The following is a 60,948-nucleotide window of genomic DNA, read 5'->3' on the forward strand; positions in this document are numbered from 1 at the left end:
AGTTCTTTTAGTTTTTACCTTTTTTAGTTTTTTTTAGTTTTTTAGATGAAAATTTTTTTAGTAAATATATATATATATATATATATATATATATATATATATATCTATATATATAAAAATAAGTTGTCTGTGGATGGATGTGTGGATGGATGTGTGGATGGATGTGTCAGGTGACGTCACCTGAAAAAACTGGATTAGGTGACGTCAAAACTGAAAAAACTAAAAAAAGGCAAAAACTACAAAAAAACTAAAAACTAATAAAAAAAATAAAAAAGCTAAAAAACTAAAAAAACTATAAAGGTAAAAACCAATAAAAAACTAAAAAAAAAACTGAAAAAACTAAAAAAAGGCAAAAACTACAAAAAAAAACTAAAAACTAATAAAAAAAGTAAAAAAGCTAAAAAACTAAAAAAACTAAAAAAACTAAAAAAAGGTAAAAAACTAAAAAAAATAAAAAATAAAAAAAAACTAAAAAAAAGGAAAAAACTGAAAAATAAGCTAAAATAAAGGTAAAAACCAATAAAAAACTAAAAAAAAAAAGGAAAAAACTAATAAATGACGACACTCAAAGAGAAAGCGACCAGGACAAAAAACTAAAAAAAAAGGCAAAAACTACAAAAAAACTAAAAACTAATAAAAAAAATAAAAAAGCTAAAAAACTAAAAAAACTAAAAAAAGGTAAAAAACTAAAAAAACTAAAAACTAAAAAAAAACTAAAAAAGGTAAAAACTAAAAGAACTAAAAAAGAAAAAAATAAATGACGACACTCAAAGAGAAAGCGACCAGGACAAAAGGAATGTTCGATTAGCAATCAACAAAGCACCGGGACACAGGGAGTATAAATGACGACCAGGACACAAGTAAAAAAAAAAATTAACAAAACTAAAAAGAAGGTAAAAACTACAAAAAAACTAAAAAGAAAAAAAAACTAAAAACTAATAAAAAAACTAAAAAATCTAAAAATCTAAATAAACTAAAAAAGAAAAAAAAAGGAAAAAAATAAAGGAGAAAAACAAAACTAAAAAACGAATGTATATACAGACCGGTACACCGGGATACAAATGACGACCGGGACACAGGGAATATAAATAACGACCGGGACACAGGGACACAACTACAACGGGGACACCGGGGGAAACAGGGGGATATAAATGACGACCGGGACAAAAAAACTAAAAAGAAATAAAAACTAAAAACTAATAAAAAAAACTAAAAAATCTAAAAATCTAAATAAGCTAAAAAAGAAAAAAAAAGGAAAAAAATAAAGGAGAAAAACAAAACTAAAAAACGAATGTATATACAGACCGGGACACCGGGATACAAATGATGACCGGGACCCGGGACACAGGGAATATAAATGACGACCGGGACACAGGGACACAACTACAACGGGGACACCGGGGGAAACAGGGGGATAACCTGACAATCTATTTATATGCAAAGACAATGGGACAGCAAAGAATGTTGTATATTCGCAAGTTTTACGTAGTTAAAACCATATATATATATATATATCTATATTCACAGGTGGGACATAGGGACACAACTACAATGGCGCGTAACTATTATGGCGCGTAACGACTTACGCGCGCGGGGGGGCTTGGGGGGGGCGCGAAGCGCCCCCACCAACTAGGTGTTGGGGTGGCGCGAAGCGCCACCCCAACAGCTAGTTATATATATATATATATATATATATATATATATATATATATATATATATATATATCTATATATCTATATATATAAAAATAAGTTGTCTGTCCGTTACTCCAGATTATATCTTCTATATATATATAAGAAAACAAACTAGAATGCAAAAACTGGAAATTGCATAAATATTTCGAAATATTTTGACAATAGATTAAAGTAATTCGAAAAAGAAAAATGGTAAAAAACTAAAAAAAAACTAAAAAGAAAAAACTAAAAAAAAAATTAAAAATTAAAAAATTAAAAAAAGAAAAAACCTAAAAAGAAAAAACGTAAAAAAATAAAAAAGATAAAAAACTAAAAAAAAACTAAAAAAGCTAAAAAACTAAAAAAAGAAAAAACTAAAAAAAAACTGGGAATTGTACAAATATTTCAATATATTTTGAAAATAGATTAAAGTAATTCGAAAACCTTAAAACAGATACCCCAAATTTTGATGTTTAATTTAAATTGTTGGAGCTTTAGCATGCTTGGCACGTAAAGATTTTTCCAAGTGTCAATGTTAGAATGAATATTGAGAAATTGAAGAAAACAAATCAATAAAAAGAAGAAACTAAAAAAAGAAAAAACTAAAAAAGAAAAAAAACTAAAGAAGAAACTGTATCTAAATCTATATATATAAAAATAAGTTGTCTGTGTGTGGATCTGTGGATGGATCAGGTGACGTCACCTGAAAAAACTGGATCAGGTGACAAAACTGAAAACTGAAAAAAACTAAAAAAGGCAAAAACTACAAAAAAAACTAAAAACTAATAAAAAAAATAAAAAGCTAAAAAACTAAAAAAACTAAAAAAAGGCAAAAACTACAAAAAAAAACTAAAAACTAATAAAAAAGCTAAAAAACTAAAAAAAATAAAAAAAGGCAAAAACTACAAAAAAAACTAAAAACTAATAAAAAAAATAAAAAAGCTAAAAAACTAAAAAAACTAAGAAAACTAAAAAAAGGTAAAAAACTAAAAAAACTAAAAACTAAAAAAACTAAAAAAAGGAAAAAACTGAAAAATAAGCTAAAATAAAGGTAAAAACCAATAAAAAACTAAAAAAAAAACTGAAAAAACTAAAAAAAGGCAAAAACTACAAAAAAAACTAAAAACTAATAAAAAAAGTAAAAAAGCTAAAAAACTAAAAAAACTAAAAAAACTAAAAAAAGGTAAAAAACAAAAAAAATAAAAAATAAAAAAATAAAAAAAGGAAAAAACTGAAAAATAAGCTAAAATAAAGGTAAAAACCAATAAAAAACTAAAAAGAAAAAAAGGAAAAAACTAAAAAAATTTTCATCTAAAAAACTAAAAAAAACTAAAAAAGGTAAAAACTAAAAGAACTAAAAAAGAAAAAAATAAATGACGACACTCAAAGAGAAAGCGACCAGGACAAAAGGAATGTTCGATTAGCAATCAACAAAGCACCGGGACACAGGGAGTATAAATGACGACCTGGACATAAGTAAAAAAAAACTAACAAAACTAAAAAGAAGGTAAAAACTACAAAAAAACTAAAAAGAAAAAAAACTAAAAGAAGGCAAAAACTACAAAAAAAACTAAAAACTAATAAAAAAGCTAAAAAACTAAAAAAACTAAAAAAAGGCAAAAACTACAAAAAAAAACTAAAAACTAATAAAAAAAATAAAAAAGCTAAAAAACTAAAAAAAACTAAAAAAACTAAAAAAAATGTAAAAAACTAAAAAAACTAAAAACTAAAAAAAAACTAAAAAAAAGGAAAAAACTGAAAAATAAGCTAAAATAAAGGTAAAAACCAATAAAAAACTAAAAAAAAACTGAAAAAACTAAAAAAAGGCAAAAACTACAAAAAAAACTAAAAACTAATAAAAAAAGTAAAAAAGCTAAAAAACTAAAAAAACTAAAAAAACTAAAAAAAGGTAAAAAACTAAAAAAAATAAAAAATAAAGAAAAACTAAAAAAAAGGAAAAAATGAAAAATAAGCTAAAATAAAGGTAAAAACCAATAAAAAACTAAAAAGAAAAAAAGGAAAAAACTAAAAAAAATTTTCATCTAAAAAACTAAAAAAAACTAAAAAAGGTAAAAACTAAAAGAACTAAAAAAGAAAAAAATAAATGACGACACTCAAAGAGAAAGCGACCAGGACAAAAGGAATTTTCGATTAGCAATCAACAAAGCACCGGGACACAGGGAGTATAAATGACGACCAGGACATAAGTAAAAAAAAAAAACTAACAAAACTAAAAAGAAGGTAAAAACTACAAAAAAAAAGAAAAAAAAACTAAAAACTAATAAAAAAAACTAAAAAATCTAAAAATCTAAATAAACTAAAAAAGAAAAAAAAAGGAAAAAAATAAAGGAGAAAAACAAAACTAAAAAACGAATGTATATACAGACCGGGGCACCGGGATACAAATGACGACCGGGACACAGGGAATACACAACTACAACGGGGACACCGGGGGAAACAGGGGGATATAAATGACGACCGGGACTTTTTTAAGTAAAAAACTTAAAAAAACTAAAAAGAAAAAACTAAAAAAAAAAAATTAAAAATTAAAAAATTAAAAAAAGAAAAAACCTAAAAAGAAAAAACGTAAAAAAATAAAAAAGATAAAAAACTAAAAAAAAAAAACTAAAAAGAGCTAAAAAACTAAACAAAAGAAAAAACTAAAAAAAACTGGGAATTGCACAAATATTTCAATATATTTTGACAATAGATTAAAGTAATTCGAAAACCTTAAAAAGATACCCCAAAGCTTAAAGTTTAATATACATTGTTGGAGCTTTTGCATGCTTGGCACGTAAAGATTTTTCCAAGTGTCAATGTTAGAATGAACATTGACAAATTGAAGAAAACAAATCAATAAAAAGAAGAAACTAAAAAAAAAAAAAACTAAAAAAGAAAAAACTAAAAAACTGGGAATTGCACAAATATTTCAATACATTTTGACAAAAGATTAAGGTAATTCGAAAACCTTAAAACAGATACCCAAAAATTTGAGGTTTATTATAAATTGTTGGAGCTTTAGCTTTCTTGGCACGTAAAGATTTTTCCAAGTGTCAATGTTAGAATGAACATTGACAAATTGAAGAAAACAAATCAATAAAAAGAAAAACTAAAAAAAGGCAAAAACTAAAAAAAAACTAAAAACTAATAAAAAAACTAAAAAAGCTAAAAAACTAAAAAAACTAAAAAAACTAAAAAAAGGTAAAAAACAAAAAAAAACTAAAAACTAAAAAAGAAAAAACTAAAAAAAAATGAAAAAACTGAAAAATAAGAGAAAAAGAAAACTTAAAAAAATATTAATAAATATAAAAAAAAATCTAAAAATCTAAATAAACTAAAAAAGAAAAAAAAGAAAAAAGGAAAAAAATAAAGGAGAAAAACAAAACTAAAAAACGAATGTATATACAGACCGGGACACCGGGATACAAATGACGACCGGGACACAGGGAATATAAATGACGACCGGGACACAGGGACACAACTACAATGGGGACGCCGGGGGGCACAGGGGGATATAAATGACGACCGGGACACTGGGACACAAGGAATATAAATGACGCCCGGGACACTCAAAGAGAAATCACAGACTGGAACACCGGGACACAAATCACGACCGGGACACAGGGAATATAAATGACGACCGGGACACAGGGACATAACTACAAAGGGGACGCCGGGGTGCACAGGGGGATATATAAATGACGATGGCGACTCAGGGAATGGTCGATTAGCAATCACCATCAAATGACGATGGCGACTCAGGGAATGGTCGATTAGCAATCACCATCAACAAAGCTCAAGGGCAATCATTAGAATCATGAGGTATAGATCTGAATACGGATTGTTTTCCCATGGACCATTATATGTTGCATGTTCAAGAGTCGGTAAACCTGACAATCTATTTATATGCACAGACAATGGGACAGCAAAGAATGTTGTATATTCGCAAGTTTTACGTAGTTAAAAACATATATATATATATATATATATATATATATATATATATATACATATATATATATATATATATATATATATATATATATATATATATATATATATATATATACTAGCTGTTGGGGTGGCGCTTCGCGCCACCCCAACACCTAGTTGGTGGGGGCGCTTCGCGCCCCCCCCAAGCCCCCCCGCGCGCGTAAGTCGTTACGCGCCATAATAGTTACGCGCCATTGTAGTTGTGTCCCTATGTCCCACCTGTGAATATAGATATATATATATATATATGGTTTTAACTACGTAAAACTTGCGAATATACAACATTCTTTGCTGTCCCATTGTCTTTGCATATAAATAGATTGTCAGGTTTACCGACTCTTGAACATGCAACATATAATGGTCCATGGGAAAACAATCTGTATTCAGATCTATACCTCATGATTCTAATGATTGCCCTTGAGCTTTGTTGATGGTGATTGCTAATCGACCATTCCCTGTCCCGGTGTCCCGGTCGTCATTTACATCCCCCTGTTTCCCCCGGTGTCCCCGTTGTAGTTGTGTCCCTGTGTCCCGGTCGTCATTTATATTCCCTGTGTCCCGGGTCCCGGTCATCATTTGTATCCCGGTGTCCCGGTCTGTATATACATTCGTTTTTTAGTTTTGTTTTTCTCCTTTATTTTTTTCCTTTTTTTTTCTTTTTTAGCTTATTTAGATTTTTAGATTTTTTAGTTTTTTTTATTAGTTTTTGTCGTCATTTGTATCCCGGTGTACATGTCCTGGTCGCTTTCTCTTTGAGTGTCGTCATTTATTAGTTTTTTCCTTTTTTTTTAGTTTTTTATTGGTTTTTACCTTTATTTTAGCTTATTTTTCAGTTTTTTCCTTTTTTTTAGTTTTTTTTTATTTTTTATTTTTTTTATTTTTTATTTTTTTTAGTTTTTTACCTTTTTTTAGTTTTTTTAGTTTTTTTAGTTTTTTAGCTTTTTTACTTTTTTTATTAGTTTTTAGTTTTTTTTTGTAGTTTTTGCCTTTTTTTAGTTTTTTCACTTTTTTTTTAGTTTTTTATTGGTTTTTACCTTTATAGTTTTTTTAGTTTTTTAGCTTTTTTATTTTTTTTTATTAGTTTTTAGTTTTTTTTTGTAGTTTTTGCCTTTCTTTAGTTTTTTCAGTTTTGACGTCACCTAATCCAGTTTTTTCAGGTGACGTCACCTGACACATCCATCCATCCATCCACAGACAACTTATTTTTATATATATAGATATATATATATATATATATATATATATATATCTATATTCACAGGTGGGACATAGGGACACAACTACAATGGCGCGTAACTAATATGGCGCGTAACGACTTACGCGCGCGGGGGGGCTTGGGGGGGGGGGGCGCGAAGCGCCCCCACCAACTAGGTGTTGGGGTGGCGCGAAGCGCCACCCCAACAGCTAGTATATATATATATATATATATATATATATATATATATATATATATATATATATATATATATATATATATATATATATATAAATAAATTGTTTGTGGGTTATGTTTGTCTGTCTGTCTGTCCGCATATGACGTCTGAATTATTTCATCATATACCAATTCAAAAACGAAAGTATACAAGCTGATGTAGCTGAGTTGGTAACGCGGTATGTTCCAGGTTCTAGGTTCGAGAGATTCCAGGTTCGAACCTTGAATACAAAAGAAGAAAAATACTAAAAAAGGTAAAAACTACAAAAAAACTAAAAAGGAAAAAAACTAAAAAAAACTAAAAAATCTAGAATACTAAAAAAAAACTAATAAAAGTTAAAAAACTAAAAACTAAAAAAGGGAAAAAAAACTAAAAAAATGTAAAAACTACAAAACTAATACCTAAAAAAACTAAAAAAAAAGGTAAAAACGAAAAAAACTAAAACGAAAGAAAAACTAAAAACTAATAAAAAAACTAAAAAAACTAAAAATTGAAAAAGAAAAAAGACTAAAAAGAAAAAAGCTAAAAAAAAGGGTAAAAACCAATAATAAAACTAAAAGACACAGGGACACAACTACAATGGCGCGTAACTAATATTGGTAGAGCGTTATGTTCCAGGTTGTAGATCTGAGAGGTTCAACCCTGAATACAAAAGAAGAAAAAAAAACTAAAAAAGGTAAAAACTACAAAAAAAACTAAAAAAAGAAAGAAAAACAAAAAATTTATTTCATCAACCAATTCAAAAACGAATGTATTCAAACCCGAGTAGCTGAGTTGGTAACGCGTTATGTTCCAGGTTCTAGGTCTGAGAAACTACAAAAAAAAAAAGAAGAAAAAACTAAAAAAACTAAAGCAAGGTAAAAACTAAAAACTAATAAAAAAAAAATAAAAATAAAAAAGAAAAAAAAAAGGAAAAGTACTGAAAAATAAAGGAGAAAAACAAAACTTGAGAAAAAACTAAAAAGGTAAAAACTACAAAAAAAACTAAAAGGAAAACAGAAAAAAAACTAAAAAAAGGTAAAAACCAAAAAAACTAAAAAGAAAAAAGGAAAAAAAACACAAAAATTTATTTCATCATATACCAATTCAAAAACGAATGTATATACAGACCGGGACACAGGGACACAAATGACGACCGGGACGCCGGGGGGCACAGGGGGATATATAAATGACGACAGGGGCACAGGGAATGTTCGATTAGCAATCACCATCAACTCACCATCAAAGCTCAAGGGCAATCATTAGAATCATGAGGTATAACTAAAAAAACTAAAAAAAAGGTAAAAAACTAAAAACTAAAAAAAAAGACCAATTCAAAAACTAATGTATATACAGACCGGGACACCGTGACACAGGGAATATAAATGACGCCCGGGACACTCAAAGAGAGATTATAGACTGGGACACCGGGACACAAATGACAACCGGGACACAGGGAAGAAAAAAGAAAAAAAAAACTAAAAAAAAAGTAAAAACAAAAAAAAAACTAAAAAGAATATAAATGACGACCGGGACACAGGGACACAACTACAACGGGAACGCCGGGGGGCACAGGGGGATATACAAATGACGACGGGGACATAGGGAATGTTCGATTAGCAATCACCATCAACAAAGCTCAAGGGCAATCATTAGAATCTTGAGGTATAAATCTGAATACGGATTGTTTTGCCCATTGAGAATTATGTGTTGCATGTTCAAGAGTCGGTAAACCTGACAATCTATTTATATGCACAGACAATGGGACAGCAAAGAATGTCGTATATTCGCAAGTTTTACGTAGTTAAAAACTACGTACTTGGGGAGGCACGAAGCGCCCCAACCAACAACAGCTAGTATATATATATATATCTATATATATAAAAATAAGTTGTTTGTGGGTTATGTCTGTCTGTCGATTGACGTCATGTCATCATGTCGAGTGACGTCATGTCATCATGTCGTCATGAAGTTAGTTGTCGTCATGTTTGTTATGACGATGACATCATTAAAAGTATTTAAGAAAATCGTTCAAAGACAAATGTTTAATTGTAAACTGATTCTGGCATCAATTCGATCAAAAAATGATATAGCGTTGGCAATTGCGTCGTCCGGAATAGCCGCAACATTAATGTCTGGTGGAAGAACTGCTCATTTCGCTTTGAAATTGCCTCTGAATTTGCATTCTACAGAAACTGTACAGAAACGTGCAATATTTCCAAATCATCTGGGATGGGTAAAGTATTGCAGCAATGCAAACTTACTATTTGGGATGAGTGCACAATGGCACACAAAAAATAGCTCGAGGCTCTGAATCAATGCTTGAAAGATTTGCGAGGGAAGTCGAAACCCTTTGGCAGCACATTAATATTGCTTGCGGGAGATTTCAGGCAAACATTACCTATAATACCTAGATCAACTCCTACATACTAAATGAATGCTTGCCTGAAAAATTCTAATTTATGGGCACACGTAAAAAAATTAAAATTAACTACAGCTATGCGTGTCCTATTGCAAAACGATGACTCTGGTCAAACATTTTCAGATCAATTGCTGGCAATTGGAAACGGAAAGCTCCCAGTAGACTCAATTTCAGGACGTATACAACTACCTGCTGATTTCTGTAATTTAGTGACGTCCAAAAATGAATTGACTGAAAAAGTATTTCCGAATATTCTAAAAAATTATAAAAATAATAAATGGCTAAGTGAAAGAGCGATTCTCGCACCCAAAAATATAGACGTCCACGAAATCAACAATATTGTTTTGACCAAGATTCGAGACCAGGCAGTCCTTTACAAGTCAGTCGACACAGTTTTGGAACCAAATGAAGCGGTTAATTATCCATCTGAATTTTAAATTCCGTGGATCTTTCAGGGTTTCCACCACACTTGCTACAACTAAAAATAGGCGTACCAATAATACTTTTAAGAAATATCAACCCACCAAAGCTTTGCCATGGCACGCGACTTGCCGTAGAAAAAACAATGGAAAACCTAATAGAGGCCACAATCTTGACAGAGCCTTTTGAGGGTGAGGCTGTTCTTATTCCTCGCATTCCCATGATTCCAACGGATCTGCCTTTTCAATTTAAAAGATTGCAATTCCCAATTCGATTAGCATTTGCAAAGGTCAATCATTGCAAAGGTCAAACAAAGCTCAAGGTCAATCATTAGAAAAATGTGGTATAGATCTTAATACTGATTGTTTTTCCCATGGACAATTGTACGTTGCATGTTCGAGGGTCGGTAAACCTGACAATCTATTTATATGCAGCGACAATTGGACAGCGAAGAATGTTGTATATTCGCAAGTTTTACGCAGTTAATTTGTATTGTATCTATCTATCTATCTATCTATCTATATAAAAACGAGTTGTGTGTATGCATGTTTGTTTGTTTGTAAAAAGAGCGTTTGCATATGACGTCATTATTAGTACATACGGCTTTGTATATGCAGAGACAATGGGAAAGCCAAGAATGTTGTATATTCACAATTTTTACGTAGTTTGAAACACATATATAAATCTATCCATATTCACAGATGGGACACAGGGACACAACTACAATGGCGCGTAACTAATAAGGCGCGTAACGACTTACGCGCGCGTGGGGGCTTGGGGGGCGCGAAGCGCCCCAACAACTAGGTGTTATAGTATATAGTGTGTGCTAGTATATATATATATATATATATATATATATATATATATATATATATATCTATATATATAAAAATAAGTTGTCTGTCTGTGTGTCTGTCTGTCAGGTGACGTCATGTTTCTGTGTCGATTGACGTCATGAAGTTAGTTGTCGTCATTTTTGCTATGACGGCGACGTCGAAAGATATTTAATCATGAAGTTAGTTGTCGTCATTTTTGCTATGACGGTGACGTCATTAAAGATATTTAAGACATATATGTTCACGTAGAAATCTATTAATGTTTAAGTTTAAAATGACTGATGAACTTACAATGGCAAAAGCCGATGAAGATGCTCAAAGAGTCTATGCCAACAAACTTGCTGCTGATAGAGAAAGTCAGAAAAAAAAGCGTGCCGAGGAATCAAAAGAACAGCAAGGAAACAGGCTTGAGGCTGATAGAGAAAGAAAGAACAGAAAGCGTGCCGAGGAATCAAAAGAACAGCAAGGAAACAGGCTTGAGGCTGATAGAGAAAGAAAGAACAGAAAGCGTGCCGAGGAACTACCAGAGCAACGCGAAAGCAGACTTGCTGCTAAAAGAGAAACTGAAAAAAGAAGGCGTGCCGAGGAATCACAAGAACAGCAAGAAATCAGGCTTGCTGCTGATAGAGAAAGTAAGAAATGAAAGCGTGCCGAGGAATCAGAGCAACCTGAAAGTTATCGCCTGGTATTCAGGTACAGCCCAGTCGATGATTATAGCTTGAGTAGATGTGTTCAAATCGGGACAATGTCTAAAATTTGTCCCTATTGCAAGGCCTTGAAATTCAATGGTGAAACAATGGGAATGTGTTGCGCCTCAGGAAAAGTTAAACTTCCTCTATTGGCTGCACCACCAGAGCCATTGAAGACTTTCCTTACTGGAACTACGTCAGAATCTAAGCGATTTTTGTCAAAAATCAGAAAATACAACTCATGTTTCCAAATGACGTCGTTTGGAGCCCAAATCGAAAATCCAGATCAATTTATTTCTACTTTCAAAGTAAAAGGGCAAATTTATCATAGAGCAGTGTCCCTTCTACCATTCTCAGGCGAAAATCATAAATTTTTACAATTGTACTTCATCAGTGATAGAAATTCTGAATTGAATACACGTTGCGAAATTTCTCCCAACGTTGAAAGGACAATTGTTTCCCAATTGCAACATCTTTTCCGCGAAAATAATAATTTAGTGCGTCTGTTCAAAACAGCCATCGATTTGATGCCTACTGATACGCATAAAATTGTTATTTCCGCTGACAAAGCGCCTCCTGGCCAACATGTGCGTAGATACAATGCTCCAACTATCGACGAAGTGGCAATCGTTATGGTCGGTGATCAGTTTTTACCTCGAGATATTATTCTTCATAAGCGAAACGCTCAGTTGTTAAGAATTGCTGAAACTCATCGATGCTACGATGCCCTACAATATCCTATCATTTTTTGGGATGGAGCCGACGGCTATCACTTTAATATTAAATTGATGAATCCAACCATTAACAAAGAAATGAATAAGAAATGCAGTGCAATGCATTATTATTCCTATAGACTAATGATTCGGCAGGATGAAGAAAATTATATTTTAAAATGCCGTGAATTGTTTCACCAATTTGGCGTTGATATGTATGCTAAAATTGAATCAGAACGTTTACTATATATCCGCCTGAATCAGACCAAGCTCCGCTCTGAACAATACATTCATTTGCGAGATGCAGTTATAAATGACGGTAATACCACAAACGTTGGAAGATTAACAATTTTACCTTCGTCATATGCTGGCAGTCCCCGTCATATGCATGAATATGCTCAAGATGCTATTGCGTATGTTCGTCTCTATGGTCGTCCAGATTTATTTATTACATTTACATGTAATCAATCTTGGGACGAGATACTGCAGCTTTTACTTCAAGGACAATCGGCGGTTCATAGGCATGACATTACGGCCCGTGTCTTCCGGCAAAAGTTGAAATCACTGATAAGCTACATAGTAAAACTTGAAGTGTTTGGGTCAGTGCGATGCTGGATGTACTCAGTGGAATGGCAAAAACGAGATTTGCCACAGGCACATATACTAATCTGGCTACATAAAAAAATTACTTCGAACGAAATTGATGATGTGATTTCCGCTGAAATACCTGATAAAAATGTCGATAAGGTGTTACATGATATTATTGTAAAAAATATGATACATGGACCTTGCGGTGCACTGAACGAAAATTCACCATGCATGGCCAAAGGAAGGTGCACAAAGCAATATTCTCGACTTTTAGTATCAAACACGATTACTGGCAATGATGGTTACCCACAATATAGAAGAAGATCTACTGAAGATGGCGGTAAAACAGCAATAATAAAAAAGCGTAACGGTACCACCATCGAAGCAGATAACTAGTGGGTTGTTTCATATTCCCCATTATTATCAAAAATATTTAATGCACACATAAACTTTGAATACTGTAACTCCGTAAAGGCAATCAAATACATATGTAAATACGTCAACAAAGGTAGTGACATGGCAGTTTTTGGCTTGCAGCCCGAAATCAAAGATTTCGACGAAATCGTACAATATCAGGCTGGAAGATACATAAGCAGTAATGAAGCTGTTTGGCGAATTCTTTCATTTCCGATACATGAACGTAGTCCAGCTGTTGTTCACTTAGCGGTACATTTACAGAATGGTCAACGTGTTTATTTCACGGAAACCAACGTGCAACAAAGAGCCTTGAATCCACCGGATACAACATTAACAGCTTTTTTCCGCTTTGCAAAAATGATTCTTTTGCAAAAAAACTGCTGTATACTGAAGTGCCTTCGTATTACACGTGGAATACTAAAAATAAAGTATTTGAACGTCGAAAACAGGGTAAGTCAGTCGACGGCCAACCTACCATCTTCAAAGATACCACGATAGGAAGACTCTACACCGTTCACCCCAATCAACATGAATGCTTCTTTCTACGCCTGCTTTTGGTGAATGTACCCGGTCCGACATCCTTTGAGTATTTGATAACTGTAAACGGTACTATACATGACACTTACCGTAGTGCATGCCAAGCTCTGAATTTATTGGAGAATGACCAACACTGGGATAACTGCATCAATGACGCATGCGAAACGTCAACCCCAAGTCAAATTCGTGCATTGTTTGGCATCATTTTAACAACTTGCTCTCCATCAGCTCCTACAGAGTTATGGGAAAAATATAAGTCAAAAATGTCCGAAGATATACTCCATCGAAAACAGTTAGAGACGTCAGATATAACTTTTGATTTTACATCAGAAATTTATAACTACACTTTAGTTATTATAGAAGATTTGTGCATACGTATGGCAAACAAACCTCTTCAGGATTTGGGAATGCCTTCACCTAACCGTATCGCTGCTGTTTCGACATGTGTAGAATTGGATCGTGAACAAAGTTACAGTACGAGTGATCTATTGTCGTATGTACAAAATAACATTTCCAAGTTAACGTCGGAACAAAAAGACATTAATGATACGATAATGCATTTTGTCGATAACAACATTGGAGAAATTTTCTTTTTGGATGCGCCAGGAGGTACTGGTAAAACGTTTGTGATAAAACTGATTCTGGCATCAATTCGATCAAAAAATGATATAGCGTTGGCAATTGCGTCGTCCAGAATAGCCGCAACATTACTGCCTGGTGGAAGAACTGCTCATTCCACTTTGAAATTGCCTCTGAAGTTGTATTCTACAGAAACTCCCACGTGCAATATTTCCAAATCATCTGGGATGGGTAAAGTATTGCAGCAATGCAAACTTATTATTTGGGATGAGTGCACAATGGCACACAAAAAATCGCTCGAGGCTCTGGATCAATGCTTGAAAGATTTGCGAGGGAAGTCGAAACCCTTTGGCAGCACATTAATATTGCTTGCGGGAGATTTCAGGCAAACATTACCTATAATACCTAGATTAACTCCTGCAGACGAAATGAATGCTTGCCTGAAAAATTCTAATTTATGGGCACACGTAAAAATATTAAAATTAACTACAAATATGCGTGTCCGATTGCAAAACGATGACTCTGGTCAAACATTTTCAGATCAATTGCTGGCAATTGGAAACGGAAAGCTCCCAGTAGACTCAATTTCAGGACGTATACAACTACCTGCTGAATTCTGTAATTTAGTGACGTCCAAAAATGAATTGATTGAAAAAGTATTTCCGAATATTCTAAAAAATTATAAAAATAATGAATGGCTAAGTGAAAGAGCGATTCTCGCACCCAAAAATATAGACGTCCACGAAATCAACAATATTATTTTGACCAAGATTCGAGACCAGGCAGTCCTTTACAAGTCAGTCGACACAGTTTTGGAACCAAATGAAGCGGTTAATTATCCATCTGAATTTTTAAATTCCATAGATCTTTCAGGGTTTCCACCACACGTGCTACAAATAAAAATAGGCGTACCAATAATACTTCTAAGAAATATCAACCCACCAAAGCTTTGCAATGGCACGCGACTTGCCGTAAAAAAAACAATGGAAAACCTAATAGAGGCCACAATCTTGACAGGGCCTTTTGAGGGTGAGGCTGTTCTTATTCCTCGCATTCCCATGATTCCAACGGATCTGCCTTTTCAATTTAAAAGATTGCAATTCCCAATTCGATTAGCATTTGCAATCACCATTAACAAAGCTCAAGGTCAATCATTAGAAAAAATGTGGTATAGATCTTAATACTGATTGTTTTTCCCATGGACAATTGTACGTTGCATGTTCGAGGGTCGGTAAACCTGACAATCTATTTATATGCAGCGACAATTGGACAGCGAAGAATGTTGTATATTCGCAAGTTTTACGCAGTTAATTTGTATTGTATCGATCTATCTATCTATCTATATAAAAACGAGTTGTGTGTATGCATTTTTGTTTGTTTGTAAAAAGAGCGTTTGCATATGACGTCATTATTAGTACATACGGCTTTGTATATGCACAGACAATGGGAAAGCCAAGAATGTTGTATATTCGCAATTTTTACGTAGTTTGAAACACATATATAAATCTATCTATATTCACAGGTGTTGGGGTGGCGCGAAGCGCCACCCCAACAGCTAGTTTTTATATATATAGATAGATGTCCCGGTCGTCATTTGTGTCCCGATGTCCCGGTCTGTAATTTCGTCAGTTGACAAACATGACGTCACTCGACAGACACACAGACAACTTATTTTTATATATATAGATATATATAATACTAACCCATATTCCTTATTGTGCCATGCTGATTAAATAATAAGAGACTCATCTTCAGCCTCACCATCATTGTTGGCTACATGAATTTCCCTATTGCTTCCGATGGCAAGATTTGTAGTAAATGATAACGGCGAGGATGTGGGGAATTCATCTAAACGTATCCACACGTGTTCTGCTTGAGTGCTAGCATCAACAGGGACAATAGGAGATATTTAGGCCAGAGGCCTTTCTTCAGGCATCTCCGATCGGTATGCCCTCATAACACATCTAAGATTTTTTACGGTTTCCGATTAGAAAAAAACATAAAATTTTATTTCAATTGAATTCCACAAAATTATTTCATGAAGCCTAAATCTTTTGTGGCTTTTCTATTAGAAAAAAAAGCAGACAATTTATATATAATGTGATTTCATAAGAATTTCAGAAAAATATCTTTATATCAGAAAACTTCAAGCAAAAATCAGCAATAAATAGCAACAAGTAAATTGTAGATGGTAGTATAGTCTTATTTCTTACGCATATAGAACATTGCAATCAGCTTTTCATTTTCACAAAATGTCTTTGCCTACCTCTGAAGAAGGACTATCCAGGAAGGTTGACGCATGCTTAGCAGATTCTGCTATTAAAATTGGTAGAAAATCAATTATAAGAAAAAATTTAGTTTCATACTTTTATGTCTTACAAATTTTCTCTATTTCTTAAAAAAGATAAGATAATACTAGGCTAAGGTGGTGAATTTTGTGATGGTGTGATAGCTGTGTTAGCTAAAAGAGGAATACATTAATCAATATGCTCTTTAAAACTGTTGGTTCCTGTGCAGTGGCTGCCCTCCTCAGAATGAAATGCTATAAAATTCTGAAAACTATTCTAATTTTTAAAAAATAGCCTACCTACTTGTTACTTATACTGCTCCTGAAAGTACTTTACTTCACATTACCCCTTACCACATAATATGCAAATATATAACCTAAATTACTAAAATTCTAGTTTAGCTACTTTTTGCTATCTTGGAAAGGGGTTAGGTTAGGAAAATGAAACTTTCAGGGATGGGTCTACAGACTATCTCCTGCGGAGGTATCTTGATGTACCTACCTCTACTCCTTCTTACTCTAGAGGGCAGTGACCTTAGAAGACCTTTAAAATTCTTAAAGTGTCATCAATTATGTTTTTCTAATAAGCTTAACAGCAAACTAGCACTGTCAGAAAAATCAAGCAACAAGAAAATCCATGAAGAATACATAATTTTCACTATATATTTATATGTTAGGGACTAAAATAAAACAAAGTTCTCACCAAGAGAACTTTTACCACCAGAAAGCTTTCTGTGGTAAGGAAACTTTACAAGGCATTAGTCCACCTGTATTTAGAGTTTGGAATAGTTTTGGCGTATCTTCTGTATCATATGGATATTAACCTTAAATTACCTTAAATCACAGCTTGAAGCAATATAAGGATTATCCATCCTTGTGATGCTCCAAGGTAGAGCCATTCCCTATCAAGGTGGGACTTGAACATGTCAGTTGAAGTAGCAGAAACTGTTTCTTCAGATAGCTGGTTCCACATATTGATGATTCTTTGGCTGAAGAAGTGGCCTCTATGTTTACTTGTGGAATGCTGCATGGAGAGCTTCAATGAATGTCCTCTAGTACCAGAATGCAAGGGCTGTGCAAAGAGACCAGGAAGGGTATTTTTAGAGAGGATTTTTTTGGTTAAAATAATGTCACCCCTTTTCTGTTGGTATGTCAGCATTGGCAGCTTCAAATGAGATAGTCTTTCTTTGTATGGAAATTTATTCATGTTGCTAACCATCTTAGTGGCACAACACTGTACATCCTCAAGCAACTTCTTATCTTTTTTGAAGAAAGGGGTTGCCAATGACATTCCAACCTCCAGGCGTGGATGTACTAGTGCCTTATATAACTTCATAAGAACTCTAGGGTGTCAGCTGGAGATGGTTCTTTTTATGATACCAAGGGTTTTATTTGCAGAAGATGAAACAGACTTAGCATGGCTGCTAAACTTTAATTGGTGATCCACAATAACTCCAAGATCTCTTTCATCAGAAACAGCAGAAAGGAAGTTGTCTTGAAGGAAATACTTATGATGCTTGTTATTTTTACCAAAATGGATTACATGGCATTTGTCAACATTGAAAGTCAGAAGCCACATGTTAGCCCATCTTCCTAGACTATCAAGATCTGTTTGAATTGATTGCTGGTCAGAGGGAGTAGCCGCTTTTCTAATTATTTTTGAGTCATCAGCATAACGGGTAGTAAGATTTGAAAGAAGAGTGGGTAGTTTATTAACATAGAAGTTGAAAAGTGTTGGTCCAAGAATAGAATAGTGCCCTGGGGCACGCCACTTAATACAGTTGTGGGAGAAGAGAAATGAGGAGTTCCTTGTGAATCAAAAAATTCTTAAGGCACATAAGAATGCTCAGTGTCAAGCCACCAAGCTTGTACCATACCTTAGCCTAACCTCAAGAAAACCTTAGCCTATGAAGAGCTTTAGATCCCTAAAGCTCACAAAACTGGTGTACAGAAGAAAAAAAGGGGATGGGCATCATCATGACTAGCAGGCTGCTTAAATATGCAAGTCAAAGTTCACTTTTCTCTCCACCACTCCAGTGTCACCAGCTGACACAGTCAGAAACTACCAGTTCCCAGAAGTCAATGGCATATGCATCAGAACTCCTGCTTGGTTTACTCTTTGCCACTATGGAATAGTCTCTCAGATGTCACTCTTCAATCCAAGACTGCTGAATTATTCAAGATGACATTGATTAGGACTAGACAAATGTGGAATGGAATCTAACTTGGGATGCTACCAAACCTTGATCAAGTTCATGCCCCCAGCAGGATTCTCTGTAATTCAAGCATCCAGAGAAATTGGTCAGTTTTCATTAGTATATTTTGGCCTTTATGGTACTATATGGCTTATTTTTCATTTTTTACTGTCATTTTCACTTGATTTTGGAAAATTAGCTCTCCCCCCCTAGGATTTTGACAAAATTACACCACCACATGTAATAGGACTACTTTTGTAATTGAAGTACCAAGGACACTACAGATGAAACCTATTTTTTCAAGTTTTAGTTAAATGAAAACCTACTGAACCATACACATCTAAAAACATTAAAAAAAAAGCCAGGGGAATCAATTTTTGTTTATAAATATCTTCAACTTTTTATTTAGGTTCTTACATTCATGGGAGCAAAATTTAAAAATAAAGAACAAGTATGAAAAATTAGCAGAAAGCAAAGAGAGTGGGATATCTGTGTGGAGCTCTTCAAAGTGTAACTTTCCTGATTGTTGTAGCAGAAAGAGAACAGAACAATTACTTGACAGTAAATTGAGCAACAAACCCAGTGACTGGATGAGTAAAATTGTGTAAAAGTATTAGCTTGCCCTAACATCTTGTTAACAAATATGAATTGGAAAGAAGTGTGTGTATCTTGGAATAGCTAAAAATATAAGCTTAGATTTAAACATTTAGATCAAAAACTAGCTTGACTAGGAGTGGGAGTAATAGACTCAAGAGCACTACATGTCTAGAGGACTTTAAAGCCCTAAAATTGATCAGGCTGATATATTAGGGCTATAAAGCACTAGTAATATTTGCTCTGTTAATTAAATTTTGTGATATGTCTTGAGTTCTTTGTTCAAACAAGTTATGCAGTCTTGACTTGAAAAAATCCAGTCTTGTCTGTGATTATTTGCAATATGTACTTCTCAGCTGCTAGAAACTCTAAACGACTGGACAAAAGCTCTTAAAGAAGGTCACAGCATTCTAGGAGTCCTCTTTGACGTCAAAAAAGCCTTTGAGAGCATCCCACATACTGACCTTATCTGGAAGCTTCAAGACTTCCACCTCCCCAAACAAATATTAACATGGATCAGAAATAAAGTCCAAATAGTCAGTGTAGGTAATACCCTCTCAGAATATTTTAATGTGACCAGCGGAGTAATTCAGGGGAGTGTCCTTAGACTACTTCTCTTCATTCTTTTCATCAACAGTATAAGCACTGGTATTGCAAGCACAACAAAAATATATGCAGATGATACCAAGCTGTACAGATAAGTAACAGGCTATACAGACATCTCATTACTGCTGGAAGACATCAACAAGCTAATGAAAAATTTCCAAGAGCTTGGTTTGAATTTGAACCCTATCAAATCAAAAGTCCTGTGGATAGGAAAGATCTTGGCATCATAATTGATTCCCAGCTCAAGTTCCATGGTCAAACTGAGAAAATAGTTGCCAAAGCTACTCAATTAGTTGGTTTAATTAGACAAAGCTTCAAACCTCTTGATAAGCCTACTTTCACCAAACTCTACAAGGGACTTGTCAGACCAACCATTGAGTATGGAAATATCATCTGGGGGCCCAACTATAAAATAGACTCTGCTGAACTTGAGGAAGTACAAAGAAGATCAACAAAGCTTCTCACAGGACTCAAAGATTTGAACTATGAAGACAGACTATGCCAACTACAGCTACCCTCTCTAAAATATAGGTGTCAACGCAGAGATCAGATACAAAATTTACAAGGCAAAGGACAACCTGGAGAAACTTAGCTTTGAAAATTACTTTTAGTCTACTAAAGTTAAAACTACAAGGGGCCATCCATATAAGGTTTTCAAACCAGTGACTCAGAACAGAGCAAGAACAAATTTTTGGAGCATCAGAGCAACTGACAATTGGAACTCCCTCCCTGAAACAGCTGTGAAAGCTGAGACCCTAAATTGATTCACGAATAGACTTAATCAATTCTGGAGAGAACATTTATATTCACATGACCACTAGAACAAGACTTCAACTTTGAACTCAAATAAAAAAAAAACAGGAATCTAACCATGCATCTAGAGAGTGTCTAACAGGGAAGTTTTCCCTATAGACACTGGATCCTGTAAGATATTGAATACAAATAAGTTATTAGTTCAAAGGGTTTAAAAAAGAGGATAACAATGGAAGGAAATAGCATAATATAATAAATAAAGACATCCTTCATCTTGTAGAGTAAGAATTTCATTGTCTTGGTGTTTCCTTTTATTTTTGCTCTTTCTAGGGTCATATTTAAGATCATCAAGGGGGAGGGGTAGGGTGCATTGTCAGAAAAGAAAACATGATATTTGGAAAGAGCATAAAATAAGGACTCTATTGTTACTACTTTTACTTGTTTTTCTGCAATCCTTCAGAAGTGTAAATAACCAAATATTTATCCAGCCCTCCCCCCTAATGGGGTCAGGGCTCATGCATAACTTGGCTGAATGTTTCAGATTAGCTTTACCCTCTGAAATAATTATTGATCAACAATAATTGTAAAATTGATGCCAGTCAACAGAAGTAGCAAAGTTTTGTATATAGCTTGGGGTTATACTAAGTATAATTACTGGGTGAGGGGTGACTAGGGTACATTTTTAAGGGTTGCAATAAGTATATTAGGGATCAGTGATATAAGACACATCAAGTGTTGTGTTTGATAAATTTTAATTTCGCTCAATTATTTAGTAGAATGGGAACTTGCAAAGTTGATGATTTTTTTTTTCAAATATACTAATTGCTTACTTTACAAATTTTATTTTAGACCTTTAAGGAGTGACATCCTGTTTTCTATTGTTTATCCTTATTATCTTAAGATGCAGTATGGAGCGAATTAAGATCCATCTTGATTTGTGAAATGATCCACCCCATTGGTAATTCCAGAGAACACCATTCCATTGACATCTAGTAACTTCTTGAAAGCTTCATCAATGGGTGCTGAGACTGTTGAATTTGAGAGACTATTCCAGTGGTTTACTACATGACAGGAGAAAAACTATTGTTGGTGTAGAGTTTTGACAAATGGCTTGAACAGCTTTTTTTAATGTCCCCTCCTGTCAGTGCTAATATTTTGGGGAATTGACAAATGAATCAGGGTCTTGTGAACTAAGTTTATATGCCCTTAGTATGTCAGCTCATTGTCATTACTAAGCCAGTGTAGATAATTTCAGCTCCATCAAAGTTCATCGATGTTCCCTTGTATCCTGGTGATGCTATGCACATTCCAAAATCAAGTATGGTCTGACAAGGGCCTCATAAAACATCACAAAAACATAGGGGTACCTACTGGAAATAATTTTTTTCAAGAGTGCAAAGGAAGGATTTGCTGGAGACATAGTCTTCTTGCAGTTTAATTGAATTTTCACTTGTCAACAAAATTCCAAGATCCTTTCTTCATCCACACTTTGCAGCTCTAGCATGTTGTTTACAGCTGGATTGACTAAAGTATATTCAAAACCTGGGTTAGGCTTATCAAAATAAATAATCCTACATTTGTCAGTATTGAAATTCAGAGGCCATGTTGCTATGCAGTTGCAGAAATAAGACGTAGATTGTCTTGACTGCCGTGTTTTCCACGGAGGGAGCAAGCCCTAAAGGCTTTTTAGCTAGTTCCCTTACTCTTCTGTGCATTAGACCTGAGTCTCCTTTCTTAAAAGCCGTTCCACACTGCTCATATTTTTCTTTAATAAAGGTGCAGTGAGCACATTTCTCCACAGTCCTTTGGAGTTGCTTTTATTGCTCTTTGCTTTCTCTGTCATGTTTGTTGGCAATGTTGCGCTTTGTCTTTAAATGAGAGACATAAATGATCTTGTCTTTGATCCTGTGCTTCTTGTTATCTTTTTGGCTACCTAGTGTGGAGAGTGACAGTGGGCAATTTGCATGCTGCTAGTCACCAGGTTGTTAATGTCACTTATGCAGAGGCAGTAGGGAGTTAGAAGTGAGCTCCATACTCGAAATTCAGGGAGCTTCCTAGACAGCTTTGAAGCTGTTTTCAGACTTATTCTGAAATTAAACATTACAAGGGAGTGATCATTGTCAAAGTTACCACCACCTAGTGTGATCATATTAGTGACATATGATCTCTAATGTTTAGACATAAGGATGTAATCTATTAAATTTTGTGTTCTTCTATCAGAGGAGTTCCAGGTAGTTTTATGTCAGGACCTGTGCTAGTTTTATGTCCTAGCCGAGTCGGTTGGTGTGCTGGATTTGGGATCCTTTGTCTGAAAGGACGCGGGTTTGAATCCCAGTGTACCCAATTGTTCAGTTTGGGACGGGAGTCAGTGGCGTGACTCCGTAAGCTTAGCCAGAGTCGACCCAGTTTTAAATGGGTACCTGGAGAAATCTGGGGAAGTTAAACAGGAAGGGTGTGCGAAAGCACATGATGGTTGGCCCCCGACCCCCCATTGCACTTCCTGGCTGAAGGGCCAAGAAACGGAGATCATCACCGCCGGTAGGGACTGTAAAGTCTAATGCCGTATCCTTTACCCTTTTTTTTTACCCGTGCTTGAAGAGTGTGCTCATGATGACCAAAGCACTGTTTTGGCAGATTCCTATGAGGCATTCCCCTCTTTTGTTTAGTTTCTTGTGGCCAAATTGCCCAGCATATCTCCCTGTGTGGTCCTTACCAGCAATGGCATTAAAGTCACCAATGACAAAGAGTACATCTTTTTGGGGATGAAATCAACTAGAATTTGAAGCTGGAGATCAAAAGTTTTAGACTCCTTGTTTTTCTACTAGATTCTGGTGCACAAACTTGGATAACTGTAATATTGGCAGGTGATCCTTTCAGCCAGATCATGGTAAGCCATTCAGATAGGGAACTGTATTAATTAAAGGTTTACTAGCCCTCCTGGACAATAGAAAGCTGAATCCTTGCTGTTATCCTTTAGTATGTCCCGAGAAAATTAAGGTGCCCCTGCTATGTTTCTCTGCACCAGTGAATGGGAGGTGCGTTTTAGATAAACTAATAACATCCCAGGTATACCAGCTTATCTTTCGCAAAAGTAAGTCTATATTTCCTTGTTTATTAAGAGTTCTAGTACTTAGGATACCAACTGAGAGGTTTGCTTTTGGCAACACAGTGTCATCCAGGATTGGAATTGTCATATTTGCGTGATTCATGGTCGTCACATCGTCGGCTGCCCTGGACGTGGCAGTTCTGAAGATATAGTCTTTGTTGGTTACCCCAGAAACAGTAGCATTGACTTTCATATTTTCAGAAGGAAGATTTTAGATTTGGTTTGGATTTCAATTGGCATACCCAACCTAGTTATCACATGCTGTTATTATTGCCCTAACAAATTACAGGGGAAGTAAAGGAGAAACAAAGATATTCAGTGTAAGCAATGATATCAATTATAATGACAAAGAATTGATTAAATTATAATGATACAAATATGTAACTACAACAAAAAACAGTACATTCTATATTGAAAATGTTTTGCATATTGTTCTTTGCACACTTGACATAGTTAGAGCATTCGATTCATGATTATTTGCCCAGATTTTGTCAGAAGCTATAAAAAGAGGGGTTGATCCTTCTGTTATTAATTGTCTCTGGTATATGTATTGTCATCTTAAAGCTAAAATAAAAGGGGATGCGGATTTTTTTTTCTGCTTCAAATAAAAAAATATTAACCAAATCTATTTTAAATTTGCCAAGTATCTGCTGCATCTGCCTCCTTGGACCAGTAATTCTTCTCTGGTACAAAAATTTAAATTGCTTTTGCCTACAAACATTATTTATAAAAGAGTGGAAGATTTCAAATCCTCTGCAAGAAAACTCAACCATCAATGGTCTTCCCTCTTTGTATAGTATGTAGTCATGTTTGTGTTTGTTGATTGAAATCTCTCTGTTCGTTGATTGTTTATTTTCTCTTTTTATTTATTTTTTGTTTTATTGACGGGTCAGATATAAATTGCATTGAATTGAATAGGCACAGATGTACCCTGCGATAACTAAGGGGAGTATGAAGGGATTACTGCAGAAGGATATGTTTTAAATGCTGAAAGTGTAATTTTACAGTATATTTAAACTCTAAGAGGCTGGGAAGGTTCTTTGTATGGTCCCTTGGAGGTATCCTATTCACTCTCTGTGTTAAGATCTGCTTAAAGGACCTAAGTCACAATTCTTTGTTCAGTCAGCCTTCATTCTTCTCTTTGATTTTTAATCGCTTCAACAAGCTTATTCTAAATACTGCTTGGCTGATGGAAGACTGTTTGTATAGCATCATCATGGCTATTCCAGAGAGTTAAGTTTCTATTGACATATTTTTGGAATGTATAAATGAGCTAATGTTGAATCTTAAATTGATTAGTTATTGGCTTCATTTTACTTCATTTGTATTTAGAAACTGGTTTAAACTCTTATAAATGTATTGAGTTTATATGCAAGATCATAAACTTTAAATTTACTTCAAAAACTGAGTCACCAGCCCATGCTTTTCATTTGCAATTCTATGCAATGAATAATATTGACTTCTCATAAATTTTGAAAAAAGTATGTACTTAACTTTTTTTTATATATTTTACATTCTGACACAACTTTCACATTTTATTTTGTTGATATATCTTGCTTTGTACTGAAATGAATTTTTTTTTCAGGTGGCGGCCTGCTTGTTGGCACAGTTACTTCTCTAGTACTATTTAAAAGTAAGTTTACCTGTTGCTGCTGTTTTCTAGATGAGATAAGGGTCTCATAGGTAAATGTTGTCGAAATTTTATTTGAGGGCTGGTATCCTAGTATTTTCAAGGATGAGGTTGGGGGGGATTTTCAAAATGAGGTTCTGTTGGCTAACATTTAAATGTTATTAGGGTTTGTTCCAGACCAATATTATAAGGATGAAGTAATTTAGCTGATATTACTCTTCAGAACTCTAATGTTCAGCTAGTATCTCATTATAGCTATTCTCAAGTTAACACCTTAGAAATTCGTAGGTAGCAATGCTGTAGCTATGAGTCATATGCGAAATTCCAAATGGCTCCACAGGTACCTGCACAAGAGAATAGAAAGGGAAAACCCACTTCCCCTTCTGTGTGCAGGCATACTTAAGACTCTTCTAGCTAATTCTATTCTTCAGAGATGCCCAGGTTTATATAACAGGTTAAAATAGCTGTCCATGAAGTTAAGGGGAAAATTCCTCCTAAGATTGAGACTGTGGTCTCCTTGTCATTTTACACTTTCAAAGGTAAATGTCTCCTTAAACCTTTTAGAAAGTTGTAATTCAAACTGATTACTTTTACTACTAAGTTTGTTTTTTGCAAAAAAAAAAATCTAGTTGAAATATTTTTTAGGGTTGTTCGTAGTGTTGTTGTTTTATTTTATGGAAAACCGTCCAAAAGTTGGTCCATAGAACCAAGGAAATCTTTAAAAAACTGGATGTAAAGTGCTTTTTGAGACAGTAGGCCTCTTCTACTGCAAGAAAACTCTTTTGACCCTGCTATCCCTTGAGATTAATCCTGTGTGCAGTTATGCTGTGTCCAAAGACCTATGACTTAAACCAGTCATACTCAAACTATTGGTCACAAGTGACCAAACTTGGCCTGAAAACTCGCATTTGCTATAGGATTATAATAATAATAGTTTGTTTTGAAAGACTTTCATAGAAACTGTATCCCAAAAAACAATGCACACATGCACAGTAGGCCTAGAATACTCTTGTTTTGCCAATCAATGCGAAAAGAGAACTTTTATCTGGTTTGAACCATATGTAAGAATGCAGTCATCTGTACTGAGAGCTTCCAACTATGACAAATCAGAGGTTGCCTATAGTAAACGCCATACAGCTCCAGTGTTTTATTGTTTATTTATTTTTTTTACTTCCCAGAGGCACTTCATATGGAAGGGGTCATCGCATAAACTTCGGAGGGGGCTCATTCGATTGGAAATTGGAAGTTCCAGTGCCGTTTTTATAAGAGTCAAAAGTGATTAGGCAATTTGTCCCCCCCCCCCCAAACACTCTTTTATCCCAAATGCACCCAACAAAAATTTTGAGATAGCTATTTTATTAAAAATAGTTCAAAGATCATATAACAAAAACTGCAGTGTCGACACAACCCCCAGGGCCCGGGGGCAGGCGTTGTAAGCTATGCCCTGGGGGTATATACGGTTCTTATGGAAGGGATCCTCGTATAAACTTCAGAGAGGGCTCATTTGACTGGAAATTAAAAGCTCTAGTTCAATTTTTCGAAGTCAAAAGAGATCGGAAGGCCACTAGCCCCCCCCCTCCGCGCCCATTATTCCTCAAAACCATCCTATAAGAACTTTAAGATAGCCATTTTTTTAAAAATATTTCGAAGATAAAAAACTCTGGGGTTGACACAACCCGCCAGGGACCGGGGGCAGGCGTTTTTTATGAAAGAGATGCTCGTATAAACTTGAGAGAGGGCTGATTAGATTGGAAATTGAAAGTTCTAGTTCACTTTTTAAGAGTTAAAAGAGATCCGAGGGAAACTATCCCCCTCACCCCCACGGATTTTTCACCCAAACTCATTAAATACAAGTTTTGAGATAGCCATTTTGTTGAAAAATAGTTCAAAGGTCAGATAATAAAAACTCCGGTGTTGATACAACCCCTCAGGGCCCGGGGGCAAACGTTGTAAGTTATGCCCTGGAGGCATATACGGTTCTTATAGAAGGGATGCTCGTATAAACTTCAGAGAGGGCTTCTTTGATTGGAAATTGAAAGTTCTAGTTCACTCTTTAAGAGTCAAAAGAGATCAGGGGGCAACCAGCCTCCCCTCCCATGCCTTCTTTTCCCCAAACCCATCCGATACAAATTTTGAAATAGCCATTAAAAAAAAAGTTCAAAATTTAGATAACAAAAACTCCGATGTCAAACACAACCTTCTAGGGCCCAGGGGCAGGCGTTGTAAGTTATGTTCTGGGGGTGTATATGGTTCTTATGAAAGGGATGCTCGTATAAACTTCATAGAGGGCTCATTTGATTGGAAATTTAAAGCTATAGTTCACTTTTAAGAGTCAAAAGAGATCCAAGGGCATCTAGCCCCCCCCCCGCCCGTTTTTGCCCACGCCCATCTGATAAAAATTTTAAGGTAGCTTCTTTGTAAAAATAGTTCAAAGACAGGAAAACCCCCTGTTGACGCACCCCCCTAGGGCCCCGGGGCAGGCGTTGTAAGTTATGCCCTGGGCACATATATTGTTCTTAAGGAAGGGATGCTCGTATAAACTTCAAAGAGGGCTCATTTGATTGAAAATTGAAAGTTCTAGTTCACTTTTTAAGAGTCAAAAGAGATCCGATGGCAACTAGCCCCCCCTCCCCCTCCACGCCGTTTTTCCTCAAACCCATCGGATAAAAATTCTGAGATAGTTATTTGTTAAAGATAGCTGTAAGGTCAGATAAGAAAAACTCCGCTGTTGATTCAACCCCTTAGGGCCTGGGGGCAGGCGTTTTAAGTTACGCCCTGAGGGCATATCGTCCCCTGAGAGCGGTTTTGTCGTAACTAAGATTTTCAAAATTCCGAGGAAAACGACTTTGAAATTTTCCCCTTTGCTGGAACTTACACGGTACCAGTGCTGCAACAAGTACTCCAAATTTTTACTTAAGTATTAAGTACTCATTGTTTTTTTTACTTAAATATCAAGTAATAAGTACTTTCCAAATTCTTACTTAAGTATCAAATATCAAGTACTTGCCAAAATTGTACTTAAGTATTACTTCAAGTACTACTTCAAGTTTTTATCCTAGGTATATATATATATATATATATATATATATATATATATATATATTTATATATATATATATATATATATATATATATATATATATATATATATATATATATATATATATATATATATATATATATATTTAAATATAAATATATATATATTTTTCTGATATCAAGCCCATGCTACCTTATTTTAAAGCCATTCTGAATGCTTCTTAGCCCCTTCCCTTGCCTATAAAATGTCCCCTGTCATTCCTCTCTTGGAAATCTTAATCAAGAACCAAAATTTTCGTTTTATCACTTTTAACCGTTTCCCTTGTTCGGCTGGTACACACCCAATGAAGTCTAAGAAAATAATCTTGACTAATTTTCAACACAACGGCTTGAAAGGAAAAGACTATCAAAACAATCAAGTGCAGTCAAAAACCCTTGATTGGATCAGACATATCACATGACAGGATTAACACAGTGCACGTAGAGTTGAACTTCTGGCGATTAGTGTTGAATCAAATTTGGCACGTTTGAAAAAATACAGGGTTATTCTGAAAGATGTGGGAATGATGGAAAAAATATTGAAAGTGTTGTTTTTCATTGTTTGGCTGGTACACAACAAATGAAGTCCAAAAAATAAGCTGAACCAATTTGCAACACAATGGCTTGAAAGCAAAAGACTTCCAAAACAATTAAGTGCAGTCAAAAAGTTCTGATTGGATCAGACAGATCACATGAAAGGATTAATGCAGTGCACTTAGAGTTGAACTTCTGGCGATTAGTGTTCAGTCAAATCTGAGACTTTTGAAAAAATACAGGGTTATTCTGAAACATGTCAGAATGGTGGAAAAAATATTGAAAATAGAAGAATAAACTTTGGATTGGCTTTAAAACAGATAAAAGGTAATAAAGTAGTTCCTTCTCTGATTCAATAAGTAAAAACCTTAGCAACAAAAAAAAACTCAAATTTAAAAGTAAGGAGCCAACTGAGTCAGTTGCAGACTTTTTTAATAAGAGAAATCAAAGCTCAATAAAAAGGAGCAGCAAAAATCTACACTTTTGGCAGCTAGCTCAAGGTCGCTGGCTCTCAGCGTGCTGAAAGAAATGAAGGGCATGAAAATGAAGTCTTGATTCACACTTTGATGACATGTCTCGCCCTCGGCATCTTTACAAGGAAACTGCCTCCAGTATTCAAGTTAAATTTCAGACACGCTATGAAAATGTATGGCATGTATATCCTTTGGCTGGTTTTCACTCAAGCAAGCCGCGTGCTGTGTAGTCAATTCAGATGGTCGTTAAAACTCCCTACAAACATATATTATAAAATCACGGGCCTGCAGCGAGCCCGCTGATTCAGACGCATTCCATACGGCTGGTCAAACTGCAGATTGAATGAATGAATGAACTTTATTATCCGTAAAAGTATAAAAAAAAACACAAAGTACGGAGTATTATAACTAAACAAAAACAAACAGCAAGAAAAAAATTCAAACTGACAAAAGACAACATGGACTAATTAACCAGTATCAATATGGAAAAAAAAGACTGCATAGGGTCGTAAACGTGAATAAAGTAGATAATCTTTTTACATAAATCATCACTGGAAGACCGAACCCAAGAAGTCATATCTATTAAACCTAATCGAGCAATTATTTTTCTGTTTTGGTGCCATCTAGGAAGCCGGAAGAGGAATTTGCAATATCTGAAATAAGCCGCACGTAGAGTATGGCGATTTTTATTACGAAATTGATGAGCCATGCTTGATAAAAACAAAAGCACAGGGGTGCAATAAGCGTTATAAATCATGCACAAACCGTTGCAGTTGTAACAGCTTTTGTTAGGGGATATTTTTCCGTAAGCGACGCGTAGGTCTTTTACGGCTTGATTCACTAGGGATGAAAAGGTAGTGGAAAGTGTTGGACCGAAACACAGACCAAGCCAACTAACTAAAGAAGAACATGGCAGAATTGCAGTCCCAGCAACGAATGGAGCGACCGCATAAGGGCTATTTAAACAAACAAACAAACTCGCATTTAGACGCATTAACTGACAGTCCAATCTTAGATAGTTCATTGGTAAATTCAGTAAAATTGGAAAGCAATCCACGGCGAGTCCGGGCAACAAGAAGAACGTCGTCTGCATATGCAACAGAAGACAAACCAATATTACCGTAAGAAACAGAACTTTTAAGGGGACACAGGCACGATACAAGCACACATTTAAATATACTAGAAGACAATACGTCAGAAGTTGCAACCTATCTATTTCTAGCAGCAGTTTTCACACAATGAAGCGGCAAAAACCATGAGACTAATTCGAAAATCTTCTGAGAAAAAAGGAATAAAACAAGAGCTAAGAGCTCATATGGCACTTGTGACGAGGTCGGAAGAGCCAAGAGCTCATATGGCATGAGGTCTAGCAAAATTATAAGAATCAATAGACTAATTTAAAAGAAAAATCAGAGGCTTACTGCCGGTTGGCATTTAAAATAAGAGCTCTGAGACACAAGGTCCTTTTAAATATCAAAATTCATCAAGATCCGATCGCCCACTCGCAAGTATAATACCTCATTTTTCTAATTTTCCCTCTCCCTTCAGCCCCCTCCCCCAGATGGTTGAATCGGGAAAATCAACTTTATCAAGTCAATTTGTACAGGTCCCTGACACGCCTACCAATTTTCATTATCCTAGCACGTCCAGAAGTAGCAAACTCGCCAAAGCACTGGACCCCCCCCTAACTACCCCAAAGAGAATGGATCGAGTGCGGCTTCGTCAATCACGTATCTACGACATTTGCTTATTCTACCCACCGAGTTTCACCCCGATCTCTCCACTCTAAGTGTTTCCCAAGATTTCCGGTTTCCCCCTCCGGCTCTCCCCCAATGTAACCAGAACTGGCCGGGGCTTAAAATAAGAGATCTGAGACATGAGTTCCTTCTTAATATCAAATTCAAAAATACCTCACGAACGGCCACCCGCTCTTAAATTAAAAATACCTCAATTTTTGTAATTTTTCCGAATTAACACCCCCTCCAACTCCCCCAAAGAGAGCGAATCCATTAGTTATGTCAATCACGTATCTAGGACTTGTGCTTATTCATCCCACCAAGCTTCATCCTGATCACTCCCCCCAAGCGTTTTTCAAGATTTCCAGTCCTCCCCAAATCCCCCCAATGACACTGGTTCCGGTCGGGATTTAAAACATGAGATCCTAGTTCCGAGATCCTTCTAAATATGAAATTTCATCCGATGAAATTCAAGATCTGATCACTCATTCGTAAGTTGAAAATACCTCATTTTTTCTAATTTTCAGAATTAACCCTCCCCCCAACTCCCCAAAAGAGAGTGAATTCGTTCTGTTTATGTAAATCGCGTATATAGGACTTGTGCTTATTTTTCCCACTATGTTTCATCTCGATCCCTCTACTCTAAGCATTTTCGAAGATTTTAGGTTTCCCCCTCCAATGTCACCTGATCCAGTAGGAATTTAAAATAAGAGCTCTGAGACATGATATCCTTCTAAATATAAAATTTAATTAAGATCCGATCTAATTTTTGTCCTCCCACTCCCCCCTCCAGATGGTCGAATCGAGGAAACAACTATTTCAAATTTGATCTGGTCTGGTCCCTGATACGCCTGCCATATTTCATTGTCCTAGCTTATCTGGAAGGGCCTAAACTAGCAAGAACGGGACTGACAGACCGACAGAGTTTGTGATCAGTGTATGTCACTTGGTAAATACCAAGTGCCATACAAAGTAATTTTTCTCTGGGGATAGAATATTTGGTTGAAGGTTGGCTTCAGTTTGACTTAATTTGGAAAAGGGTTATTTCCAGGCTTTGGGCAAGCCATGGGTGGAAGTAGTTACAGGTCCTACGAAACTGAAGGAAAACTCGACTTTCTTAAAACTTGAAAACCCCTCCCCCTCGCCCTATCTTAGATAGGGCTTATGATATCAGAGCTCGATATGAGCCCTGATCCTGGTCATCATTGGTCTAGCTTTCATTTGGACTTTTGAGTCCAAAAGTGAAAAAGCTTGACTTTTTCAGCACTTAAAACACACTCCCCATCGTTCTATTTGAGCTAGGGATTTCATCTCAAAACTTGATGCCTGTCACGGTATAAGATACCTTTGGTTCAATCTTCACTGAGATCCATCAATCTCTCGCAAGTTACACTGGATTAAATGAAAAACTCAACTTTTTTTAGTACTTAAAGCCCCCTCCCCCTAATTAAGCTAGGGTCTTCATCTCCAAACATTATGTGTCTTATGGTTTTGGCATTTTTGGCTTGACTTTCATTGAGATCCATTACTTCATTCGCAAGTTAAATTGAGTCAAACAAAAAACTCAACTTTTTTAGCACTTAAAGTCCCCTCCCCCTCACCCTAATTAAGCTTGGGTCTCCATCCCAGAAATCAATGCATATCATACTCTTAGGCATCTTTATTCAATTTTCATCGAAATCCATCTCTCCATTTGCAAGTCACAGTTAATTAAATGAAAAACTCGAATTTTTTTAACCCTTTAAGCCCCATCGCCCTAATTAAGCTCAATTTTAATCCAAATAGTTCAATTTTAATACAAATCTGACTGGCGGTTCTCCCGCTATACTCGATTGCACAGACGGGCGGACAGATCTCAAAAACCTATCTTGATGGATATTTTTCACTATCCAAATAGGCGGTGATGCCTGGATGATGATATGCTATTATTTTCCTTTTTTTTTTAATTCAATGAGCCAACACGGCTACCTAAGACGTTGCAAAATCTGTCCGTCCATCTGCCTGTCTGTCCGTCCGTCTGTGTAATCACATTTAAGGGGAGAACCGCTGGTTGGATTTGGAGGAAAATTTTGATGGCCAGATTTGGTGCCAAGGATCATGAGACACATCAAATCCAGAGATGAAGACCCTAGCTCAAATAAAACAGAGGGAGAGTTGCTAATAACAGTTTTTCGTTTAATTCAGAGTAACTTGCGACTAAAGTGATCTGAATGAAAATTGAACCAAAGAGGCCTAAGACCATGACAAATCAAGTTTTGAGATAAAGACCCTAGCTCACATTTAACAAGGGGGAGTTAGTTTTAATTCCTGAAAAATCTAAATTTTTTGTTTAATTTAGTATAACTGGCAAATGGAGTAACAGATCCGAATGAAAACTAGACCAAAGATGCCTGATATCAGGGCTCATATAAGTTCTGGTATCACAACCCCTTTATCAAATAGGGTGAGGGGAAGAGGGTTTCAAGTCTTAAGAAAGTTGAGTTTTCTTTTAATTTGGTAGCGCCTATAACTTATGAATGGAGTGACAAATCTGAAGTCAGATTCGTCTGAATACCTGATTTTGCTGGAACGAATTTGACAAAATACCACTGCATTGGATCAAGCTAGAATTCCCTAGACTTGTTTATTGCAGAGAACATTTAGATGGGCAAAGATTCATAGCTTCAGTAGTTTTACCAACAATATGGTCCTGAAGATGATGAAATGGTAGAAATCTGGTTCAGTTGACGAGATGACAAAATTTAAACACTAATGTCAGAAATATAAGCCCAAATGGACTGCAGTATGCAACATTTAGCACAAAACAAGGGATTTTAGCTCATTGTCGACCAGTGAACTGTGAAATAATTTCAATTTCCTTTTTTATATAACTTTTAAACAAAAATTAAACCAAGTGCTAATCATACTATATTTTTTTTTGGCAAAAACAAATACCTTATTTCATATCCAGAAACAGGGCATGGAGCTATATCTAAGTTTACTCTAAATCTAAAGGGTAATGTTTTCTTGTACATTGCCAAAGCACACACACACAAAAGCTATATTTGAGTTTGCTCTAAATCTAAAAGTGATGTTTTCTTGTACATTGCCAAAGCACACACACACAAAATTTTCTTGTCAAAGGTAAAGTATTTGAAAAACAAGTACATTAAAAGTATCTTAAGTAATAAGTATTTCGTAATCTTACTTAAGTATCAAGTAATAAGTACACCGTAGAGTTTTTACTTAAGTATAAGTACAAGTAATGGAAAATTTTACTTAAGTAGTACTTCAAGTAAGTGACAGCACTGCACGGTACAACCGATTTTCTTCGCAAATACATTAAAAAAAAAAGAAAAAATAACTAGGAGGGTCTCCTGAATATGAGATGGAAAAGGTGAAGTTTTCAATGTCAAAACGTGTAATGAAATACAGATACGACAATCCGACCTTACCGAAATTTTAGTAAACTTAGATACGACAAAATCTTGTGGACTGCCTATTCTTTTCACCATGAAGATACGACAAACGAGTTCTGATGCAGCAATACTATTTGAAAAAGTATAAAAATAAAAAAAAACTCCCACCGTTTTGTTTCAATGGAATCCTCCTCTGGACATGGTCTCGCGCAGATGGAGAGGCTTCCAAACGTTGAGTATCCCCCTTGGCCTTGTAGTACTGTTCAATCTTGGTTTCAAAATGCTTCTGGTCTTGGTTGGGGATGAACTTCAGGAGATACTTGACATCTTTGATTTTCACATCAGGTAGATCAATATTTTTGCCACAAAGTTTGGGCAAAACAAGACGTTTAACTACACGGACAGCCGAAGTGTTGGGACACTTTTAACCGAAGTACATTCTTATGATATAGTAGCCATTTGCAAGTCTCCAGAGAATAAGTTTTGAACCAAACTCTCTTAGCGTTATCCTGACGGAACTCAAGTTGTTTTACCTTTGAATACGGTACCAACGAGTACTTGTACAGCTTTGCTGGCTTTTGAAAGTCAAAGAACTTTGACTGGGTCACTTGCAGAACATTCAAAGGACGTGTATTTCTTACTTTCAGTAACTTCCTCACCAGATCTATTGGAGAAAACAAATCAAGGTGCTTTAGCCCCTACTCAATAGTGCTATGTACAGCATCAACCTCCTGTATAGTCGAATGACCTGGTTCACAATACTTCATAACAGCTTTTATAAGCGTGGAAATGTTCTTAGAACATCTTGGATGGCGAAGCTTATAATTGAGTTTCGGTTCTGGGACACGCAGGAGTCCGACCAAGTAATTAACTGACAGATATCAGGGTAAGCATCAAGAATTTTTTCTAGTATGGTCAATAGTCCACTAGCTATTTCGTTTGCTCCACGTCCAGCCTCAAACTCGGACCAAATGCAACAGTATACCTCATTGATTTTCTTATTGTTCCAGACTGTTTGAGAAACTTACTGTTTCATTATGAATCCATTTTTTTAATGTTATATTATCTACAAGCACCAATTTTCAACGATTATGTTGGATAAATAAATTTTATTTTGCCGTTTATGCCATTTTCTTCTTCCTTCACGCCAATTTTTCAATTAAAGTATGTGTTTTCGGTCGTTTATGACAAAATAATACTACGTTTTCTCAGCGCCAAAATTATTTATAGTTAGGTTAGGTTGAGTTAATTAGGTTAGGTCAAAAAATGCTTAAATTTGAATTTGCGATAGGAGTGATTATTAAATTCGTAAAGAACATAAAAAAGGCATCGAGTGGTATGTTCACTTTATTTTTAAGTCAATAAAACGAACTTCGAAAAATTTACCGATAGGCTGCTGCGTTACAAGGAGCACTACCAAAATACGATCATAGCCAAGATTTATTCTGACCACTGATACGCAACAAAAATCATAACAAATCTGGTATTTGATAATATTAAATTATACTCTATATATGTACAATATATAATATAATATATATAATATAAGATATAAAATATATTATATTCTTGGAACAAAATATTAGTCAATTCCAAAAAAATGAGGAACTGGATTCCTGTAAATATTGCGCAGCTTGTGCAGATGTTAATAATGTCCGTTTGTGACTCATTGTGAAACTTTTACCAAATTTTTTCTTCTTCAAAAGTGTACGTCGACGGAGTTAGGACAAAAATGCCCATGTAGTTTTCCCATATGAGATACGACAAAACCGCTCTTACCAAAACGGCAAAATATGAGATACGATAAACGAGACATTTCAAATTGAGGCAATTCTAGTTGAGATACAATAAAATGGTCGACGGAATCGAATAGAGCAAAAAATTTCACATTAGATGGCAGTCTTAACTCCACTTCCCGAAAAGGTTGTTGATACGACAAAACCGCTCTCAGGGGACGATATATGGTTCTTATAAAGGGATGCTCTTGCAAACTTCAGAGAGGGCTCATTTGAACGGAAATTGAAAGTTCTAATTCACTTTTAAAGAGTAAAAAGATATCGGAGGGCAACTAGTCCCCCCCCCCACGCCCTTTTCCCAAAAACCCATTCGATACAAATTTCGAGTTAGCCATTTTTTTTTAAATAGGTCAAAGGTCAGATAACAAAAATCCCGGTGTTGACACTACCCCCCAGAGCAAAAGAGATCAGAAGGGATGCGTCTTATAAGATTCAGAGAGGGCTTATTTGAATGGAAATTGAAAGTTCTAGTTCACTCTAAAAGAGTAAAAAAAACCGGAGGGCAACTAGTCCCCCCCCCGTCCTTTTTCCCCAAACCCATTCGATACAAATTTTGAGTTAGCCATTTTTATAGAATAGTTCAAAGGTCAGGTAACAATTCTGGTGTCAACACAACCCCCCAGGGACCGAGGGCAGGCGTTTTATGTTTTTCATGGATCCTATATGGTTCTTATGAAAGGGATGCTCGTGTAAGCCTCAGAGAGGGTTCATTTGATTGGGAACTGAAAGTTCTAGCTCACTTTTTTAGAGTCAGGAGATCCGACGGCAACTAGCCCTTCCACGCCCTTTTTTCTTTTCCCTAAACACATCCGATGAAAATTTTAAGATAGCCATTCTACTAAAAATAATTCAAAGGTCTGATAAGGAGAACTACGGTGTCGACGCAACCCCCCACGGCCCGGGGGCAGGAGTTTTAAGTTATACTTTGGGGGTATACATGGTTCTTATGGAAGGAATGCTCGTGTAAACTTTGGAGAGGGCTCATTTGACTGGAAATTAGAAGTTCTAGTTCACTTTTCAAGAGTCAAAAGAGATTCGAGGGCAACTAACCCCCCAAGCCCTTTTTCCCCAAACCCATCCAATACAAATTTTGAGATGGCCATTTTTTTTTTTAAAGTTCAAACATCAGATTACAAAAACTCCGGGGTCGACACAACCACCCAGAACGAGGGGGCAAGTGTTTTAAGGTATGCCCCGGAGGCACATAAGGTTTTTATGTAAGTAAACTTCGAAGGTGGCTCTTTTGATTAGAAATTGAAAGTCCTATCCCACTTTTTAAGAGTCAAAAGAGATTCGAGCGCAACTGGCCCCATCTCCCTAGCCCTTTTCCCCCAAAATCTGTCCGATACAAATTTTGAGATAGTCATTTAAATGCTCGTGTAAACTTTGGAGAGGGCTCATTTGACTGGAAATAAGAAGTTCTATTTCACTTTTCAAGAGTCAAAAGAGATTCGAGGGCAACTAACCCCCCTAACCCTTTTTCCCCAAACCCATACAATACAAATTTTGAGATGGCTGTTTTGTTTTTTTTTAAGTTCAAACATCAGATTACAAAACTCTGGGGTCGACACAACCACATAGAACGTGGGGGCAAGTGTTTTAAGGTATGCCCCGAAGGCGCATAAGGTTTTTATTTAAGTAAACTTCAAAGGTGGCTCTTTTGATTAGAAATTGAAAGTCCTATCCCACTTTTTAAGAGTTAAAAGAGACTCGAGCGCAACTAGCCCCCTCCCCCTAGCCCTTGTCCCCCCAAATATGTCCGATACAAATTTTGAGATGGTCATTAAAAAAAAAAATAATTCAAGCATCAGATAACAAAAACTCCAAGGTCGACACAACCCCCCAAAGCCCTGGGGAAAGTGTTTTAAGTTATTCCCCGGAGGAGTATGAGGTTTTATGTAAGGGGTGGTCGTATAAACTTTGAATGTGGCTCATTTGATTGGAAATAGAAAGTTCTTGTTACCTTTTTATGAGTCAAAAGTTGACGGGGGATATCTTCACCCCATCTGACACAAACACCCTCTTTTCCCCGAATGTCATATATATATATATATATATATATATATATATATATATATATATATATATATATATATATATATATATATATATATATATATATATATTGACATTCGGGGAAAAGAGGGTGTTTGTGTCAGATGGGGGGAAGATGTCCTCCGTCAACTTTTGACTCATAAAAAGGTAACAAGAACTTTCTATTTCCAATCAAATGAGCCACATTCAAAGTTTATACGACCACCCCTTACATAAAACCTCATACTCCTCCGGGGAATAACTTAAAACACTTTCCCCAGGGCTTTGGGGGGTTGTGTCGACCTTGGAGTTTTTGTTATCTGATGCTTGAATTATTTTTTTTTTTAATGACCATCTCAAAATTTGTATCGGACATATTTGGGGGGACAAGGGCTAGGGGGAGGGGGCTAGTTGCGCTCGAGTCTCTTTTAACTCTTAAAAAGTGGGATAGGACTTTCAATTTCTAATCAAAAGAGCCACCTTTGAAGTTTACTTAAATAAAAACCTTATGCGCCTTCGGGGCATACCTTAAAACACTTGCCCCCACGTTCTATGTGGTTGTGTCGACCCCAGAGTTTTGTAATCTGATGTTTGAACTTAAAAAAAAAACAAAACAGCCATCTCAAAATTTGTATTGTATGGGTTTGGGGAAAAAGGGTTAGGGGGGTTAGTTGCCCTCGAATCTCTTTTGACTCTTGAAAAGTGAAATAGAACTTCTTATTTCCAGTCAAATGAGCCCTCTCCAAAGTTTATACGAGCATTTAAATGACTATCTCAAAATTTGTATCGGACAGATTTTGGGGGAAAAGGGCTAGGGAGATGGGGCCAGTTGCGCTCGAATCTCTTTTGACTCTTAAAAAGTGGGATAGGACTTTCAATTTCTAATCAAAAGAGCCACCTTCGAAGTTTACTTACATAAAAACCTTATGTGCCTCCGGGGCATACCTTAAAACACTTGCCCCCTCGTTCTGGGTGGTTGTGTCGACCCCGGAGTTTTTGTAATCTGATGTTTGAACTTTAAAAAAAAAATGGCCATCTCAAAATTTGTATTGGATGGGTTTGGGGAAAAAGGGCTTGGGGGGTTAGTTGCCCTCGAATCTCTTTTGACTCTTGAAAAGTGAACTAGAACTTCTAATTTCCAGTCAAATGAGCCCTCTCCAAAGTTTACACGAGCATTCCTTCCATAAGAACCATGTATACCCCCAAAGTATAACTTAAAACTCCTGCCCCCGGGCCGTGGGGGGTTGCGTCGACACCGTAGTTCTCCTTATCAGACCTTTGAATTATTTTTAGTAGAATGGCTATCTTAAAATTTTCATCGGATGTGTTTAGGGAAAAGAAAAAAGGGCGTGGAAGGGCTAGTTGCCGTCGGATCTCCTGACTCTAAAAAAGTGAGCTAGAACTTTCAGTTCCCAATCAAATGAACCCTCTCTGAGGCTTACACGAGCATCCCTTTCATAAGAACCATATAGGATCCATGAAAAACATAAAACGCCTGCCCTCGGTCCCTGGGGGGTTGTGTTGACACCAGAATTGTTACCTGACCTTTGAACTATTCTATAAAAATGGCTAACTCAAAATTTGTATCGAATGGGTTTGGGGAAAAAGGACGGGGGGGGGGACTAGTTGCCCTCCGGTTTTTTTTACTCTTTTAGAGTGAACTAGAACTTTTAATTTCCATTCAAATAAGCCCTCTCTGAATCTTATAAGAGGCATCCCTTCTGATCTCTTTTGCTCTGGGGGGTAGTGTCAACACCGGGATTTTTGTTATCTGACCTTTGACCTATTTAAAAAAAAATGGCTAACTCGAAATTTGTATCGAATGGGTTTTTGGGAAAAGGGCGTGGGGGGGGGACTAGTTGCCCTCCGATATCTTTTTACTCTTTAAAAGTGAATTAGAACTTTCAATTTCCGTTCAAATGAGCCCTCTCTGAAGTTTGCAAGAGCATCCCTTTATAAGAACCATATATCGTCCCCTGAGAGCGGTTTTGTCGTATCAGCAACCTTTTCGGGAAGTGGAGTTAAGACTGCCATCTAATGTGAAATTTTTTGCTCTATTCGATTCCGTCGACCATTTTATTGTATCTCAACTAGAATTGCCTCAATTTGAAATGTCTCGTTTATCGTATCTCATATTTTGCCGTTTTGGTAAGAGCGGTTTTGTCGTATCTCATATGGGAAAATTACATGGGCATTTTTGTCGTAATTCCATCGACGTACACTTTTGTAGAAGAAAAAATTTGGTAAAAGTTTCACAATGAGTCACAAACGGACATTATTAACATCTGCACAAGCTGCACAATATTTTCAGGAATCCAGTTCCTCATTTTTCTGGAACTGACTAATATTTTGTTCTAAGAGTATAATATATATTATATCCTATATTATATATAGTACATATATAGAGTATAATTTAATATTATCAAATACCTGATTTGTTATGATTTTTGTTGCGTATCAGTGGTCAGAATAAATCTTGGCTATGATCGTATTTTGGTAGTGCTTCCTTTTAACGCAGCAGCCTATCGGTAAATTTTTCGCAGTTCGTTTTATTGACTTAAAAATAAAGTGAACATACCACTCGATGCCTTTTTTATGTTCTTTACGAATTTAATAATCACTCCTATCGCAAATTCAAATTTAAGCATTTTTTGACCTAACCTAATTAACTCAACCTAACCTAACTATAAATAATTTTGGCGCTGAGAAAACGTAGTATTATTTTGTCATAAACGACCGAAAACACATACTTTAATTGAAAAATTGGCGTGAAGGAAGAAGAAAATGGCATAAACGGCAAAATAAAATTTATTTATCCAACATAATCGTTGAAAATTGGTGCTTGTAGATAATATAACATTAAAAAAATGGATTCATAATGAAACAGTAAGTTTCTCAAAGAGTCTGGAACAATAAGAAAATCAATGAGGTATACTGTTGCATTTGGTCCGAGTTTGAGGCTGGACGTGGAGCAAACGAAATAGCTAGTGGACTATTGACCATACTAGAAAAAATTCTTGATGCTTACCCTGATATCTGTCAGTTAATTACTTGGTCGGACTCCTGCGTGTCCCAGAACCGAAACTCAATTATAAGCTTCGCCATCCAAGATGTTCTAAGAACATTTCCACGCTTATAAAAGCTGTTATGAAGTATTGTGAACCAGGTCATTCGACTATACAGGAGGTTGATGCTGTACATAGCACTATTGAGTAGGGGCTAAAGCACCTTGATTTGTTTTCTCCAATAGATCTGGTGAGGAAGTTACTGAAAGTAAGAAATACACGTCCTTTGAATGTTCTGCAAGTGACCCAGTCAAAGTTCTTTGACTTTCAAAAGCCAGCAAAGCTGTACAAGTACTCGTTGGTACCGTATTCAAAGGTAAAACAACTTGAGTTCCGTCAGGATAACGCTAAGAGAGTTTGGTTCAAAACTTATTCTCTGGAGACTTGCAAATGGCTACTATATCATAAGAATGTACTTCGGTTAAAAGTGTCCCAACACTTCGGCTGTCCGTGTAGTTAAGCGTCTTGTTTTGCCCAAACTTTGTGGCAAAAATATTGATCTACCTGATGTGAAAATCAAAGATGTCAAGTATCTCCTGAAGTTCATCCCCAACCAAGACCAGAAGCATTTTGAAACCAAGATTGAACAGTACTACAAGGCCAAGGGGGATACTCAACGTTTGGAAGCCTCTCCATCTGCGCGAGACCATGTCCAGAGGAGGATTCCATTGAAACAAAACGGTGGGAGTTTTTTTTTATTTTTATACTTTTTCAAATAGTATTGCTGCATCAGAACTCGTTTGTCGTATCTTCATGGTGAAAAGAATAGGCAGTCCACAAGATTTTGTCGTATCTAAGTTTACTAAAATTTCGGTAAGGTCGGATTGTCGTATCTGTATTTCATTACACGTTTTGACATTGAAAACTTCACCTTTTCCATCTCATATTCAGGAGACCCTCCTAGTTATTTTTTCTTTTTTTTTAATGTATTTGCGAAGAAAATCGGTTGTACCGTGCAGTGCTGTCACTTACTTGAAGTACTACTTAAGTAAAATTTTCCATTACTTGTACTTATACTTAAGTAAAAACTCTACGGTGTACTTATTACTTGATACTTAAGTAAGATTACGAAATACTTATTACTTAAGATACTTTTAATGTACTTGTTTTTCAAATACTTTACCTTTGACAAGAAAATTTTGTGTGTGTGTGCTTTGGCAATGTACAAGAAAACATCACTTTTAGATTTAGAGCAAACTCAAATATAGCTTTTGTGTGTGTGTGCTTTGGCAATGTACAAGAAAACATTACCCTTTAGATTTAGAGTAAACTCAGATATAGCTCCATGCCCTGTTTCTGGATATGAAATAAGGTATTTGTTTTAGCCAAAAAAAAATATAGTATGATTAGCACTTGGTTTAATTTTTGTTTAAATGGAAATTAAAAGTTCTAGTTCACTCTAAAAGAGTAAAAAAAACCGGAGGGCAACTAGTCCCCCCCCCGTCCTTTTTCCCCAAACCCATTCGATACAAATTTTGAGTTAGCCATTTTTATAGAATAGTTCAAAGGTCTGGTAACAATTCTGGTGTCAACACAACCCCCCAGGGACCGAGGGCAGGCGTTTTATGTTTTTCATGGATCCTATATGGTTCTTATGAAAGGGATGCTCGTGTAAGCCTCAGAGAGGGTTCATTTGATTGGGAACTGAAAGTTCTAGCTCACTTTTTTAGAGTCAGGAGATCCGACGGCAACTAGCCCTTCCACGCCCTTTTTTCTTTTCCCTAAACACATCCGATGAAAATTTTAAGATAGCCATTCTACTAAAAATAATTCAAAGGTCTGATAAGGAGAACTACGGTGTCGACGCAACCCCCCACGGCCCGGGGGCAGGAGTTTTAAGTTATACTTTGGGGGTATACATGGTTCTTATGGAAGGAATGCTCGTGTAAACTTTGGAGAGGGCTCATTTGACTGGAAATTAGAAGTTCTAGTTCACTTTTCAAGAGTCAAAAGAGATTCGAGGGCAACTAACCCCCCAAGCCCTTTTTCCCCAAACCCATCCAATACAAATTTTGAGATGGCCATTTTTTTTTTTAAAGTTCAAACATCAGATTACAAAAACTCCGGGGTCGACACAACCACCCAGAACGAGGGGGCAAGTGTTTTAAGGTATGCCCCGGAGGCACATAAGGTTTTTATGTAAGTAAACTTCGAAGGTGGCTCTTTTGATTAGAAATTGAAAGTCCTATCCCACTTTTTAAGAGTCAAAAGAGATTCGAGCGCAACTGGCCCCATCTCCCTAGCCCTTTTCCCCCAAAATCTGTCCGATACAAATTTTGAGATAGTCATTTAAATGCTCGTATAAACTTTGGAGAGGGCTCATTTGACTGGAAATAAGAAGTTCTATTTCACTTTTCAAGAGTCAAAAGAGATTCGAGGGCAACTAACCCCCCTAACCCTTTTTCCCCAAACCCATCCAATACAAATTTTGAGATGGCTGTTTTGTTTTTTTTTTAAGTTCAAACATCAGATTACAAAACTCTGGGGTCGACACAACCACCCAGAACGTGGGGGCAAGTGTTTTAAGGTATGCCCCGAAGGCGCATAAGGTTTTTATTTAAGTAAACTTCAAAGGTGGCTCTTTTGATTAGAAATTGAAAGTCCTATCCCACTTTTTAAGAGTTAAAAGAGACTCGAGCGCAACTAGCCCCCTCCCCCTAGCCCTTGTCCCCCCAAATATGTCCGATACAAATTTTGAGATGGTCATTAAAAAAAAAAATAATTCAAGCATCAGATAACAAAAACTCCAAGGTCGACACAACCCCCCAAAGCCCTGGGGAAAGTGTTTTAAGTTATTCCCCGGAGGAGTATGAGGTTTTATGTAAGGGGTGGTCGTATAAACTTTGAATGTGGCTCATTTGATTGGAAATAGAAAGTTCTTGTTACCTTTTTATGAGTCAAAAGTTGACGGGGGACATCTTCCCCCCATCTGACACAAACACCCTCTTTTCCCCGAATGTCAATATATATATATATATATATATATATATATATATATATATATATATATATATATATATATATATATATATATATATATATATATATACTAGCTGTTGGGGTGGCGCTTCGCGCCACCCCAACACCTAGTTGGTGGGGGCGCTTCGCGCCCCCCCCCCAAGCCCCCCCGCGCGCGTAAGTCGTTACGCGCCATAATAGTTACGCGCCATTGTAGTTGTGTCCCTATGTCCCACCTGTGAATATAGATAGATATATATATATATATATATATATATATATATATATATATATATATATATATATATATATATATATATATATATATATATATATATATATATATATATATATATATATATATATATATATGGTTTTAACTACGTAAAACTTGCGAATATACAACATTCTTTGCTGTCCCATTGTCATTGCATATAAATAGATTGTCAGGTTTACCGACTCTTGAACATGCAACATATAATGGTCCATGGGAAAACAATCTGTATTCAGATCTATACCTCATGATTCTAATGATTGCCCTTGAGCTTTGTTGATGGTGACTGCTAATCGACCATTCCCTGTCCCGGTGTCCCGGTCGTCATTTATATCCCCCTGTTTCCCCCGGTGTCCCCGTTGTAGTTGTGTCCCTGTGTCCCGGTCGTCATTTATATTCCCTGTGTCCCGGTCGTCATTTGTATCCCGGTGTCCCGGTCTGTATATACATTCGTTTTTTAGTTTTGTTTTTCTCCTTTATTTTTTTCCTTTTTTTTCTTTTTTAGCTTATTTAGATTTTTAGATTTTTTAGTTTTTTTATTAGTTTTTAGTTTTTTTTTCTTTTTAGTTTTTTTGTCCCGGTCGTCATTTATATCCCCCTGTTTCCCCCGGTGTCCCCGTTGTAGTTGTGTCCCTGTGTCCCGGTCGTCATTTATATTCCCTGTGTCCCGGTCGTCATTTGTATCCCGGTGTACCGGTCTGTATATACATTCGTTTTTAGTTTTGTTTTTCTCCTTTATTTTTTTCCTTTTTTTTCTTTTTTAGTTTATTTAGATTTTTAGATTTTTTAGTTTTTTTATTAGTTTTTAGTTTTTTTTTCTTTTTAGTTTTTTTGTAGTTTTTACCTTCTTTTTAGTTTTGTTAGTTTTTTTTTTCACTTATGTCCTGGTCGTCATTTATACTCCCTGTGTCCCGGTGCTTTGTTGATTGCTAATCGAACATTCCTTTTGTCCTGGTCGCTTTCTCTTTGAGTGTCGTCATTTATTTTTTTCTTTTTTAGTTCTTTTAGTTTTTACCTTTTTTATTTTTTTTTTAGTTTTTTAGATGAAAATTTTTTTTAGTTTTTTCCTTTTTTTCTTTTTAGTTTTTTATTGGTTTTTACCTTTATTTTAGCTTGTTTTTCAGTTTTTTCCTTTTTTTAGTTTTTTTTTATTTTTTATTTTTTTTAGTTTTTTACCTTTTTTTAGTTTTTTTAGTTTTTTAGCTTTTTTACTTTTTTTATTAGTTTTTAGTTTTTTTGTAGTTTTTGCCTTAGTTTTTTCAGTTTTTTTTTTAGTTTTTTATTGGTTTTTACCTTTATTTTAGCTTATTTTTCAGTTTTTTCCTTTTTTTTAGTTTTTTTTAGTTTTTTACCTTTTTTTAGTTTTTTTAGTTTTTTAGCTTTTTTATTTTTTTTATTAGTTTTTAGTTTTTTTTGTAGTTTTTGCCTTTTTTTTAGTTTTTTTAGTTTTTTAGCTTTTTTATTAGTTTTTAGTTTTTTTTGTAGTTTTTGCCTTTTTTTAGTTTTTTTAGTTTTTTAGCTTTTTTATTTTTTTTATTAGTTTTTAGTTTTTTTTGTAGTTTTTGCCTTTTTTTAGTTTTTTCAGTTTTGACGTCACCTGATCCAGTTTTTTCAGGTGACGTCACCTGATCCACGATCCACAGATCCACAGACAACTTATTTTTATATATATAGATATTTTTTTTTTTTACTTATGTCCCGGTCGTCATTTATACTCCCTGTGTCCCGGTGCTTTGTTGATTGCTAATCGAACATTCCTTTTGTCCTGGTCGCTTTCTCTTTGAGTGTCGTCATTTATTTTTTTCTTTTTTAGTTCTTTTAGTTTTTACCTTTTTTAGTTTTTTTTAGTTTTTTAGATGAAAATTTTTTTTAGTTTTTTCCTTTTTTTCTTTTTAGTTTTTTATTGGTTTTTACCTTTATTTTAGCTTATTTTTCAGTTTTTTCCTTTTTTTTAGTTTTTATTTTTTTTAGTTTTTTACCTTTTTTTTAGTTTTTTTAGTTTTTTAGTTTTTTAGCTTTTTTTATTAGTTTTTAGTTTTTTTTGTAGTTTTTGCCTTTTTTTAGTTTTTTCAGTTTTTTTTTAGTTTTTTATTGGTTTTTACCTTTATTTTAGCTTATTTTTCAGTTTTTTCCTTTTTTTTAGTTTTTTTTTAGTTTTTAGTTTTTTTTGTAGTTGTTGCCTTTTTTTAGTTTTTTTAGTTTTTTAGTTTTTTTATTAGTTTTTAGTTTTTTTTTGTAGTTTTTGCCTTTTTTTAGTTTTTTTAGTTTTTTAGCTTTTTTATTTTTTTTATTAGTTTTTAGTTTTTTTAGTTTTTGCCTTTTTTTAGTTTTTTCAGTTTTGACGTCACCTGATCCAGTTTTTTCAGGTGACGTCACCTGATCCATCCACAGACAGACAACTTATTTTTATATATATAGATATATATATATATATATATATATATATATATATATATATATATATATATATATATATATATATATATATATATACTAGTTTTTGGGGTGGCGCTTCGCAAACCCACCAAGCCCCCCCCCCCCCCGCGCGCAAAAGTCGTTACGCGCCATTGTAGTTGGGTCCCTGTGTCCCACCTGTGAATATAGATATATATATATATATATATATATATATATATATATATATATATATATATATATATATATATATATATATATATATATATATATATATATATATATATATATATAAATATATATCTATATATATAAAAATAAGTTGTCTGTGGATCGTGGATCAGTTGACGTGACCTGAAAAAACTGGATCAGGTGACGTCAAAACTGAAAAAACTAAAAAAAGGCAAAAACTACAAAAAAAACTAAAAACTAATAAAAAAAATAAAAAAGCTAAAAAACTAAAAAAACTAAAAAAAGGCAAAAACTACAAAAAAAAACTAAAAACTAATAAAAAAGCTAAAAAACTAAAAAAACTAAAAAAAGGCAAAAACTACAAAAAAAAACTAAAAACTAATAAAAAAAATAAAAAAGCTAAAAAACTAAAAAAACTAAAAAAACTAAAAAAAGGTAAAAAACTAAAAAAACTAAAAACTAAAAAAACTAAAAAAAAAGGAAAAAACTGAAAAATAAGCTAAAATAAAGGTAAAAACCAATAAAAAACTAAAAAAAAAACTGAAAAAACTAAAAAAAGGCAAAAACTACAAAAAAAACTAATAAAAAAAGTAAAAAAGCTAAAAAACTAAAAAAACTAAAAAAAGGTAAAAAACTAAAAAAAAATAAAAAATAAAAAAAAACTAAAAAAAGGAAAAAACTGAAAAATAAGCTAAAATAAATGTAAAAACCAATAAAAAACTAAAAAGAAAAAAAGGAAAAAACTAAAAAAAATTTTCATCTAAAAAACTAAAAAAAACTAAAAATGGTAAAAACTAAAAGAACTAAAAAATAAAAAAATAAATGACGACACTCAAAGAGAAAGCGACCAGGACAAAAGGAATGTTCGATTAGCAATCAACAAAGCACCGGGACACAGGGAGTATAAATGACGACCAGGACATAAGTAAAAAAAAAACTAACAAAACTAAAAAGAAGGTAAAAACTACAAAAAAAAACTATAAAGAAAAAAAAAACAAAAACTAATAAAAAAACTAAAAAATCTAAAAATCTAAATAAACTAAAAAAGAAAAAAAAGGAAAAAAATAAAGGAGAAAAACAAAACTAAAAAACGAATGTATATACAGACCGGGACACCGGGATACAAATGACGACCGGGACACAGGGAATATAAATGACGACAGGGACACAACTACAACGGGGACACCGGGGGAAACAGGGGGATATAAATGACGACCGGGACAGGGAATGGTCGATTAGCAATCACCATCAACAAAGCTCAAGGGCAATCATTAGAATCATGAGGTATAGATCTGAATACAGATTGTTTTCCCATGGACCATTATATGTTGCATGTTCAAGAGTCGGTAAACCTGACAATCTATTTATATGCAAAGACAATGGGACAGCAAAGAATGTTGTATATTCGCAAGTTTTACGTAGTTAAAACCATATATATATATATATATATATATATATATATATATATATATATATATATATATATATATATATATATATATATATATATATATATATATATATATCTATATTCACAGGTGGGACATAGGGACACAACTACAATGGCGCGTAACTATTATGGCGCGTAACGACTTATGCGCGCGGGGGGGCTTGGGGGGGGGCGCGAAGCGCCCCCACCAACTAGATGTTTGGGTGGCGCGAAGCGCCACCCCAACAGCTAGTATATATATATATATATATATATATATATATATATATATATATATATATATATATATATATATATATATATATATATATATATATATTTAACTACGTAAAACTTGCGAATGTACAACATTCTTGACTGTCCCATTGTCTGTGCATATAAATAGATTGTCAGGTTTACCAACTCTTGAACATGCAACATATAATTGTCCATGGGAAAAACAATCTGTATTCAGATCTATACCTCATTATTCTAATGATTGCCCTTGAGCTTTGTTGATGGTGATTGCTAATCGAACATTCCCTGTGTCCCTGTCGTCATTTATACATCCCCCTGTGCCCTCCGGCGTCCCCGTTGTTGTTGTTTCTTTATGTCCCGGTCGTCATTTGTGTCCCGGTGTCCCAGTCTGTAATTTCTCTTTGAGTGTTTCGGTCGTCATTTATATTCCCTGTGTCCCGGTGTCCCGGTCGTCATTTGTGTTCCGGTGTCCTGGTCTGTAATTTCTCTTTGAGTGTCCTGGTCGTCATTTATATTCCTTGTGTCCCGGTGCTTTGTTGATGGCGATTGCTAATCGAACATTCCTTGTGTCCCGGTCGGTTTCTCTTTGAGTGTCCCGGTCGTCATTTATATTCCCGGTGTCCCGGTCGTCATTTGTGTCCCGATGTCCCTGTGTGTAATTTCGTCAATCAACAAACATGACGTCACTCGACACACAGACAACTTATTTTTATATATATATAAGACTAGCTGTTGGTGGGGGCGTAGCTGTTGGTGGGGGGCACCCTAACACCTAGTTGGTGGGGCGCTTCCCGCCCCCCAAGCCTCCCCGAGCGCGTAAGTCGTTACGCGCCATATTAGTTACGCGCCATTGTAGTTGTGTCCCTGTGTCCCACCTGTGAATATAGATAGATTTATATATGTGTTTCAAACTACGTAAAAATTGCGAATATGGAACATTCTTGGCTTTCCCATTGTCTCTGCATATACAAAGCCGTATGTACTAATATTGACGTCATATGCGAACGCTTTGTTTACAAACAAACAAAATGCATACACACAACTCGTTTTTATATAGATAGATAGATAGATAGATACAATACAAATTAACTGCGTAAAACTTGCGAATATACAACATTCTTCGCTGTCCAATTGTCGCTGCATATAAATAGATTGTCAGGTTTACCGACCCTCGAACATGCAACGTACAATTGTCCATGGGAAAAACAATCAGTATTAAGATCTATACCACATTTTTCTAATGATTGACCTTGAGCTTTGTTAATGGTGATTGCAAATGCTAATCGAATTGGGAATTGCAATCTTTTAAATTTAAAAGGCAGATCCGTTGGAATCATGGGAATGCGAGGAATAAGAACAGCCTCACCCTCAAAAGGCCCTGTCAAGATTGTGGCCTCTATTAGGTTTTCCATTGTTTTTTTTTACGGCAAGTCGCGTGCCATTGCAAAGCTTTGGTGGGTTGGTATTTCTTAAAAGTATTATTGGTACGCCTATTTTTAGTTGTAGCACGTGTGTTGGAAACCCTGAAAGATCTACGGAATTTAAAAATTCAGATGGATAATTAACCGCTTCATTTGGTTCCAAAACTGTGTCGACTGACTTTTAAAGGACTGCCTGGTCTCGAATCTTGGTCAATACAATATTGTTGATTTCGTGGACGTCTATATTTTTGGGTGCGAGAATACTTTTTCAATCAATTCATTTTTGGACGTCACTAAATTACAGAAATCAGCAGGTAGTTGTATACGTCCTGAAATTGAGTCTATCGTATCATAAATGTCTTTTTGTTCCGACGTTAACTTGGAAATGTTATTTTGTACATTCTCTTTTAGCAGCAAGTCCTGGTTTCATGGTGCTCTGGTAGTTCCTCGGCACGCCTTCTTTTTTCACTTTCTCTTTTAGAGAAAGTGAACGCGAAAGACTTGCTGCTTTCGCGTTGCTCTGGTAGTTTGCAACTGTCATAACAAAAATGATGACAACTAACTTCATGACGTCAGTCAACACACAAACATGACGTCACCTGACAGACACATCCACAGACAACTTATCTTCTATATATATAAAAATAAGTTGTCTGTCTGTCAGGTGACGTCATGTTTCTGTGTCGACTGACGTCATGAAGTTAGTTGTCGTCATTTTTGCTATGACGGTGACGTCATTACAGATATTTAAGACATATATGTTCACGTAGAAATCTATTAATGTTTAAGTTTAAAATGACTGATGAACTTACAATGGCAAAAGCCGATGAAGATGCTCAAAGAGTCTATGCCAAAAAACTTGCTGCTGATAGAGAAAGTCAGAAAAGAAAGCGTGCCGAGGAATCAAAAGAACAGCAAGGAAACAGGCTTGAGGCTAAAGAACGCAAAACCGCGCAGTTAGATGAAGATCCACCTGGACAGCGAGAGTCAAAACATATCAAAACTGAAAATGATAGCGATGATTATTGGGTTTGGGATTTTGACTTGGATAAGGTCATCAATGCCTACCAGATTTTATTTAAAAAAACAAAGGTTCGGCGATATGTATTTCATAGTGAAGCTGAAAAATAAAGAAGCAAAAGAAAACTGAAAAAAGAAAAAATGTAAAAAACTAGAAAATACTAAAAAGAAAAAACACTCAAAGAGAAATTACAGACCGGGACACAAATGACGACCGGGGCAGAGGGAATATAAATAACGACCGGGACACTCAAAGAGAAATTACAGACTGGGATACCGGGACACAGGGAACATAAATGACGACCAGGACACAGGTATTTAAGAATATCGTTCAAAGACAAACTTTCAATTGTAAGAAGACCGTTGAAAGAGAAATTTCTAATTGTAAAATGACTGAAGAACCTACAATGGCAACGGTACCACCATCGAAGTAGATAACCAGTGGGTTGTTCCATATTCCCCATTATTATCAAAAATATTTAATGCACACATAAACGTTGAATACTGTAACTCCGTAAAGGCAATCAAATACATATGTAAATACGTCAACAAAGGCAGTGACATGGCAGTTTTTGGCTTGCAGCCCGAAATCAAAGATTTCGACGAAATCGTACAATATCAGGCTGGAAGATACATAAGCAGTAATGAAGCTGTTTGGTGAATTCTTTCATTTCCGATTCATGAACGTAGTCCAGCTGTTGTTCACTTAGCGGTACATTTAAAGAATGGTCAACGTGTTTATTTCTCAGAAACCAACGTGCAACAAAGAGCCCTGAATCCACCGGATACAAAATTAACAGCTTTTTTTTCGCTTTGCAAAAATGATTCTTTTGCAAAAAAAACTGCTGTATACTGAAGTGCCTTCGTATTACACGTGGAATACTAAAAATAAAGTATTTGAACGTCGAAAACAGGGTAAGTCAGTCGACGGCCAACCTACCATCTTCAAAGATACCACGATAGGAAGACTCTACACCGTTCACCCCAATCAACATGAATGCTTCTTTCTACGCCTGCTTTTGGTGAATGTACCCGGTCCGACATCCTTTGAGTATTTGAGAACTGTAAACGGTACTATACATGACACTTACCGTAGTGCATGCCAAGCTCTGAATTTATTGGAGAATGACCAACACTGGGATAACTGCATCAATGACGCGTGCGAAACCTCAACCTGCATTGTTTGGCATCATTTTAACAACTTGCTCTCCATCAGCTCCTACAGAGTTATGGGAAAATTATAAGTCAAAAATTTCCGAAGATATACTCCATCGAAAACAGTTAGAGACGTCAGATATGACTTTTGATTTTACATCAGAAATTTATAACTACACTTTAGTTATTATAGAAGATTTGTGCGTACGTATGGCAAACAAACCTCTTCAGGATTTGGGAATGCCTTCACCTAACCGTATCGCTGCTGTTTCGACATGTGTAGAATTGGATCGTGAACAAAGTTACAGTACGAGTGATCTATTGTCGTATGTATAAAATAACATTTCCAAGTTAACGTCGGAACAAAAAGACATTTATGATACGATAGACTCAATTTCAGGACGTATACAACTACCTGCTGATTTCTGTAATTTAGTGACGTCCAAAAATGAATTGATTGAAAAAGTATTTCCGAATATTCTAAAAAATAATAAATGGCTAAGTGAAAGAGCGATTTTCGCACCCAAAAATATAGACCTCCACGAAATCAACAATATTGTTTTGACCAAGATTCGAGACCAGGCAGTCCTTTACAAGTCAGTCGACACAGTTTTGGAACCAAATGAAGCGGTTAATTATCCATCTGAATTTTTAAATTCCATAGATCTTTCAGGGTTTCCACCACATGTGCTACAACTAAAAATAGGCGTACCAATAATACTTTTAAGAAATATCAACCCACCAAAGCTTTGCAATGGCACGCGACTTGCCGTAAAAAAAACAATGGAAAACCTAATAGAGGCCACAATCTTGACAGGGCCATTTGAGGGTGAGGCTGTTCTTATTCCTCGCATTCCCATGATTCCAACGGATATGCCTTTTCAATTTAAAAGATTGCAATTCCCAATTCGATTAGCATTTGTAATCACCATTAACAAAGCTCAAGGTCAATCATTAGAAATATGTGGTATAGATCTTAATACTGATTGTTTTTCCCATGGACAATTGTACGTTGCATGTTCGAGGGTCGGTAAACCTGACAATCTATTTATATGCAGCGACAATTGGACAGCGAAGAATGTTGTATATTCGCAAGTTTTACGCAGTTAATTTGTATTGTATCTATCTATCTATCTATCTATCTATATAAAAACGAGTTGTGTGTATGCATGTTGGTTTGTAAAAAGAGCGTTTGCATATGACGTCATTATTAGTACATACGGCTTTGTATATGCACAGACAATGGGAAAGCCAAGAATGTTGTATATTCGCAATTTTTACGTAGTTTAACTCCTGCAGACGAAATGAATGCTTGCCTGAAAAATTCTAATTTATGGGCACACGTAAAAATATTAAAATTAACTACAAATATGCGTGTCCGATTGCAAAATGATGACTCTAGTCAAACATTTTCAGATCAATTGCTGGCAATTGGAAACGGAAAGCTCCCAGTAGTGGGAAAGCCAAAAATGTTGTATATTCGCAATTTTTACGTAGTTTGAAACACATATATAAATCTATCTATATTCACAGGTGGGACACAGGGACACAACTACAATGGCGCGTAACGACTTACGCGCGCGGGGGGGGGATTGGGGGGCGCGAAGCGCCCCACCAACTAGGTGTTGGGGTGGCGCGAAGTGCCACCTCATCAGCTAGTTTTTATCTATATAGATGTCCCGGTCGTCATTTGTGTCCCGATGTCCCGGTGTGTAATTTCGTCAATCAACAAACATGACGTCAGTCGACACACAAACATGACGTCACTCGACACACACACACACACACACAGAGACAACTTATTTTTATATATATAGAAAATATATATATATATATATATATATATATATATATATATATATATATATATATATATATATATATATATATATATATATATAGCCAGTTTGTTTGAAATAGTACAACGATAAGATAACAATAACTTCGTTGTCAACATATCCCCCCCGAGCCAGGGGAAGGGTTGTAACTTACGCCGCGGGGGCAAATAAGGTTTTTATGGAAGAGTTGGTCGTATAAACTTTGGAGGGGACTCAAATGATTAAAAATTGTAAGTTCTAATTCACGTTTTAAGAGTCAAAGGTGGTCCGATGGCGACTGGCCCTCCTCCCTCCTAAACTTATTTTCCCCAAATGTGTCCAGTCGAATTTTTTATACAGCCATTTTGTTCAAAATAGACCAAAGATAACATAACAAAACTTCAGGGATAAAACTGGCCCCCAGAAACCAGGAGCAAGTTTTGTAAAATGCTCCCTGGGGGCATATAAGGTTTTTTGTGGAAGGGATGGTCGTATAAAATTTTTTAGGGGACTTATTCGATTGTAAATCAGAATTTATAGTGCCCCTCTCAAGAGTCAACAATGATTGGTGGGCTACTAGCCCCCTCCCCTCAAGGCCTTTTTTCTCCAAATGCACCCAATCAAAATTTTGATATAGCTATTTTGTTCAAAATAGTTTAATGATCAAATAACAAAACTCCGGGGTCGACACAACCCTCAGAGCCCGGGGGTATGTGTGTAGCTTTACCCAAGGGCATGTAAGGTTTTATGTTAAGAGTGGTCGTATAAACTTCAGAGATGGTTCGTTTGATTTGAAATTGAAAGTTCTACTTACCTTTTTAAGAGTCATCAAAAGTGATTGGAGGATATCTACCCCCCCCCCTCTCACGCCTTTTCCTCCAAATACATCCGACAAAAATTTTGATGTAGCCATTTTGTTCAAAATTTTCTAAAATTCAAATTAGTGTAAATTAGGGGTTGAGAAATCCTCCATAGCAACCGGGGCAAGAATTGTAACTTATGTAAGTTGTAAGTTCTTAAAAATCGAAATTGATCAAAAAATGACAAGCCCCCCCCCCTTATGCCTTTTGTTTCTAAGCGTATCATACCAAAATTTTGAAATAGCCATTTTGTTCTAAATAGTTCAAATACCAAATTATTATGCTTCTGGGGTTAACACCCCACCCGGCCCCAGGGAAATGGCTCTGAGTAACAGAACTTAATTATTCTTACTTTGATACTTTGTTTACTTTGATGCTTGGATTTATTGATTTACATGGCAACTTCGATTTACGGTGCGAGGGCTGTAAGTTGTGCAAGTTGCTTATTGTTATTTTGATATTTTGTTTACTTTGATATTATTACTTTGATACTAGTTTTGATAGTTTGATGAAAGTTCGATGTTAAAAAAAAAAACTTATTTTGAAATTTGAAAACTTGAAACTTTTTGCAATCGAAAAACGAACAAAAATTAGTTTAAAAAAACTTTCCGAATTTGTTTTTCTCCTATTTTTTTCCGAACGAACTGGGGTTATGTACTTCTACTGAATGTGGTCTTCACATCAATCAAGAGTGTGGTTCCTTAACCATACTCTTAATAATCATACTCTTAATTAAGAGCTTAAGTTGAATATGCAAATCAAGCTTGAAACGAACAAAAATATTTTGCTGTTGAGGCATAAATAGTTTTGCTATTGAGGCTTAAAATCAAATTTTGTACTTATTACCACATTGAAAATAAACATAAAAATTATAGTAAAATTACATTTTGAACTGATGAGCTTTAAGCAATTCATGTTATTATATATAAAATATTTAGTTTAATTTTATTAGTTCTTTCCAACTGTTCGAGACAAATATAGCTTCACTACAAACAAGAGTTTGGATACTGCCCCCTTCTCTAACTGTAAAAGTCCAAAGCCTACTACGTCATTGGTGCTTCCCTGAAAACGAATTATATTGCAAATATTTTCTTTTCCAGTTATTGCAGCATTAAAAATGAGAATAGAAATACAGTGAAATAAAATCTTGAACTGATGATCTTCCAATAATTAATAACAATATATATCAAATATTCATTTTGAAGAATATTTGTACTTTCCAAGACTGTTCAAGACACGTATAGTTTTCAGTAAAACGCCAATGACGCAGTAGGCTTTAGACTTTTACAGTGAAAGAAGGGGGCAAAACCCAAGCTCTTCGTTGCAGAGATTTTCGTTCGTTTAAAGCTGGATTTGCATATTCAATTTCTGTTTCATTCGTTTTAAGATTTATTTACTCATTTATATTAGTAACTATTGTTTGTTTGTTTGCTATGATTGTTTACTTAATATCTGTTCGTTTTGGGTTTCATTTATGCCTCAATAGCAAAATATTCTTGTTTGTTTTAGCTTGATTTGCATATTCAACTTAAGCTTTATTCGTTTTGAGATTTATTGATTCATTTATATTAGTTTTGCTATGATTGTTTGTTTTATTTCTGTTCGTTTCGGGTTTCATATATTCTTTAATAGTAATTTCTGTTTTTTTTTTGTTTGAGTTATTGTAGGTTTCTATTTCCTCTGATCTTTAGTTTCATATGGTAATTACTTTTCTTTAGAAAACTTCTTTTTTGGGAAGTTTTTTTTTTAATTAATTGGAGAAAAAGACGCTTATTTGGTAGCAAAAATTTTGAATGAAACAAAATTTTCTGGAAACAATTTTTTTTCAGGCTTAAATAAAAAATGTTCATTTACTTTTCGACCAAGATTCAATTCCAAGAACACAGGTAACACACATGAATTAAGAGGTTTAACTTCAAAATGAAATAGATGGCCTTTATTGTCCTGTCAAGCGTAAGGACTTATTTTAGTGTATCGAAACAAAGTCGTTTACATATTGACAATTTTAATCATAGTTAAAACAAAAATCTAGGACAGCAAAATTTAAATTATTATCTTTTTTTTCCGATTCGGAACCACCCTTCCTCATAAATGATGATTTAATAATAACTGTTTTTGTAAAGGTCATTTGCAGGACTGTAGACTATCTAGAGATAGGGGTAAAGGAACGTGGTGTGGGTGGAGGTCTTTTGAGGGCTACTCCTTATCATTTGAGCAGTTCCACGGAAAGACATCTTCCACGCGAAGTAGTTTAAACCCTCATCTAGTATGAAACTTCGCGTAAAAGTCTCGATTCTTGTTTGATTAATTCGATTATGGCGCTTTAATCGGGGGTCTAACTCTGGTGCTTGTATCTCTTTAGGAGGAATCACTATAAATATTTAGGCTGGATTCAGGAAAATTTCTAGAAAATTATGCAGTATTATGTACATTTAAAGTTGTGTTCCTTCAAACTTTTGCAGCCTATTCTAAATGGAAGAGGGGGGGGGGGTAGTTACTATTATTAGATACAAATGGTTGTAGACCAAGAATTGGCTGAAAACTCCCTAAAATAAACAGATAATAAAGGGGAAAAGATACAGAAAAATAAAAAGAGCACACAGTAAAATGAAGCAAGATTCGTGGTTAACTTGATCCAGGGACACTTAGAATATGAGGATTTTTCAAAGAATTTTCTACAGTATACAACCCCTCTCACCAGTCTGGGATAATAAAGTTCATTTATATTTTTCTGTTATATTTTGACTATATTTTGCCTACACTCATTATCTCTCAGTAAAGGCATTTTTTTTTGGCAGGAAGAGGCTGGCCAGTTATTTTTGGTCTAGGTTTCGGCGCTGGATTCTCATATGGAAATTGTCAACAACTGTTCCAAGACCCTTACAAAGTTCACGTTACGCGTATAAGGGTAAGCTTTTTTTCCTTCATTAAACTCATACCTATTCTTAAGTCAAGCTATCAAAAACTACATGATAAGAAGGTTCTAGCTTCACTTACACTAACTGAAATTTATTCTTCAGTAGTTCTAGACATGTTCAAAGTATGGTAGGCTTAAAGCAATTGATTTTTGTTATTCCATCAATTGAAAAGAGAAAGGGGTAGGGAAAAAAGTTAATCTTAAATGTTCAAAATTATAAATGGCTTATTATTGCTAATGATTTTGATTTTTTTTTTTTTTGTATGTAGTTGGTATTAAAAGATATTTCTTTAAATAAAAAAAATTGAACATTCTTATCCTACTTGAGCGAAGTTCGGTGGCAATTAGGGCCATTGTAAAAAGGTCTCCTTTTTGAAAAAGAGCCTCTCGGAAATATGATTTATTTTTCTCGTCTTTACGATGTATTTCAGTATATAGGAATCAGTTAACTCTAATCATTGTTGATATTGAACTTTAAAATTTAGACAGAAGTAGGATTTATGACAAGAATATTTTTAATGATAGATTTAAAATATAATTAAATCACATATTCACAACTCACTCCCAATGTCAACAAAGGTGGACTTTAAAATAAAGGAAAAATTGATCACTGGTTACAAGACCTCATGGAAATTCGCAGCAATAGTTATGTGTGGGTTACAGTTGCATAGCAACACATGCGGCCGTACTTACTTTGGAAAAACTTTTATGCCCCTTTTGTACTTTTCCCATCGAGTTAAACAACTTAAGTAATAAGTTTTATGTGAGTGAGTTGGCGATAAATGGAAGTACCGAAGCCTACTTTTCACATCTCAGTATCCACAAACTTTATTTTTTGATCTCCCTGGCCTATTTCCTTTAAGAAAAGGAAACTTTAAGAAAGAAATCATTTTTTTTCACAGGGTGGCTGTATCGAAGCTGTAGTGACGTCCTGACATCAAGAAAAGGCTCAAGTTAGAAGACAAGCGACAATGAGGAGTCATATATAGAAGCCTGCCGCATGCCGAGTGCCGGGGCCGGTGGCGAAGCCACTGGACTCCTGGTACTGTTTATATATATATCTATATATATATATATATATATATATATATATATATATATATATATCGGCTCTATATATTTTCGGAAAAATTGGCACCCTGAAATATTCTCGCCTGAAAAACAATCTAGATAGGTTAGAAATTTGAAAAAACCCGTTAAGAACCTTAATTTTAGAGAAAAAATTATGTGAGTGATGTCATTTTTATAGACATCAGTATTGCAATGACGTTGTCACACTTGTCACACTTATGTGGAAAAATTGAAGATTTTCTTTTATGGAGAAGTTTATTTTAAACTGCTTAAATAGCGAAAAACTGATAATTGCAAAAATATTTGCATATATTTTGACAAGGGGTTACAACAATTCAAAAACCTTAAAAAAGAAAACCGAAAGTTTCAAGCTTAGTACATATCTCTGTTAGAAATTGGGAAGCTTTAATAATCAAATATTTTTTAAAAGATACAGTATGAAATGACATTAAATTGCGTAAAAGCAAAAACTGGTAATTGCCAAAATATTTGTATATATTTTAACAAGGGATTACACCCATTCAAAAACCTTAAAAAGACAACCAAAAGTTTGAAGCTTAGTAGATATCGTTGTTGGAAATCGGACTTGCTTTAATAATCAAACATCTTCGAAAAGACTTCAATATGAAAATACAGCAAATTGCCTCAAATTGTCTGCGGTTTGAAGACAAGCAACAATGGGAATTCATATATAGAAGCGTGCCGAGTGCCGAGGCCCGACGGCGAAGCCACCCGTTATTATATATATATATATATATATATATATATATATATATATATATATATATATATATATATATATATATATATATATATATATATATATATATATCATATATGTATATATTAAAGCAAGATTGCATGAAAATAGGGCCTCGGCCACGTCATGAATGGGCGTGTTTTTTTTAAAGCTTGATTAACTAGCACATATCCTGCTGAAACCTTTCCCCCAAAATCCATTTTTTTTTTAATAACTAGGCAAGTTGAATACCCAATTCTAAGAATGATTTAGAATTTTAGCTGATTGTACATAAAAAGTGACAAACAAAATGTATCCTCTTCTAAACGAGTGTTTCTCAATATGAGAGGTGTGTTCGTGTCTAGTGCAGAATAGGGCTTTACGTTTTTATAATTTGGGGTGCTCATTTTGTTTCATTTTTCTTTTAGGGCCCTGCAATCAGTGCACCTATTGAAAAACCCAAAGATTCGGACGTTGTAATAGCGGAAGAAACAGTTGCAGCTCCATCGAGCTGAAGAATTTTTAAAAACTTCTTATGTACATAAGCAATAGTTGTTTCAAATCCATTCAAATCTTTCTAAGCTGTTTTATGTTCAACATGAAAGATTAAATCATAATTTAATGAACTTGAGAGTTCCAACTTATTCTTGGATACAATGCTATCCTGATCAGGCAAGTATACAGGTTTTTTAGGATAGGGTAGGGCTCAAAACGTAGGAAAAAGACGAAATAACCGGTATTAGAAATCTTGAAAACTATGGGAGAATTCTCCAAATTTCGATATTTTCACTTGAGTTGAGGGGGACGGAGTCAGGTACGTCACCAAAGGCCTTTCTCTTCTTTTGTGCCTAGCACAG

General features: G+C 35.1%; 1 protein-coding gene across 1 annotated transcript; it reads left to right on the top strand.

Moving 5' to 3' along the window:
- The first annotated feature begins 16,475 nt into the window (after positions 1 to 16,475).
- LOC136030142 (MICOS complex subunit MIC10-like) lies at positions 16,476 to 60,717 on the top strand. The gene is made up of 4 exons (XM_065708841.1): positions 16,476 to 16,608; positions 25,407 to 25,454; positions 58,163 to 58,272; positions 60,520 to 60,717. Exons 1-4 carry the CDS (start codon positions 16,533 to 16,535, stop codon positions 60,604 to 60,606), a joined length of 321 nt encoding a protein of 106 aa, XP_065564913.1. The 5' UTR covers positions 16,476 to 16,532; the 3' UTR covers positions 60,607 to 60,717.
- The last annotated feature ends 231 nt before the right edge of the window (positions 60,718 to 60,948 follow it).

This window comes from Artemia franciscana, chromosome 8 (assembly GCF_032884065.1).
Source record: "Artemia franciscana chromosome 8, ASM3288406v1, whole genome shotgun sequence".
NCBI lineage: Eukaryota > Metazoa > Arthropoda > Branchiopoda > Anostraca > Artemiidae > Artemia > Artemia franciscana.

Excerpts from the sequence above, each read along its gene's own strand:
- LOC136030142 (XM_065708841.1), top strand. The coding sequence starts at position 16,533 with ATGTCTTTGCCTACCTCTGAAGAAGGACTATCCAGGAAGGTTGACGCA. Across the intron at positions 16,609-25,406 it reads AGATTCTGCTATTAAAATTG|GTGGCGGCCTGCTTGTTGGC; the intron begins GTAGAAAATCAA and ends TTTTTTTTTCAG. Across the intron at positions 58,273-60,519 it reads TTCACGTTACGCGTATAAGG|GGCCCTGCAATCAGTGCACC; the intron begins GTAAGCTTTTTT and ends TTTTTCTTTTAG.